Here is a 72,089-nt window from a genome sequence, read left to right as displayed (position 1 = left end):
TGTATGAAGTTCAGTACTGCTCATGATGACATCTGATAAAGTAACAGGCAACAACAAGGCATAGCATGTTTTGGTAGAACAAATGTGCTTGGACTCTAACAAAAACATAAAATAACTGCTAACCTTTAAAAATCGATGAACCCAAACTATTAAAAAAATCCAAAAATCTGCTAATGAGACCAGTCAAATCTTGTGTCACTCAGGTTCTCAAACAGTAAATTACAGTCGACTATTTCATATTTTAATACAGATGACATAGTATCAGAATTTTTTTCTTTTTTACTGCCTCTTCAAGGAGTCAGCAGTGGACCGCTGAGATCTGCTGCAACAAAGTAAGTCTGCATTTCCCATTTGTATTCTTCTCCAAAAATTACTGCTTTTTTTTTTTTTTTTTTTTAACTTTGCAATTACTACATGGGAAAAAAAATCACATTAAAAATCTAGAGATTGTTGGGTTTAGTTGCTTTTAAATCCAATAATAAAAAACTAAGTATGCTTCTTAGTTTCCAAGAATATTCTGTTGGTTTGAGTTGTGATGGAGTGTCCAGTGTTATTTTGTTTTTTCTGTTACTCCTGTAAAGAGTTTTGATGACTCTTTGAAGTCTGCACTGTCCCTCTGCCACCCTTTGAAACTTCTCTGATCTTTGTTAATCCTTTTTTAAGTGGTGGAAGCAGTTCATGTTAATGTGGAAGGCACATTTGTTCTCTGTAGATCAAATGTTTCGGCTAGGTCAGTTTATCTCATTATAATATTGTTTAAAAAAAAAAAAGTGCCTTGCATTTCAATTTGTTTTCCTTAAATATAACTTCAGAGATCAAAATGTAAGGTGAAATACAAATTTGCTTTTGTTGATTTGAATCCTTGGTGTATTAGGACAAGTGAATTATTGCAGGCCTGGTGGGAATATATTATGGGGTACATTATGGCCCTGAGAGCCTGTAGAGATCTGCAGGAAGAAAGAGATTTTAGCTATTAAGTCTATGAGCCTTGTCAGGATATGCTGCTTGTGGAGTAGAGTCTTCTGTGGGGAGATGCAGGGACCTCAACATTAGAATCTGGTTGTGATATATGGATACATACATTGAGAAACTTCTCATGGGAGCTGAATTTTATTTGAAGTTGCTAAGAGACAAGGGGTTCATTAAAATACTCCCTTTCAAAAACAGTGAGCTAATTACAATTTCATCAAATTCATCAACTGTGAACAATTTTATTTCTGGTTTGGAAAAAAAAAACTATCTAGAGACATTATTTAGGGACACCAAATATGAGAAGGAATTCTCTCAGTTTGGGAGGGGATCTACATATCCACTGTAACACTCCATTAGATTCTTTATGAAAGAAAGACCTCAAACTGAAGCTTCACCACAGGGAAATAACCCATAAGATAGCTGCAATTGAAAAAAATCATAATATTGTTGTCTCCATTTCATTTTTTCCATGCTATGCACAATCAGTAGGAAAAGAATTCCCATAAAAAGCTGTGAAGCCACCACTTCACTTTCATCCAAACCCCTCATTAAAACATTACGATGATGAGGCTCATAGGAAGCTAATCACTAGGCAGGTGGCAAACTTGAATAACTGTGATTACTGATGCTACCTTGCTAATATACCCATAATTTATTCAATGATTCTTGTAGTTTGTCTCACTAATCTACTCTGGTTCTTAGAAGCTTTTGGGGACTGTGATTAACATTTTTTTGAAATTTCAATTACAAGACCAAAAGATCCATTTCAAAAGGCTTAATAATTTTCAAACTTTTCTTCTTTCTGATTTTTGATTAGGCCTAGAATAAATTTACAAACTTACTTTTCTCTCTTTGTATTCAGAAAATCAGAAAGAAACAGTGATAGGCAGTTATATGCAGTGACCATATAAGTAACAATATGGGAAGATTCTTTTGTATATTAAGGTTCAAATATTTCCTTTTATTTTTTGCAATGACTAAAAATAGTACTGCAAATGTACAACACTGCATGATTTTCTAAAGATCAAGGACATCTATTAAGACACAGCAAACTAAGGTTTGTTGTTTTTTTTCTTTTCATTTTTATGCCAAAATTAAATAATATTATCTCTTTCTAATTATTAGAAAGTATGTAAAGAATAATGGAAAGGAATTTTACTCTCATTGTTCTGAAAAAATGTAAGTTGCATACATGTTCTCCGCTAAAGTTTTGACTTTCTGTTTAGTATTTATTTGGTTTTTATAGAATATCACCATTCATTTGCACTTCAGCTTCAATAACTGCTGTGATTGCATAATATAAACTAATCAGACATAAATAACATTTTCCATCAATGTGTTTAGCATATTGTGAAGTGTTGTATAAAAAAAAGAGTGCTGCAATGAAGTAAGAAATATGGGGAAAGGGTTAATTCATGGCAGTGAGATACGAAAAATATAAAAGTACAAAGGAAAAAGCAATAAAGTAAAAATTAGCTTAGCTGATAATAAAGGAAAAAAAAAAAGACAAGTTCCAAGCACTAGTCCATGTTTAAACCAGAAGTTTACTTAAACCCTCTTTGGGTTTAAAATAAAATTATTAAAGACCAAAAATAGTAGAAGACAATTACCTTGATTTTAAATTTATTCAGTTAATCAGAGTGACATAATGACAGATAGTATAGTGTGAAGACCTCTAAATCAAAGAAATAGAACCAAGCCAGATGAGATTACAAGCATTTAAAGCATTTAAATCAGACAAGCCAGCTGTAATAAAAGGAAAAAGCAGGAACACATTTAGAAATAAGGAATTAAGAAGTATTATATAACTGCTCCTACCTGTATACATAAATTACATAATAGACCACTGAAGACATTAATCTACAGAGGCATGATTTAAATTGGAAAATGGAGATGTAAGAACTTAATTCCTCAGAAACAGTTGCTGAGTACAGTAAAAATAATTTTATAAGAAAAAAATTATATAAAGACAAAATTAAAAGTTCAACTCTACCAGTTGCATATGTGTTGATTGTTAATAGAAAAATTACTTAGATGCAAAACCAGAAACAGCCATATCTAAAGACACATATCTAATTTGTGAACCATTTGAAGTCAGCTATATATAAATGCTTTTATGAAACATTTTTTCTTAAAAAGTATAGCCAGACTTCCAAGTAGACTTTTTAACTTTTTAAAATTCAAAATCTAAATTCTGAAACTAGTACCATGAACCTGCCAATAATATAAAGTCCTAAATACAAGAATGTGGATGGCAATATTCCAGCAAAATAATATTCAGTCATCTGAAGCGTGACCCAGGTAACATAATAAGTAGTTTTGTCGTCAATATATTCTCAAAAGAAAAGAGGCAGAGATCCTCTTCTGAAATTAAAACTATTAGTTCTAAAGTAGGAAGTCTAGTCTATTAATATCTCCCTTTTTTTTTCACATTTTTTCTTTCTTAGCTAAAAGACTGTGCGGAATAACAATTAAGTTTTAATTAAAGGGGAAAGAAAAATAGTAATTCAAAATTATTTGAGAGGAATGTGGGTATTTTCACGCAAAAATAATGTTCTTACCTCTTTTCTGCTTAGAAGAAGTACCTTAGTAGTTAGGGCTCAAACAACATTATTGTGGCACACATTGCAGAGGGAAATGTCATATGCATGCTTTGTGACATGCACTGAAGGAAAAAAATGCATAGTTATACTAGCTCACTATTAAATTGGGATCATTAGTTTAATAAATATATAAACACTGTATCAGAGAATAAACAGAGGATTGGTGAATTTCATTTGGTTTTTTTTTGTCTGAATGTAGCAGGGTCAAAGGAGAGGATTGTTGTTTTGGTTTTTTGGTAAAAGTAAATCTAATGATTCAGGAAGCACAATAAAGAACAATAAAAACAGATTTTTTTAAACTGTATCAAAAAGAAGGGTAAAACCATGACAAAAATAATAAGTGCTTGATTTTTGTTGAACATCAACCTTTTGATTCCTAATAATTCCCTTTCCAACAACAGAGAAAGGATTGAAGTCCCTGAAATAGTACTGTGTTGTAACACTGACCAGCACCACTTTGTCGTGTTAGTCAGAAGTATTTGAATCAACATGGCATTTGCCAGAAGCTAGGAAAGTCTTTTGTCTGACTGGCTTTCATTTAAGGAGTTTTCAGATGTAAGTCTTAACAGTATTTTGAAATCCTCAATATTAACATCTATTTCATTCTACCAACCACAATTTTGGTCTCAACAGTGGCAATGCTTAAAGTATTTCTCTAAGAAACTACAGCAAGAGGGGGATAAAGCTATGCTAGATGTAAGACAGGAGGGACTGTGGATGGTATTGCAGGCTGCAGATTGGAGAAATACAAACAGCAACATGAGACACTTCAGACTTTAGGTCTTACTTGATAAATCCATTCAAATAAGTGAGGATAAAGTGTTTATGTTTGTGGAGTTTTTGATATGGAGGTTATATCAAGTATTAAGTTCACTATTTGATCTGTAAAAACTTATTTTATCAATATATTTCTGCGAAATTGTCAAAGAGGTGTCAAATGCTACATGGGTAGATTCTTAATGACAAGTTATGCAACATCTAAATAAATATTCCAGGGTGTTAATTAGAACAGATATTGAACTTTTATGACACTTCTGCCAGCTTTCAATGCTCTGATTTCAGATCAGCATATTTTTTCCCACTTTAATTCAGTAACTTCCATGTTTATGTGGCAAAATTCTGAGAATAGCAATGACACTTCAGTACATTACTTAAATGGCTTAACTACTTTTGAGGTCACAGGTGAAAATTAATTTGGTTTTTACTATGCTATTTCCTATTTTTCCTAATTATTTTCTATTTTCACAAAAAACTGCATTGTCAGAAATCTGTTCAAGGACAGGCATAATTTGCTACTCAGGAAATTCATAGAAATGGACTGTCAGAGACACAGTACATCACAGTGTGAAGTTGCTCTGACAAGACATTTATGGTTTTTATGTCTGATGCTTTGAAAATTTTATTGGCATGTACTTTCAGAAGCAGTTCATTCAAGTATAAATATATGTATATCATTTTATATTCCTAAAGAAAATTAGAGCTAAGACAAGGTAAAGAGATTTTAGCATTTCTGTATAATAGAATGTCACACAGTATTAAAAAGGGAACCAAATAAACAAAAAACAAACAAAAAAACCCAAACCAAACAAACAAAAAAACCAAATAACAACAACAACAACAACAACAACAAAAAAAAACACCACCAAAAAACCGCAGCAAAGCCAACAGAATTCTGACATATTTTGGCATAAAACAAATAATATGGAAAAATCTTTACAGGCATTATATTCAAATAACTGAACTTGGAACACTCAGATATAATCCTTATAAAGAAGCAATGAAAAAAATTTAATTGAAATAATTTTATATTGGCCAAAAAGTAATTTTGCAGATAAAAGTACTGGAAAAGTATGCATTGGTGGGATCATGAAGTGATGAAGTGTTAGGAAAGGGTAGAATTCAGATTTTTCCCCCAAAACAGACCGTCTGGTAGAAGAAAGTAATATCAGTTTCAAAAGTTACAGAGAAAAAAACCCAAAAAACAAATAATGCTTGTACAATCAGGTAGCAAATAGCTCCTACAGAAAGTTAATTTCACTCATTGATTCATTTGCAATACCAAACTCTTTTTATTCTTTTGGTTCAGATTTTTTTCAGTATTTTAGCCATTAACCATGTTTTAGCACTTAGTGCTGTTAGCTAGAAAAAGCATAATGGCTAATTTTCTGGGGCTTGTGTTTTTTCCACAGGCTTGAAACACTCCAGCAGACTTCCTAATGCACAGAAACCTTTTGAGAAACAAAATGGGTCAATTATGGAATTGTATCAAATAGCTGCTTGCAGTTTCACTTGGTGTGGACATGAAAGCTTAAGCAACACCACTGGATTGATTGAATCTTGGTTTGAAGAAATTCATTTGAACCTAAAGCTCAAAAAAAAAAGTCATGGACTACAAGACCAAGATGAACAAAACTAGAGTGTAGGAGTGTATAAAAGTTCTTCATATCTAACTGCAATTTGTATGTCTCTGTTCATAACTTGTTTTTGATCACCTTCTCAGTAAATTATTAGTTATTTTCCTTTTTAGTAAAGCAATCTTAAATTCTGTCATTTGTCTAAACAAATAATTTCTGTCATTCCTCAGACGTAGTGAAAGCATTTTAAAGGAAATTTTGCAATGATACACCACAAATAAGGGATTACCTGGATGTTAGAAGAGATCTTATTCAATTATCAGATGGATGTTGTTAGAGGAAAATATAGATACTGCTAGAGGAAAATGTACTGTGGACAAGATGAGGCTGCCATAGCTCCAGGTTTAACCAGTTTTAACCAGCAGGAAGACTGACAAAAGCACAAGCACACAGAGCACATATACCACAGAATCACAGGGTATGCTGAGTCAGGAGGTGCCCACAAAAGTCACTGAGTCCCTCTCTTTGCCCTGCAGAGACCCATCATTAATATTTATACATGTACCCAGCATACACCCCTGTGCCAGGTACAAGGGTAACAGGCAGACCCTCTGGACACCCACATGAACCTTTCCTTGTTCCCAACAAGCAAACCCCACTCTCTCACCCTTAGAGGCACACAGAGTGGTCTGTCTGGGACTCCCATGGGGATGGATCTGAGAGTACCCTGGCAGAACTTTACCTGGTGCCCCACTGCTGGCATTGTCTCTCTGAACTCCTCTGTGGGCATCTATATGAGCTTGTATCTTATAACTTAACATGTTGATTCAAAGATGACTCATTTAATCCTCTTTGCAGCAGAATAAGAATCTCACAAACCAGTGTGAAAGGTCAGAGTTAGGCTAGTGTATTAGGACTCAGTGTCCTCAGGATAAATTCACATTTATTTTAAAGAGAGTCTTTGACCTAAGAGGTTCATCTAATGTAATGGAAAATTATTCATATGATGATATAAAATTGTTCAGGTCTATCCTGTGATAAGTATCAGTCGAAGAGACCAGAATTAAAAGGATAGAATTTTTCTCACAATGCTTCTTCTATTTCATGAGGTTTTATTATGACAAAATATTGATTATTTTTCTATACCTATCTACATATATATACACATATTTAGTTGCATTTTGATGAAATAAAATCTGACTAAATCCTTCATTAAAAATTCTAGTCTATAAAATGTTAAAATTTTCACTAAACAGTTGTGATATTCTGTTATTAATGGCATTTCAATTAAAAAATTGTTTTAAACTAAGAAAATTATATGTTTCATTAAAATAACCTTTCCTGCAAATTAGTTAGGGTTTCTGTTTTTACAGCTCATTAAAATTTGCTGAAGTCACCTCTTGGAATTTTGCCTAAACAGTTTCTTAGGAATTACCTAGAAATGTCTTTTTTTATTATAACAACATTTACAAACCAATGACAAACCATTAGCATTGAAAGTGGTTATTATAATGTGTTATCTACTACTGCACATCACCTGCAGTTAAATAGATGCCTATCATTTAATTGTTATATTTGAAGTAGATTTGCACCTGTTTATATTCTCCACATGAGTATTTCACACTTTTTATATCTTTATGTGAATGTGTAAGATATTACAGCTTTATGCCTTTGAAATAGATGGAGTTTGGAGGCTTCCAGTATCTTAATTAAAGCATTTTCCTTGGAGAACATACAAACTCAGAAATAAAACATTTTACTTGGAGTTTGTAAGAATCCCTAAAGTTTCAAATTATTCATATCACTTCATTTGCAACTAATACAGCAAACATTTTAATTTACAAAACCAGTAACATCTATCAGGTGAGTTATTTACAAATTTGTTTATTAATGATAAATTATTTTCATTCTCTTTTTGCAATAAAACTCTGTTTGGCTTTCACTTCCAGGATATGCACCCAAGTTTGCTTTTATATGTGTGATTTATCTTTATGAGGTGTAGCCCCTTCTCTGTTCCCTATCCTTTCTTGTCATCTATGCTTTCTGTCCTGGCTTTGACTGGGATAATTAGTTTTATTCTTGGTTGCTGGTACAGTCCTGTGTTTTGGATTTATTGTAAGAATAGTGCTGATAGTACAACAGTGTTTTACCTATTTCTAAGTAGTGCCACTCTAAGTCAAGGACTTTGCAGGTTCCCTTGCTCTGCCAGTGAGCAGGTGTACAAGAACCCAGAAGGAAGCAAAGCCAGGACATCTGATTCAAACTGACCAAAAGAATATTGCATCTTGTAAGGCATCATGTCCAGTCCTTAAACTGGAGGGATTTGGCTGGCAGCCACTAAGTGCTGCTCAGGGACCGGCTGAGAATTACTCAGTGCTTGGTAAGAAATTTTTTGTGCAACACTTAATGTTCCTCGGTTTTATTTCTGTCTCTCTCTTTCATGATTCTGATTCTGATTCTGATTATTGTTTTAATGATTATTACATTTTACTTTATTTCAATTATTAAGCTGTTCATATCCCAAACAACAAGTTTTTTTTACCTTTTTTCTAGCTCTCTTTCCCATCCCACCGGGGAAGGAAGAGGGGTGAGTTAACAGAAGTGTGATACTTAGTTGTTGGCAGGGGTTAAACCACAGCACTTACAAGTCAAATAACCAAGCTAAACACAAAGTATTATTAGTGACAGCACATGTATTTAGTTTTGAAAGGAGGTTTTTCTGTTTCATAAAGAGAAAATAATTATCGATGGAAAACTCTACTCTTTATTAAATCAAATTGGTCTAATAATGTTATTACCTCCCTATGAGAAGTTAATCTGGTTTATGTCTTTAAATCAAACCTACAGAAATGATATTTTATTGAGAAAAGCAACTTATAGTCTTGCAGTATGAGTCACACCTATATAAACTATAGATGTCATATGTAAGAAGCCTTAATGTTCATAGACGTGAGATGATTTAGCTACATCTATGCATCACGAATTTTTTAAGATTTGCAAGAACATTATTTTGCATCATGTACCAGACTATTGTAAATCCCTGACATTATACCAATTTCTCTATCTTGAACAAAATTTCTCTTGGTACAGTTTTGAGTTTTGGGGATTTTTAAGACCCTAAAACATTCTGTAAACATGATTGGGATAGAATAGTATATAGAGAAGATAGTTGTTTGAGTTTGGATTGACTTTTCTAAATAAGATGGAACTACAAAAAATACAATATTATTAGAAGAATTTGTTTCATAAAAAAGCTATGCAGATTACTCAGTCTGCATTTTCTTTATAGCCACTTTTACACAACTACATCTTCAAAACCAGTCAAGATATTACCCCTTTTGTGAAAATCAGACACATTTGGGGACCCAGGTGCTCAATTAAAAGTGTCTCTTCATTAAAATAACATTATAGTATAGTTAGCTCAGGTTGGCAGAAGTCACGTGGGAGAAGACAGATTTCCATCTGGAAGAAACTCTAAAATAACTCAGAAATTAGCATGTTCTGACAATCCAACTTAAAAACTTGTAGGTTGTAATCTTGACATTAGACATAAGGAATCTTAAGCTAAAAGAGAACAGATTTTAAAAGCAAAATCTGAAGTATTAAAGAATTATGCTAAGTATTCAAAATCTAAAAATAGAGAAAGAAAAATATTTTTAATCCATAGTGTGACAGAATGCAAAGCCTGTCTACCAAAAGAGATATTGAACTAGAAATATTGCATAGAAGCACAGAGAAGGCCAGCAGGATTAGGGAATTTTCTGTCCCTTTGTTCTTGGCTCTGATGAAGTTGCATCTTAAATATTGAATATTTTATTTGGGCCCATCACAACAACAAAGAGATGGAGGTGCTGGAACAAGTCCAAAGAAGGGCAACAGAACTGGTGGAAGATCTGGAGCACAAGTCTGATGAGGAGCAGCTGAGGGAGCTGGGGGTGTTTAGCCTGGAGAAGAGGAAGCTCCAGAGACAGCTAAGCACTCTCTACAACTGCCTGAAAGGAGGTAGCATTGAAGTGAGGGTCAGCCTCTTCTGCAAGGTAACAACTGACAGGATTAGAGGAAATGGCCTCGTGTTGAACCAGGGGAGGTTTAGATTGGGTATCAGGAAAAACATTCTTCACTAAAAACATAGTCAAGCATTGACTAGCCTGCCCAGGGAAGTGGTAGACTCACTATCCCTGGAGCTGTTTGAAACACAGGTAGCTGCAGAGCTTAGGGACAGGGGTTATTGGTGGACTTGGGAGTGTTGGTTTAGTGGTTGCACTTGATGATCTTATAAAGCTTTTCCAACCTAAATGCTTCTGTAGTTCTATGAAGAGAAAAAATGTTCCATGTATTAATAAACATGAAAATAAATCAAGAACTGCAAGAAGTTTTTTTAATAAGAGTTTGACATAGTGTAGTCATGATAATCTTCTTTCAGCACTGCAAGCAGGCAATGCTTTCTTAGATGAAGTTGAGCATTGTCCTTCTTAACTATCATAGCGTTAAATTCCTTCTGAATAATACATGGGTTTATAGTGTCTAGAGAAAAAACTAAAAATTGATCTAAGATTGTGGTTTAATCCATCAGGTACCTAAACACCACAGAGGTGTTTGCTTACCCACCTCCCCTTGTCAAATGGGAGTGAGAATTAGAAAAAAACCCAAAAATCATGGGTTGAAATAACGACAGTTTAATAGGATAGAAAAGGACAAAAACATAACAATAATAAAAGAATTAGAATATAAAAAGCTACTGAATATTGAGAAACATATTTAGTAGCTCAGTGTGCAGCTGCTGAGCGAGCTGCAGGTTGAGCTCTGGGTGCCTGGAGCCTGAGACGAGGCCATGAGCTGGCACCAACATTTTGGCATGAGGACTCGTGGAGATGAACGCTGAGAGGCAGACACAGCAGGAGCTAAGCACTCAGCTGGAAGATCCCAGGCTTCACCACACACAGACTGTGAGGGTACGAAACCCCGGGGTGTCCTTTGTTTAGCATCTCTCCTCAAAGGCACCAGCTCGAGATGTTATTCTCTTGTTGAATGGAAGTTAAATTATTTTAAGGATCCAGATGTCTGAAATTCTGCTCTGTAAAACCTGGGGTTGAGCTGGTAAGAAGTCAAGCATGTGGAGATGCTCACTGTGAAAGGTCTTTGATCCTAGCTCAAGTGGTGACAGAGTGATTGCCACAATGACCCTTGTATGATCAGACAGGAAAGTTTCCCTAACAGTGATGTGCAATGCAATTACTCACTGCCAGCTGACTGATGCCCAGACAGTTCCTAAGCAACATCCCCTGGTCAGTCTTGCCCCCAGTTTATAACCTGAGCATGATGCCATATGGTATGGAATATCCCTTTGGCAGGATCAGGCCTTCTGTCTGTGTCCCCTCCCAACTTCTTGCGCATCCCTTTTTCCTCCAGTATCTTTACTGACTAGGACAGCAAAAGAGACAGAAGAGACATCGGCCCCACTGTGGAACAGTGAGCTGTGTGGGGCTGAACTATCTATCAGGTAAATCACAGCAACTCTTTTCCCCACTCTGGTTCACAGTACTCTATGAGACATCCTGAAAACTTAAGAGGCTCCATGCTCCTGGGTACTCCCACCCCTCACACTGACTAGTGAAGGATTCTTGAAAGGACAGCACTGCTACTCCCAGCCAGGTACCAAACTACTTGACAATATCTGTTCTCTTCCTGTGCTGAATGGAGGAGACAGAACCTTTCAAAAATTATAAGAAGTTTCAGATTTTCACACCAGAAGATCTTGTCAAGATTAGTAAACTGTAAATGACATGACTATGGTTCCAAAAGTGGAATGAAATTGTGGTCAAGGGCTGTTGGCAAATTACAATTAATGGTGGTGATTTGAATGGATCTATTTATTATTTTTGTCACCTACAAAATTAATTTTAGTATCTTACTCTGTGACCTTGACCCACGGCTGCCTCCAGTGGAAGTGAAATAATCAGGTTAATTTATTCTTGTCTTAGTTCATGTCCTAAGTACATATTTTAAATTAAAATCTGCTAGATGAGTCAGTAACGTAAAAGTTAATTAATTTCTTACAATATCTAATCAAAATCCCCCTAGAGCAAAAATGCAAACTAGTACCTAAGATCATTCCTCAAATTACAGCAAATCCATTATATATCAGATCAACACGTAAAGTTTGCCTAGAAATCTTCTGCTTCAAATCTGCACATTTTCCTCTTTTTGGTTTTCCTTCTTTCCTGTGTCAAAACAAGCATAAATTATGCTAACAGGAATTGCTGTGTGAAAAACATGTAATGCAAAGTACTTGAAGGTTTTCTAGACCTGCAAGTATAATTGCTACTATTATAAATTTATTTATCTTTTGTGTTTCATATCTTAAATTGGGATGTTACCTGAGGATGTCCATGCAGGAAAACCTGTACATTATTTCATCTCCCAAATGTCTGAGGAAATGAAAATATAGGAAAAGACATCTGCTGAAAAAAATATAGTCACATATGCTTGATACTGACATCCTTTGAAGGAACTTGAACAAAAATATTTTCAGAAACTGATGTAGTCATAGTTATTTGCTGCACTAATCTGTTATTTATCAAATCTGTAGAGGTTTTCCTGCAAAGGCAGTTTTCATTGGTAAAATCTGTTAGTATACAATATTTCTTAAAATACATCAAGATCATTAATAAAAACAAATCCAGAAAACACTGCACTAGGAAAATCAGGAGTTCTAGTCTACTTTCTCTGAGGCTGGATAACTCTTTTTTACTCTAATGCCATAATTTCCATCCTGTGAATCCTGATACAACTTTTGTGATTAACATATTGGAGAAAGAGATCAGATGTCTTAACTGAAAAGCTAATGCAAAACTACTGAAAAGTGCTGGAAGTTTGAGGTCGTGCATAAATAAACCTAACTATGTTACAGAACCAGACTCCACTTGAAATACCTTTGTCTATACAAAGACAGGAGTTATTGTCCTGAAAGAAATTTTTTTTTAACTTTGTTACAAAACCTGCAGCTTACTGAAGAACCACAGTGATCACTACCTAACATCAGTCTATATCCTAAAAAACTTCCTTCCATCAGACAACAAAATTTTAGATAAGTATAGAAAATAGAAGCACAGAGTAGTTTTTTCCTCCATTCTTCAGATTTCTGCAATATCCTGACACTTGAGAAATATTTTGGTATGTCCAAAATGTTTTGCCTACAAAGGAAAATAAAATGTGAGATTTCTAAAAAGCTCTCAGTGGGAGCCATTCAAGTGGCTCAGTGGGAGACATTCAAGCTTCCTTTGCTTCCTATTTGGAATGAAAATCAGATTTTCAATAACACAGTTTCCTAAGAAATTGATTTAATCAAAAATATTTTTTATTTAGGAATGGGAAAGATAAGAACATTACTTATAGAAATACATAAAGATGAGATGATGTAAAGATGAGAAAGGAAATTTCATTCCCAGTGTAATGCATACTCAAAGGACGGCCTGCTAGAGAGAGGATAGAGTAAAAGAACACATTGTTTCTTCCATGTTTGCTTGGTTGGGTTTTTTCACTCACTGAATGTAACAAAAGTCTATTATCCTTTCTCCATCCATGATTTTACATAAAAATACTTTTGTCCCCTTTTTTTGGTTGCTTCATCTGTTTTCTTACAGTTTTCTTTTCAATCCTAAAGCTCCTTATCACAGCAAGAGCTGATATTCTTATATTATTAAGTATATACATATATATATGTTTTATGTGGGTATGTATTCACCTACAATTGCAGAATTTTAAAACTCTTATTAGTCAGTCAGATATAAAGCCTTAACAGGAAACCAAAAAAACCTAAAATAGTTTTATAGAATCATAAACCTTGTCATTTTTTGTATTTTATTTGTCTAAAAGTTATTTTACAGTCTTTGCTGAAGAACTAGAATCATAAAGCAGAAGAATTGTATTCTTCCTGATTTCAGTCTGTACCCTGTACACCTACTCCAAATTTTAAGATATCAAGTACTTTCAAGATCACAACGTAATTATTCATCTGTATAAGAAAGAAGCACCTGGAGCCCATTGCTAGTGCTTAATGTCTCACACCAGATGAAAGAGATGAAGTTTGTCTACAAGTACTAACTGAAAAACACAGTAAAATTTGATATGGTTACATTGATTTATATGGCAGAATATTATGATATTTATAAATCAGAATCTATAATCAGAATTCATAAGTATTTATCTAGTTTACATTTAAAGAACTGAAGAAATATTTATAGCATATGTAACACAGAGATGTAATGGTGTAATGACCTGAGGTAGTTCCTGTGGCTGGCAGTCTTACAGTTACTGATATGAGAAAGGTAAAAAAGTAGTTTAAGATGCCATGTTACATTTCACTGGATTTGATGTCTAATTACAAAAGAAAAAAAAATTATCTACAATTAAGATAACCTGATTAAATTGTGCATTTATTTTTGGGCATCCTTGCAGGATTTTGCTAAGCCATTTCAAAACTGGCACATTGATCTTGGATGTGGAAAGTCATGGTCAAATATTAATGTGTCTTTAAAGAAAACCCAAGGCAATACATCCCATCACATATAACATGGAGTAAACCATACTCATGTAAAACCTTGCAATTAGCCTACCTAAGCCACTTCAACATTTTTGCTTTTTTTGATGCATCTGACTTGCCTGATTTGTGTAGAATTTTTGACTCAGCTGGAAACATATTGTCAAAGCTTCTGCAATATCAATACAACACTGACCATGAGACTTGCATCTGGACTTCCCAATGAACAGCAGTTGGGAAAAGAAATCATAACCATTGTGAAGGTAGCAGGAAAAATAGAGTAAGAAGCAACACCATTGCAGAATTTGTGTGAAAGCAAAAAAACAAAAAAAAAATCAGCATTACATTTCAAAATGCTTAATTCACTGCTCAGTATAACTTACACCTAAACACGTCAAAGCTTCTGCAATATCAATACAACACTGACCATGAGACTTGCATCTGGACTTCCCAATGAACAGCAGTTGGGAAAAGAAATCATAACCATTGTGAAGGTAGCAGGAAAAATAGAGCAAGAAGCAACACCACTGCAGAATTTATATGAAAGCAAAAAAAAACAAAAAATAATCAGCATTACATTTCAAAATGCTGAATTCATTGCTCAGTATAACTTACACCTAAACATTACAGAGCATTTCACATAAATTAGACTATCACCTTGGATAGGCTTCACTGCATATGTGGCACATTTACTTGCAAGATCATTCAGATGTTTTATGTTTATTAGCACCCATCAAGCCAGATCCGTCCCCTACACTAAAAGCCCTGTCTTCTCTCAGGGATGTCTACTGGTCATGCAGAGAAATTTAAAGTTGGAGGGTTCACTTTCTGCAGCCAATTAAAAATACTCTGAAACCTCAGAAGCATTTCTGTTCAGACAATACCAAGGTGAAACTAAAGCAGAGTGCTCAAAGAAAAATTCAGTTAAGAAGCAAACAACTGTCTCTGCTTTTGTCACAAAAGCTGCAAAGAAGGAAAAGAGAACAGGACCCTTTGTAACTCTGTGCCCAGAAGATGGAGAGCTTAATTACCAGGCAGCTTTTAAAATTACCTTTAAAAATTTAAAAAAATTTGTACTGTGGGAATTGCTGCCTCAGTAAAGCAAGAAAAGCAAAATTTCTAATATCAGGCTGGCTTCTCCTTTCATGAGAAGTATCCTAAAGACACATTTGCCCTTTTAAGACTTCCAGAGTCTGCCTTCTTTTCCTTCTCTCACCACTTTACCTCTAGAATAAAACTGTAATGACACATATTTCACATCAGTGCTGTGATAGTGCTTCATTTTGGGAAGACACAGAATTATGTAAATGCTCTTGTTACCATAAATTATGTCACCTCTGTTGTCTTCTAGATACTCTAAGCATAAACATCTGTTCTGTTGTCACACATTTCATTTGCAGTAGTGTACTGTGTATTCCTTCCTCCTTTAGTGACTATTTCTATTTACTTGCATTTTATCTGTGTTCATTTGAGAGCTGTAAGTTGTTATTTTCTTTTTCACAGGAACAAAAGCTGTAGAGTACCCCATGAGTCAGCACAAAATAGGCTTAACTAGGCTGCTGTTCTCTGAAATTTTTCATGGTATTCCACAGTGAATCATCTATATATTTATTAAAATAATTTTCTTCTGTTTTTGAGGAATCTGAATAGAGGAATCTATTTCAAAGAATATTATTTTTTTGTAACTTTCCAGCATACAGATTCTTCTTATGCATTATCTTTCTTTTGATGGTCTTTTCTAGACATATGGTGTAACAGAGTTCGAAATATACCAAGCTTCCTTGATAAAATTTTTGCAAGAATTGATGTCTGATAACTTATACCAGTTCTAAGTATTTTTTAACTTCAGTATTAACCTGTAATTCCCTAAAAGTCATATTAAGTTTTTTTTTACAATAATTGCACTTACAGCGACTCTCTTTTTTAAAGTTGTATAAATTAATGCCTTTAATTTAAAATACCACATGAAATGATTCATGTAAGTATCAATAAAGTTCAAACAAATCCAATATTTTTGGACTCTTTGTCCTGGTAAAAATAATTTTCTGCTATTTTAACTGCATCAAAACACTGACATATCATTTACAACTAGTATTGTTAACATAAAAGCCATGAAATATTTGTGGCTTAAAAAATGTGATTAAAAAAATGTTTGGTTATGCAATAAAAAGATCATCCCCCTACACACAGAAGAGTGTAGTGGTATTGGGCAGGCAAGAGGAGCCAAATAACTTAGTCGAGAGACAAACACTGCCCTGTCCAAGAGGGCAACTGAGATGAACTTGTGTGTCTGTATGTCTGTCCATCTGTACCTGAGGCAACTGTGGAAGAGCAAAGATTCAGAAGTAGCACATGGATGTGTGAGATCCCAGTTCTGGAGGGATCCAAAGTGCGTGTTTTTGTGTCTGTTTGTGTGCTAGTGCATGGGCGTACAAGGGGGCCTGTACCAGAAATTGAAATTGTAGTGGGACTGCAGCACAGTGCACATTCCAGCAGCTGGGGAGACTGGGAAGAAGAAGCAATTACTGGGCAGACCAAGTGTCTGAGCTAAAGGGATCCATGTTGCACAATCTATACATAAATATTTTCTACTAATTGCCCATTATCCTGATGAGTCACCCAGGGGAGAAGAAAGAGGTTGTTTGTGCTGTGTTTCTGTGTACTCTCTGTGTGTCGGTCTGAGACTGGTGTGATCTGCTGTATATTTTTGTAGGTCTGTGTTGTATATGCCTATTTCTACACATGTCCATTGGGAATTCATGCTCAGCCTTCTTCCTTGTTTAATATGGCTTGTAGAATATGGGCTTTTCTTCACTGAGCTCCTGATTTAAGAGATACATATTAAAAAAATGTGGAAATTAAGATCTCAAATATAATTTCACTACCGGTTAGGTATAAAGGTTTCATTTGTATATCTGTTTTATTTTGGTGTTCTCAAAATGTTTGATTTCTAATTCTAAACTTCTAAAATTGTTTTTCTTACAATTTTATTGAGGTTTGAAATTGTAATTAATATAATAATTTTATTCATTTGTTTTATAAATTCAGAGATGTTTACTTTGAAGGAATCAAAATAGAGCTGTCAGAACAGTGGAAACAGAATATAGAACAGAAAATTATTCCAGGATAAGGTGTACAACCTTCTGGGGTGTAATATGCCACCAAATGCAGAAAGAAATTACTCAGTGGCATTTGAAAAAAAATAGATGTTACATTTTCATTTTTCCATTGGATGCCTTTCATTTTGTTTCCTCTACCAAAATGAGAAAAATATCAGACTTTAAGTATATCCTATGCAGTGTTTTTTGAACACTTTTATGCACAAGATATTTAATAATGTAGAGTAGTTTACTCTGCTAAATAAAAAAAGGATGGGAAGCATATTTGAGTGATGAACTCCTTCCTTACTACTTGCTTCCTGCTCACTGCCTGCCTCTGCCTTGTGCTGCTCCAAAAATCATCTGTCCAAGATAATGGCCAAATGTGCCTCAGGGGCTTTTCACTTCTGAAAGATCACTTCTGAGAGATATTATAAATGAGGCTGTACCAAATGTGATTCTTTGCCTGTCCCAGGCAACTTAGCATTTTCAAACAATTCTTTATAAATGCACTTCACTCCTGCAGGTGGTAACCTCAGTTTTATAGAATGAAAATTATCACTGTCATATGCTCTAAAATAATCCCTCACTATCCTAGATACTTTGAAATGAGAGAATACAAATCCCTACTCAAGAAACCTTATTTATGTCTTAGGTTAGAGTGGCATTATATGGTTTATATTACAGCCAGGATTAAAGGCCAAGTGGGGGCATAGCAAGTCTGCTGTCCTATGATTTAAGCTGATTTTGGCATAAATGAGCTCCTCTGCTTTTGTTTGGGAGTCATGGACAATTTCCTGGAACAAATACGTTTAACAATTACAATCTAACTCTCCATACTTATAAGACTTCCACAAGATTTATCTTCATGATGTCATGATGGTTCAGAGGGATATGGGACAGAGAGAAAATGTGACATCTTTTGCATGGGAAATCTTGCTCTATGGCAGTTCACTATGCAAGATTAAAATTACCGAGCTGCAACAATGCTGAGCAGAATCTATCTTTACTGAACAAACAACCCCAAGTAAGGTAACAAAAAGGATGATACAGGTACAGCTTCAGCATTTATTTTAAAGAATCTTGTCCAAAGCTTGTTAAATTATGTGTTAAATATATGACTTTCCTTATAAAAATAATCAATACATCCTCCATATTTAGGTGTGCAGCCAAATATATTTTCTCTCTTGGTTAGATACTGTGGCACTCCCTGAAGCTATATGAACTACCTAGCATCTCTTTTAACACTAATGAACCTCACAGAGTTGTTCCCAGGCTCGTTTTACTTATGACTATTTTTCTTACTGAAATTTCATTTTTCAATCCAACCAAAAACCTACTGAGTAGAATAATTTAATTTCAGCTGATTTAAGAGGAATATTAAAGTTCAGACACATATGCAGTCAGGCATTGATGAAGTCATCTTTACTTAGGGTGCTCACTTCACTCTGAAGCCTTCCTGCATCTTCTACTCCCCTTCCTGAACCAAAAGTTTTAATTATACTATTAAGAAAAGCTCCTCTTTAATATAATTTAGATATTTTCCACTATTTTTTCTTTTTCATTTATGCTTATCATTTGGAAAATAGCCAAAATATTATAGTCAGAGTAGGCTGATTAGAAATGTGCTTTTGCAGTCATTATCCCAGATGGATTCAAGCCTAAAAAAGATAAAGTTGCATGGTATTACCCCCATATCTCACTAATGCTTACATACAAATAATGCAATTCAAAAGAAGTTTACATAAATTTAAGAAGACCTTTTATCACATAGTGCCCAAGCATCTAGTTTTTACTGGAAACAGAAAGATACTATCTTTAGTTTCCCTTTTTTTTTTTACTTTTTAACTTTTTTTTATGGTTTTTGCAATTATAGAAGTTATATTGTTACTTCTTATAGTTATTATATTGTTGCAATTACATCAAAAAAGTTATGGATGTCAAATATGCTTTATATATATTTTAACAACTTAAATTCTGTCTTCTGACTCCCTACCATAATGAGGTATTGGACTTAAAAATCAACCCATTGGCCAGGTCTAGCCAGAAAGCAGATACTGTTAAGAAAATTACCTCAGACAAAGGCAATACAAGTAGATTCTGATTAATGAGAATTTTTAATGTGAGAGGCTTAAATAATTTAGGAATATGAGACTTAAAGCAATTTTGCCTCCTTGGTATTTGTCCACAGGCCTGAGCCAGTACTCCTTGTTACAATTTCTGGTTTTTACTGTTTGAAGCATGCAGCTGTTACCATGCTCTGGTTAGGGAAGTTAGGCAAACATCTGTCATGCATAGTCCTTCTGAGCCTGTATGGTTAGTTATTGCCTTGATATTATATACAGCTATCTATCTACCTAAGAATATTTAATGAAAAATGTGCAGATAATATATTTCTTGTATTTTATTGCTGAAGGAAAAGTTTTGGAACTGTTTAAAATGCATTTTCCTGAGAGAAGATGAAAATTATCTGAGAATATTTTGGATTCTAGAAAGTATTTCACTCAATCTGAAATGTAATAATTAATATATTTACAGATCATAAGCAGATTTTTTTCAAAATTCTTAGAAACTGGGAAGCTCAGGATGCAAAGCTATTGACAGATTGTTTGATGAGACAATTTCAGCATTGCTTATTTATATATTTCTCCATTTTCAGTACCAAATTTGATCCAAATGTGTGTAGTTTCAATTACCCTAATCTGCATTCAGAGGAAAATATACTGTTAATTTTTTGTGTTCAATATAGACTATCCTACCAATAGAGAGCTAATCAAGGTAAGATAAAGCATCGAGCATCTTCATATAATCTTCAGAAAAAAGAAACATTGAAGTTTTTTAATACCAAAGACTGAACAAAATGAAAATCTAAAAAAAAAAAAACCAACAAGAATTATTCCTATTTAACTTTCAGAGTTTAAAGGATAAGTTACGTAATATTTTCTCTCTAATGCTTTTTTATCTGATTCCATGAATATCTGTCAAAACACAACTGAGATAGTTTAGACTGCAGTTACACAAATGCAATTGTGATTGACTCATTAAACATAAAACTATAATTAGTCTCATGTTAACATCTAATTGCACTTTAATATGGAACTTGAGTAAATACCTCAACAGATCTGTTTATTAAAAAGAAGTGTAGAATAACTTTATATGTAAATTCTTGAAGAGTTTTTAGAAGGTTATGAAGACTTTCACATGCCAAACTGTCCATTTTTGAGGAAGAACTCTTGTGGAACAAAGCTGACTACTGATAATCTCTGTAAGGTCTCTTCAGTATAAATCACATACGAAGTAACATACTAACACACATAAGTTCTGCTGTGTGTAGTCCTTTTAAAAAGACATAAAATAATCAGAGAAGTAAAATTGTTACCTCTTCCAGGCCTTGACTAGTTCAAAATGGGATTTCTCTCTGTAATTTTTAGATGGATCCAGAAAATTTAATGAGCAGTGGCCAGGTAAGAATGTCCTCTTCCATTTTTTTCCTGTGTAAATAAAACACATTTGTGTTTGCCTTCTCTCCTGACAAGTAGTTAGTAGTAGTAGTCCAATGTAGTCAAGTAGGCAAAATGGCTTGACAGATTTTCCAATGGTTCCTCACAAAGATGTTCAGATCTCTACCCTCCTAGGTTCATCTTTTCCTTGCCCAAATCCGTCTTCTGTATTTTGCTATCCATTACATCAATACTGATGAGTTTCTTCCTAAAATTTGGTATTATAAAATCACTGAATGGGTAAGGCTGGGAGGGACCACAGTGGGTCATCTGGTCCAAACTTCCTGCTCAAGCTAGGTCATCATGGAGCACATTGAACAGGTTTTTGTTTTGTTTTATTCAGTTCTTGAATACCTCCGGTGAGGGAGATTCCACAATCTCTCTGGGCAATCTTTTCCAGTATGCAGTGACTCAAAAAGGGAAGAAGTTTTTCTATACATTCAGGCGGAACTTCCTGTGCATCACTTTCTGCACATTGCCTCTTTCCCTATTGCTTGGCACCACCAAGCAGATCCTGACTCCAACATCTTGGTGTCCTCTCTTCAGATACTTTTAGAACTTGATGAGATCTCCTCTAAATCATCTGTGCTTGAAGATGAACAGGTCCAGCTTCCTCAGCTGATCTTAATTACCTTTGTAGTCTCCCACTGGACCTGCTCCAGGAGCTCCATGTCTCTCTGGTACTGAGAAGCCCAAAAATGGACACAGTACCTCAGATGTGGCCTCAATAAAGCTAGTAGTGGTGCAGGATCAGCTCCCTTGAGATGCTGGCAGTGCTCTTAGCCCACCCCAGGACAGCATTGTCTTTTTTGGACACAAGGGTAATGCTGGGTCATGGGCAGCTTGCTAACCACCAGGACCTTCAGGTTCTTCTCCACAGAGCTGCCTTGCAGCAGGTCTGCCCCATCCTGTGCTGGTGCACAGGGTTATTCCTCTCCAGCTGCAGGACCCTACATTTTCCTTTGTTGAATTTCAGAGTGTTCTCTGCTCATCTGTCTAACTTTTAGAAGTCCTTCTGATGGGCTGCGCAGCACTCTGGGTTATCAGCCACTCCTCCCAGCTTTGTGTCATTAATGAGCCTGCTGAGAGGCATCTGTCTCTTCATCCAAGTTATTGATGAAAAATGAAAAAAAATAATGGGCCCAGTATGGAACCTTGGGTGACACGAGTAGTGACAATTCTGTCCTACCACATATATGGGTTTTTGCTGCCTACTGAAAATCTGATATTTTCTTCATTTCTTTCAGTTTTACATATTAGAATTTCCATCAGTCATTCCACCCTCTCTTGCTAGATATGCACACACAGACACATATATATGTATTTATGTATGTGTACATGCACACATATGGGACACTCCTTTGACAGTCTTTAAAGTAAATATTTTATAATTTTCTGGGAAAAAAACCCCAAACACCTGATCTTTATTTTCTTGATAAAGATTGAAAACTTTGAGTATTACTATGGGGATAATTTTCCATAGTGACAAATGTATGGAAATGAGATTTTTTGTGTTTTTTGTTTTTTGGGAGTTTTTTTAATGCTGTTTGTGTGACATCCATTATTTTTCTTCTAAAGAACTGGAAATTATTTAATCATAGTGCAAGAGGCAATTGTGAGCATTGTTGGCTGGTGGCATATGGTGATGTAGAACATTTCCAACTGAAATGAGAGTCAGAAATCTGATGTTCATAAATAAAATAGTACGTACAGAAAGCAAATCCAGAGAGTAGATATTGATAAAAAAATTAAGCAGAAGAATACCTCTGGAAGGATAATCTGAGGGGGTAAGAATAATTATTCAACATAATAGAACAACAGTAGAAATAAAATACCCAATAAAATTTTCTGAGTTGGCAAACTGGCAAAAAACTTCGGGGCAGTCATAGAGGAAATCAGATGAAAAAGAGACATTAAAAGAAAAACAAAATTAGATCAATTTGTAAAGAGCCTAATAATTTGTAAAATTATCTAACTCTGGTGCTCTGCTCCCACTCACCCTTATTTTGAGCTCTCATCAGCCAGTTTGATGCACCCTACTGTTTTTCTACTCTTATATTAGAAAACACAGCCCAATAATTCAATAACATAAATTAACTGCTGTGTCTTTTTCATACTGTGATAAGGGTGGACAAAACACTTTCTTGCTTGAGTAGTTCTAAGCATTTTCCAATCATAAAAGGCTTAAAACTAAGTGAGATTAACTGCATGATCAATGTAAATGAAAAGTTAATTACAAGTCAGAAATCATGACCAAGTTTTATGCAGTGGAAAATGCTGCAAAAAACCAGGCACCAAATATTTGTTTAAATGTTAGTGGCATGTTTTGTTAAATAAAGTAATATCCCAAAATCCATGGCTGTAACTACTTAATGACTTTTGGTAGGATCTTTCCCCAGGAAGAACTCTCCAGAACAGTTTTGATATGGTACATTCTTCTTTTTATATTAATATTGATAAACCCTTCACTGCAAAAGTGAGTAAAATTTCAGAAACAAAAAGTTGTAGAGGGATTTTGGAATCTTTTGTTCCCATACACAAGTTAACAAACTGCACAGGACTGACTTTTAAAACACTAGATCACTCTGGAAAGATGACCATTAACAGCTCCTTGTGAGAGCAGGAGGTGTAGGAGGGCAGCTGATAAGAAGTGAACAGTCAATGAAGAACCAACACGAAGAATGTTCTAGAAAATGGAAATCTGACCAAGCCCACAAAGGTTTATCCCAGATTTACTTATAAAGTTCCATTGTTTTCATACAGCCTGACCAAGAACTTCAAACTTATCAAGGATTTCACCTTCCAGCAGGATTGAAGAATTTTGTAGTTGAGGTCCAGCCATCCAGAAAAAAATTCGACATCATGGCCACATAATCTCTGCCATGATGTTGTATGGCACTGTGCAGGTCCCTGGAAGATTGAGCACTTGCAAAATATTCAGCACAGTCTAAAAAGACTGGATATCAGTTGGGAGGTTCTTGAACTTGAAACCTTCCTAAACTTACAGTAGAAGGCACTGTTATGTTGCTGCTGCCAGGTAGCTCTTCCTTACAGTTGGGGCATTCTTTCCCACTCAATAACTCCCTCAGCCTTGTGCATCTTTTAGGTGTGCACTGTGCTGCAGTTTCATCCAGTTTTGGTCTATCCACCATAGATAGTCACAGACTGTGTGTCAGGGTTCATCATGGAGAAGAAAGCATGGACATTTTCACTCAGATCATGGTGCTTTCCACCACTGCTTGCCTTTCCCTTGACACCTAAAAGTCCAGCCTTGAAAGTCCAGCCTTAACATTACTGCTGTAAGAGCAAACTGACAGCAATGCTAAGATGAGTGGTTGAAATTCTCAGAAGAGACTCACAGTCTTTCTGAGACAGATGACAATTTAATAAAATTGTGGAAAGATAAATGAGTAAATATCTGTCTTGGTGACCAGGACTGTGCATGCTTCCAGTGTCTCTGGTTAGATGCTCTGTATAATGGAAGAATTACTAACAAGACTAACAATTGCAGCTGGATTATTGATTTATGTCATAAAAGGCAGAGCTTTATCTGCTGAGTGCTTTACTGTTTATCTGTTGTGCTTTACTGCTTTCCTGGGCTAGGCATTGCCATGGGAAGGGCAGGGGACTGTTTTTTGTGATGACATCACTCATACAGACAGCAAGAAAGAAGCCTTTTACTTCTCCAGACAGGGCTAGGCCCCACATCTTCACATTCTGAAGTGATGAATTTGAGCTGTGGGAATTTGCAAACATACTTACATACATACATATATATATATATGTATATATATGAAATTTTGGTTTTTTAATCAATCTATGTTTGAAGAACTATAATCTTAAACTAAACATTTACTCTATTTAGCCTGACACTGGTGTATTGAATAATGGACTTCATAGGGTTGACAGAAAATAAAAAACATGAAAAAAAATGACATGAAATGAATAAAATAAGAAAATAAATCTTCCAGTTAAATAGTTTACCCCCTTTCTTTCCTTCCAGTTAATATTAGTCACTGCTTGTTTAGAAAAAAAGTATTCATTAGGATTTTTTCTGTGATGAATTAATGTGTGCCACCAAGATGTTTTACAATCAATTTAGAACATTTGTTAAATCATTTCTTATAGAAAAAAATACAGAAAATTTATGTTGCAAAGACAGATATATATAGTTGAATTTGCTTGTACCAAATCCTGTATGCTGTAATGAGCTAATTTGGTAAGAGAAAGGCAGAACAGACAGTAGAGTTGATGAAAGGAAAGATCATTTAGTCTTGGAACACTCCTATTAATAGAAAATTTGCTGTGCTTAAATAAGGAACAGAACCTATTACAATTTCTAATTTTTCAATAAGAACTTGGACTTAAATTTGCAAGCCAAGTTTATTTCTTTAGTTTCTTCTTATAGAGAAAACTTCTCACAATACTCAAGTGTAGTACAGACAGTCACTAGTTTAAACTGAATTTGTGATGCCATTCTGAGAAGGCTATGAGTTTGTTCTGGAGTAGTCTTATTCTACTAAATTCTCCAGTCAGAATATAAATTTAGAAGAGTAATTTACAAATGACACTTCAAGAATGAATATACATGAATAGACTGGAAATAATCTCCTGCTATTGAATGTAATTTTGTCTGATAGTTGACTGTATTGTCTGTTTGAATAAAAAAAGTTCAAATTATTTTGTAATGAGACTAATCAGTCCCAGAAGATTCTTTTTTAATGATAATGCAGAATTCAAAATCTGTGTCTTTTAGTTTATCAGATTTTTTTTATCCCTTTTTGTTCTGTAACATATTATTTATTCTCAGCTATTTTAAGACTACAGGTAGTGTTTTTCACTGACTTCTGTGGGATGCTTTCCATCATGACAGGTTTGTTGCAAATCTTAAATAGTATTATTAATTAAGGGAAAAAAAAGGAAGAAGATTTTACTGTTTCTCTTTTTCTCTTCTCATTGAAGTGTTTCTTTAGCTATTGTGTATATTTCCACTTTTAGAAAGGGCCAATGGATATACAAAAACATATATATATATATATAAATATATATTTTCTGGGTCATGATTAGAAAATCAATATCTTATGTTTGAAAACATTAAGATACAATAATTTCTGTTTGAAAAATGTGAATTTTTTAAATGAGTTGAAAACCTTATATATTTGCGTGTGTATACATATATATTCAAATATATAACATTTTTAATTAAAATTTGATTATTCTGTTTGTTTTCTGTCTTCCACAATCTTTTTTTTTTAGCCTTTGACTTATTTAGATAATAAAAGGAAAGGAAAATAATGATGGAGGAAAAAAGCATAAAGAAAGGAAATTGTAATGTAAAAAGTGCACAAGCTAAGGAAAATTAAGTGAAAGATAAATCTGCCACAAGCTACAATCAAGTGAAAAAAAAGGTATGCAGCAAAGGGAATGTATTCTTAGGTTTACATTCTGAGTACTATTAGAAGAAAGCAAATCCACTGGTTTAATTGAACAGTTCTAGGACTGGTTTTCTAAAGTGATAGTTAACACAAATCAGAATATTTTTTCTAACTATAATACTACAAATGAAATATGGAAAGTATAATGCCAGTGCTCATGAGATACATAGATTGCTAGAAATTTTTTTCTTTATTTGTCACATGTCATTATGAGAGGTGATTTTTTTTTTTTAGCTGGAAGAATACAACATTTATTGTGGCATTTTCTGCAATGACATGGTCTCCAGTAATGTATCATGTACTTAATTTAAAAGACTGAATAAAACTTTCAAGATTTTCAGACATTATCAGATTTTAGGTAACATAACTTTAATGGCAGAAGAATCAAAACAGCTAAGACACTTTTAACTAAAAGAGAAAATTATTTGTCTATTCTGAAATATTCCAAGACACCTGTGTTTTCCTTATCTCACTTTGTTTCTGACAGAAGCAGACAGGTAAGTAGTGTCTCACAATGCTGATCAATGACAGGGGTCTCAGTCACTTTGGATTTGATCAGCATTTGATCTGTGGTACCAACATTGAGACTTGGGTGGTGTTCTTGCAAAAAGTGCAGATGCAGACTCTCACTGAGCCTTATTAAAGAGATGTAAGAAGAGCATGCACTTACAATTTTCTTAAACAGCTGCTTGGACATTTCCATTGGACAGCTACGGTCAGTTAAGATCAGCAGCCCCATCTGTGTGCACTCTCAGTCTTTTCTCACCCGAAGCCTACTCACTGGTGGAACAGACTGGGAAACAGTAAAGGCCTTCGTAAGCATTGCTCAGCAACAGCCAAAACATTATTTTGGTGAGAAGTATAAACTACTGCCCCATATGAGGCACTATGAAGAAAAATCCTGACCAACCTAGTGCAGTCATAAAATCCATAACCACAAAATAGAATATTGAGGGTCAGCGGTTGCACCTCTAACAAGGAGTTTAAAATCAGCTAATTTGAATTTCATCTAGTCAATAAATGTCTTCTAAAAAGGAATTTTCTCTTTGTCAAGTACACTCTTCAGGGGACTAAGCCGTCTACATTCTGAGTTTGCTCAATGCAGAATGTCTAATGAAAAAGTGTGACCTAAGAAATTAAGAAATTATACCTATTGAAATAATCAAACCATTGTCATGAAAATAATTCAGTAAAATTATGGGCAAATATATTTCATAAAAGGAAATTAAATCCAGCTTATTTTAGGAATATTTTTTTATTCTAATTAATTTACTTTTTTTGCTATTAATGAAAAGGTTTTTTTCCCATGTATTTAAGCATATATTTTTTAACAAATAAAAGGAAATATTTACCAAAAATAAGGTGTATAACCATATTTTTACATCTCATACTTTATAAATCAATCACTCAAAAAGGTTAATATCAGAAAGGGCAGTGTTTTCAGCCCATACTGATAATAAAGGGAAAAATAAAGTAAATACTCTGACTGCCAATGGAAAGACAACATCCCCAAATTAGAAATCTCTCCTTACACACTATTTCTTCTGTTATAAATTTATGATGTTTATTTGGGTCACATCTTTAATACATAAAGTCTACACTACATTAGCTTCCTAATATACAGGTAACTTTCTCACAGATATCTTGACATAAAATGGTAAAGTAGAACTCATCTATAAAAAAACCCAACAAAAATTTCACTCAGTGTAATCTGAAATTGGGTCCTTTAACGCTCTGTCCAATGTAATGGCCATAGAATCATAGCTACACAAAAGTTGGAAAAGACCTCTAAGGTCATCAAGTCCAGCCATTAATCTACTAGTGGCCATGTTCACCACTAAAACAATGAACTGTGTCCCTAAGTTCTGTGTCCATGTGGGTTTTTAAAAACTTCCAGAGACTGTGATACCACCACTTCCCTGGGCAAATTGTTCCAATGCCTGTCCATCCTTTCAGTGAATAAATTTTCCTAATATGCAATCTAAACACGCTTTGGGGCAAGCTGAGACCATCTCCTCTTGTCCTGTCACTCTTACCTGAGAGAAGAGATGGGCTCCCACCTCACTACAACCTCCTTTCTGGTAGTTAATTGAGATGGATAAGGTCTCTCCTGAGCCTCCTTTTCTCCAGGCTCCCTCAGCTCCCTCAGCCACTCTTCACAAAACCTGTGCCCCAGACCATCTGACAGCCCATGGAACAAACTCAGACCTCTCCAATTCAACAGAAAGATTTCTGGGGAAATCATTCCAACTGTTTTGTTCTATACTATTTTATTTTTTTCTGTCTCTGATTGTATTCATAACTGTGATGACATCATCTCTCAATCTTTATGTTCCTAAGCTTTGAAAAAGAATAATTTTTACTTTCGAGACAGAAAATATCTTTCTTATTCCTCTTTCTAATAATTTAATCTTATGGTCATGGTCCAACTCATTAGCCAGGATAAAGTATATCAATGTTTCTTTTTCTAATTTTCAAGTTAAAAAATAGAGACATCTGTAATTTCTAAATAAATGTAGGTGTTCACCAGAAATTTAGTTTGTTTTGAGCATATTTAAATCACCTTCATATTTCTATTTTTAAGGCCATGTTTTAAACCCCAAAAATATATACTTACCTGCTTTTAGACTGTATTTCCCTCTGTTTTTTGCAAAGTGGTTTGAAACTGAAGGTACAGATAAATATGCTATCAAAACCTCCCCATTATTTGATGGATCTCTTTGCACTTTGGTATAATTTGGAAAAGAATAATTGATTCAATACCAAATTTCTCTACCGCCACCCCCTTCAAAATCCATTTCTCATCCCCATGCTCTTTTTATCAGATAGATTTTCTCCTATCTCTAGCTTCCACACATATAGAGAGCTCAAGAGTTTGACATTTATACTAAAATGTTAATTTTTTTTTTTTTTTTTTTTAGCAGTAGGTCCTATAATCATCACAACCAATATTTCTTACTCGGGATATTCAGAACATCATAATAGCTGCTGGCAATAGGCAAACTGCACACACATGGAACAAGGACTTCTGTGCTTTAAGGGAAAAAACCCTTTGTTAAGTGTTCATGAAGGGCACAATACCCCAGAAGGCACATGGGGGAGAATTTGACTGCTGACATGCAGTTTCAGAGAGTTTCCAGCTGTTGAGCTTCTGAGCACACACATTTTTGGTATTCTTTCAGAAGAGACAGCATGGTCTCATGGAGACAGACAGTTCTTTCTGTCTAATGTATGGGGAGAAGATCTGGCATCACCTCTATGTTTCCATCTTCTTTTGAGATGGTACATGACTTTATGCACTAACAATAGATCATATTCACCTACAAACATACTGAATTATGTTCTAGCAATCCTTGTGCAATGCCCAGAAAGCCTTAAATACACTCATTGTATTACCCTTAAAAATATTATAAAAATGCTGTATAAATTTATTAATAATAATAATAATAATAACCTTCAGTGTGAAAACTGAGCTAATATCCCCTGGCTTTCAGGAGTGACTAGTGCATAAATTGAATACCCTGATCAACTCACAGCTTTTCCTATAATAATAATAATAATAATAATAATAATAATAATAATTAATAATAACCTTCCGTGTGAAAACTGAGCTAATATCCCCTGACTTTCAGGAGTGACTAGTGCATAAATTGAATACCCTGATCAACTCACAGCTTTTCCTTGGGTATGAACAAAGAAGTTGTTTTTTGCTAGCTTACAGTAGCAAAACTATATAGAGGGATAGAGTTAATGTGTACTTTCCCAGTATTATGATAGGCTGTAAAATCTTTTTTATCAGTAAATCTACTATTCAGATGAAGATGTTTCTTTGAAGAAGTACATTAACAAGGAAAAAATAAGAATTTGAGGAGAATTCCTGTTGTTTCGAGGTAAATATAGAAAAAGTTTTCTTAGAAGTATAAACAGAGGTTTTACAAACCCTTTGGACAACCTCGATACCACCTTTTTTTCTTATAACATACTCTTTGTTTTCATATGTAATCATGCTTTCTTTTTGTAGACAATAATCTCTGTCAGAAATCAGTGTGCTATGTACATTATGTCAGAGGAAAGGAAAAAATATTTTTTCTTTATAATCCAAAATTAAAAAGAAAACAACCAAAATTCTGAGTCTACACAGATTTTTTTCTTATAAATATTATTTGTTTTCATAAATAAGCCTTTTTATGAGGAACTTCACAAGTTCCTGAACGTTTCTTCTTTACATGAAACAAGCAATACTCTACCCTCAAAAACCTCAAAAAAACCCAACCAAACAAACAAAAAAACAAAAAAAACCCCCAAAACAAACAAACAAAAAAACCCCCTCCTGTCCCCACTTCAGAAAGTTGTCAAAATAAATAGAAAAATATATACTTTTAAATTTATACTTCACTTTGATTGTTTTTGTACAGGTGCTACAGGAACTGTGATGAAACTCTTTTTTTCTGGTGATATGGGGATTCTTAGAGTGGAAAAAGTAAGGTTCATATGATACTATTTCCTTATGCTTTAGAGGAAAGTTGGGGAAAAAGAAGCAAACAAACAAAACAAAACAAACACAAAAAAACCACCAGCAAAATATCCAACTTAGAACAACAATAAAATAGACAAACAAAACACCAAACCCCAAAACCAACTATAACAACAGCTGAATTGTTTAGGATGTCAATTTTGCTTGGAAATTAAGTGGATTTTCAAGTGCAATATTTGTAACATAAGCTCCTGTAGGATCAATATACCAAGATAAAAACCAATCTTACCTGGGAAACAGCTGTGGCACAGAATTTCCTTTAGATCTTCACAAGAATAAAAAAAAAAAGAATAATGAGACACAGTAATGGTCATAAATTTCAACACTTTCAGTCAAATATCATAGATTTTTTTCACAAAACAAAAATAAAAAATCCAGCAGACCATAATGTTAGTTATACTGATGTACTTTTCTGATCTTTAATTTTAAAAGGGCTCTACAGCTATTTCCTCATGCTAAGAGGCTACCCCTCACTATTTTTCTTCTCAGAAGGGATGAGTCTCATGGTTTACACATGGTGCAATTTAACATCAGTTAGTACTGCCATATATTATGCATATTTTATAGCATGAATCCAGAGAAAATACTTTAACAAGATAATATAATAAAAAAGCAGTACTTGATCTTCTGTGAATATTTGAAACAGGATTTGTAATTACCATTTCCTTTGGGATATTAAAATATTAAAGCTATGCTAGTCACACAGACTGTTCTTGTGACAATAAACATCTTGTTCTGTATAAACATCTCAGTGTTTATTTTATTTCCCAGCACATTTAATGTAAGATATCCAGAAGGGATGGGCATCTGGGGTGCTGATGGCATCTGCCTCAAATCAGACACAGAGACACTACTATCAGGATGTTCAATTTGTCTGGTCCTGCTGGCTAGAGAAAGCACACTGGGTCACCCTGGCCCTGGAAGATGATTTGAAACATATGGTATGATCAGAGCCCCAGGTTTGGGTTATTATTCTGATTTAGATTGCAGTGATCAGGTGTAAGACAGGGACGTTTGGCAGGGATCCCTAAGTAGCCCCAGTCACCTGCTTTACATTTTGTTGATTTCGGCTTGGGTAAAGTTAATTTTCTTCACAGTGGCTGTATGGGGCTGTGTTTTGGATTTCTGCTGAACACAGGCTTGATAATATAGAGATGGGTTTTTTTATTGCTGAGCAGGGCTTACACAGAGCCAAGGTCTTTTCTGCTTTTCATGTTGCAATGCTGGCAAAGCATGGGGTATTGGAAGGAGACAAAACTGGGACAGGTGACTCACTGTGGTATGTTCCATACCATATGACATCCTGCTCAGCATATAAACTGGGAAGAAGAAGGAAGATAAGGTGGATGTTTGGAGTGATGGTATTTGTTTTCCCAAGTAACCATTGTGTGTGATGGGGCTTGGCTGTTTTGCTTGTGCGTGCAGCTTTTGCAGTCCCTATTAAATTGGCTCTATCTCAACATGTGAGTTTTTTAACCTTAATTATGCTATTCTCTCCTCCAGCTAATGGTGGGAGAGTGAGCAAGCAGCTGTTTGGTACTTGGTTACTGGCTGGGGTTAAATCACAACATTATCTTACCATTCCTTTTCTTGACCTTACATTCTGTTGCTTAATATCTCTTTTTCTTTGTCCTTTTCTATTCCCAAGTAAGCCGTTCATTAATTCCAACCTTGCGATATCTGTGTCCAAATTTGGTTTATTTAGTGCTGGTACCTAGACCCTCCTTTCCTTGTGCAGTATCACAGATGGAGTTACTGAGGCACTGCCTGCCTTGCTGCTCTGCTGACATTCAGCTGCCTGGGATGTTTGGCTACTTGTCTCAAGCCTCCCCCTTAGCCACCTGCTCAGTACCTCAGAGTGCTATCTGTAACTCTTGTAAACTTCTCACTCTTTTATTTATGACTTCCAGCAATCTCTCCTTTTACATCTAGCAGCTTCTCTTGTCTTGTTTAGTAGCTTAATCTCAGGTGTGTGCTGAGTCAGTGCCTCAGACAATTGCTTTTAAACCTAGCATAAATACTTACATTCAGGCACCGTAGGACAAAAACAAGCAAACAAATGTGCAGAACTGTATTTTAAATTATAAAATTTTTAATTTAAAAAGCATCTTTAGGATAAATCTAACAACAAGTATTTGCAAGACAAACTGAGTTAGTAAGCAATTATATAGGAGAGTTAATGATATTATGTATGGTATTATAATTTATTAGTGATAGGAAATATAAGTTGTTCTTCATAAGCTGGAACGTTTGGATTTCTTTTAATAAACACAGAGATTATTTTTTGTCTCACTCAGTATCTACTCTGTCTTTTGACTTTCCTTTTGTAAGGTAAAAAATGGAGTCTTTTTCTTCCTATAGCACAGGGTGTGGATGAATCAAATCAAGAATGTTCCATAGCACTCATGAATTAGTCAAGTAAACTGTAAACTGGATTCAATTAATAGAATATAAATACACAAGTGTTTCTTCAATTTTAAATTAAAATATTATAAAGAAAATAAAGAAATGCCTAAGGAAAAAAAACCCCAACATATTTTTTACACGTTCGCAATTGAAGGAGCCATCATTGTTTTGATTAGTTTGATTCCTTCATAGAACTTTATACATACTGAGATGAGATACATTGGTTTTTTCTAGTAAAAAAAAAGAATGATTTGAAAATGAAGAACTGTTTATATTCTGTGGGACTGATACTGTGAAGGTCTTAGACAGTGTTTACTGGAATGTTACAAATCTAAACTCATTAGTGTTAATAAATTAGTTCTGGACTGTAAGTTCTACAATAATAAATGAAAAAAATAACTAAAATATAATACATCCTTTAAATCAATTTGATTTTGGATTATATTTCTATTTTTCTATAATTTTGGTTCCATTTTTTCTTTTTTATTATATTTCTGATTTAATTTTTGTCTCCAAACCTTGCCACATACTATTATTTTAAGTCATTATTTTTATTCTACAGAATTTTAATCTGCTAATTTCTTTCATTAACTATAATTCAATAGAAGTCAAAAGTTGAATTACTTTAATTCCTTTAGTAGTTCCACATCTGTACTACATGACTTGTGTCTAGTTTCTTAAGAGATATTCAGCCTACAGGTCCTACCTCCTCCTTGTTCAATCCCAACAGTGCAAAGTTCCTAGAGACTTTTTTTTTTTAATGTATCATTTTCCCCTACCTTTATCAAAAGAGCAAATCATAGTACCTAAAAAATTCAAAAGTGAGGAAATTAAAATTTATTGCAAATGGGCAGTCTATTTAAGCAGCTAAAAAGCCTACCAAACACTGAATGATCTAGGAATTAACATTCAATTAGCTGTTGAATTATTATTTTTTTCACTTTTGAAAGGCCATCACAATAGAAGAAACAGTGCCATAAATGGGTAATTAAAGTGCAAACTGAGATATTCCTGTAACTATATTTAATTCTCTCACTAATGTTACAGAAAATGAATTAAATGGAAAGGATTAAAGTTTGAAAAAGCCAAATGTCATCTAAGATGTCTGAATTAAATAATTTTAGTTCAGATATTATTTGCTTGGCAATCATTGCAAGCTTACTCTAGGTATATTAAATGCACTTTCTCAGTTACTTCAGAAATAGGAATTTCACAAAGGATTAAGTAATTTCATGACTAATTTCTGTAATTTTTATTTTAAAATATTGTAAGTGCAAGCAAACTTTTACATTCTAACATAAATAAATAATAAATGAGAGATAGTCATGAGCAGTAGACATGACTTTGCATAGAAAACCAGCTGAAGTAATAAAAATCTAAAATACTGTTTTACAATGTAAGTTTAGTACTGCCAATAATGTTAACAATTAAGAAAACAATCACATGACCTTTTATTCTAGACAATTGTAGTCTCTGTGTTGGAAATTAACCATAACTGTGACTGTAATCAAATTTACTTTTCCACATGGAGATTTTGACTTTTCTCAGTTTCAGTGGAGGAAGATCATTCAGCATTTAAGAAATACAATTTCTTAAGATTAAAGCCTTAAGAAAAAAAATTCTGAAGTCTCTTTTAGTCCTCTATTCTGTAGAGTTATGTTTTATCGGTTTTGTTTGCTTGCTTTTACTTATTACAGATAGAAAAATCCTTCTCTGCTATTATATTGCTTCCTGTACTAGTGGCTAAATTACAGTTATCTGTTAAAAATGCTAATGGTGCTTTATTTCATTCATGTCAAGCAATACACACATATTATTAAATGGTTTTTGACTTATTAAAAAAAGGTAGAAACATTTGCATAATCTAATTTAAGCTTAAAGACTTTGATTTTCGTGTCATCTGGGACAATGATATTAAAAGCATCCTCCTCTAACTAGTCAAGACACTCCATTCTCTCCTAATTCTTCTAATCAAAGTAAAATAAAGAATATTCCCAGAATCTCTCACAATAAAACCTATTTATTATCATTCAACATTGCTCCCTGTTCTTTTTTGAATCTGCTTCACACATTTCAATATATATTTCATAAAATATGGATTTAGGGCTGCAGCTTACTGCATGATGTTTTTGACTGATTGTATGAACTATTGGAATTTGTGATGACGCACTCTATAGATGAGGATCAAACATTGTATGGAAAGACATTATTCATCTCTATATATAGCATAAAGTGGTTTTCTGTTCACAAAAAGCGTAGCACAGCTGCCGAGATAAATTAAGAATGCTGTTGGCTGAAGTGTTTTTGTGAATCATCATTCAGCAACATTGCCAAAGACAGGATATTGATGGTAATGAACCAATAATGTGTGCAAGTGAGGTAAATTGCCTGAACTACTAATTTACATCCTGGGTTAAATCAGAGATATAATACATTGTTTGTATTGTTTTTTTCAATTGCATTGCTTTCTGCAAAGCATTACTAATAGATATTCTTTGATAAATTAATTGTTAATATAATGGATAATCTATCCTAATTGACAATTTCAACTGTTCTTTTTTAAGTAAATAATTTGTTTAGTTTTGCAATAAAACCTACTTCACTAAAATAGAAAAAAAAAAAATCAAAACTAAAACTCCATAACTCATATTTTACTCTGGATGCAAAGCAAAATATTACAAGTGAATTCTCCCACTGCTACAAGTAGAAGACTTCATAGTTGCAGCAAAGGTGGCCAACAGTATTCTGGGCTGCACCAGTAAAAACACCATCAGTAGGTCAAGGAAGATCATCTTTCTCTTCTACCCTGTACTGTTGATGCCACGTGTGAACTGCTGGGTGCAGGCCTTCATTCCTCAGTACAAGGAAGACCCAGATATATCAGAGCAAGTCCAGCAAAGAATCAGGAACATGATTTAGGTCTTGGAGAAGATGTGATGTGAGGAGAAACTGAGTTTTATATCACTTATCACTGTGCTTAAGTACCCGGGGGTGGGAGGGTTATGAGGGTTACTATGAGGGTTATGATGTGGTGGAGCATGTTGATCAGAGATGTTGAAGTCTTATCCATTCAGTCCCTAACTTGACACTGCCTGGGGCACCTTAGCTTGGCTCAATATGCTTTGAGCAGAGGGGTTGGACTAGACTATTTCCACAGCTTCCTCTCAACTTCAATGATTTTGTCATTCAGTGAAACTCCTCTGTACTAAAAATACTAAATTTTCAGAGCAGAGGACTATTTTATTTTTTTAATGTAAAGTTGGAAATATGCACATGTGAGCAGGTGTCCAAAGCCAGACCTTTAGGAAGATTTACCTTTAGGAAGATTTAGCAAATTAAAAAATGAAATATGATTCTAGTCATTCATATCCCTTCCCATGTTTATTACTATTATTTCTGAAAGCTTCTTTTTCATGCATCAGTGGTTCAATTAATATCATTGAGCTTTATTTACCTAAAATGTAGTTGTGAGCTAGCTTTTGAATGTTTAAAACATTTGTCATTTGTTAGGAGTTGTAGGTACCTTCACAATGTAATTTTTCCAGTCTAAATAAATGCCTAAATTAGTGAAGATGTGCCTATCTTTTTCCATTAACAATATAGAGACTACAAAGCCTAGGCAGTAAAAGAGTAACAGGCCTGTATCTTTTATATGGATGATATAAAGTGAGATGAATACAGAACAAGACATGAGTAAGTCAGTAAAGTGCCCTACTTAAATTTGTATGCAGATGTGGATATACTGTCAAAGGTAAAATGTCTACAAAATCATACAGTGCTTTCACTGGGAACAGATACTCTGGGCTCAATTTAATTGTGTCAACCAAATATTCGGAATTATTTGACATCCTGAGGGCATCTGAGACATCCTCAAAGAATTTGCAGGCACTTTATGGCACATACACAGTTCGATAATCCATGCCATTCTGGGGGCCAAGCATTTCACATGGAGACTCTGGGAGCTTGTATTGCATCAGAAAGTTCTGTCTGCATGACTAAAATGAGTGTCAAAAGAATCAAGCATTCACAAACTGTGCCACAGTATTACTGAACTTGGTTCAGAACATGCTGAAGAAGTTACTCTTTGTGTAATTGTATTTTAAAATACACACACATGTATATAATAAAAATTCTGAACAAGCTATTCATCAGAAACATCACACACTAGGGAGGTATGCAAAACTGAAAAAAGTACATAGTGACATATTTAGCATATTAAATGTACGACATGAATATAACCTTTTGACACAGGATAATATCTTGAAGAACATTTAGAGAAAAAGTGTTATCAATTATTTAAATCTTATACTTTGCACCTGTAACAGAAGAAGATATTTCCACTAATAAAATAAATGAAAAAATATCCATCTAGTCTTGTTATGTCAGCTTGCCAATGTAGCTTGTGGTTTATGAGAGTAGGGGAGCAAATTTTCTTCTATCTTATTTTTATTGGATTGTTTTGATTTTGTTGTTTTAGGGTGGTTTTTTTGCATAAGTAGCAGAAACATAAAATATATTTATTTATATAATTTATACAATTTAATATATTTTATATATCTTTTTTATAATAATTGCAAACTCCAGTTGAGCACAACACAATTAGAGAAGTGATGCTGGTTTTTTAAAGTGAAGGTTTTTGACATATCTCCCACAAGTTTATTGTGGTGTTTATATCTAGGAACTTTTGTCTCCAAAGCCAGCTGGGAATCTTGCTTAAAAATGGAAAGCACAGTGTGTCTCCTAGCTGTGCAAAGATCATATAATTCTTATCCACTGTTATCTTTTTGCATTCAGTTAATGGTTGATACTTTGGTATTCTGTCATTGCCGAAGGAAAATGAGATGCACTATATTTTCTACTGAATAATGTAAGATATATTGCATATTATGTTAAATTATTTTAATAAACAGCAAAAATTTAGAATCAATTTAATTTTGAATTTTTTTTAAACTATAGAAAAGTTGGTGTCTCACATGAGCAAACATTGTACAGAGATTTTGGATACATAGCTTACAGTAAGTACTTTTTATACACATGTGCATATACCCATATATATCTTCCCTGTTATCTTTTTATATTACTTAATAAGTCTCAATCTGACTACTGGAAATACTCTCCTTCTTCCACAATTTCCACTATGCCACAGGCCCCAGAAACACTATGATGAAAAAAAGACAGGGATAAAATATGACCACACTTAATCCTAAGTACAATTTTCACTTTCTTTTTGGGGTTTGGTTTGGTTTGGTTTGGGTTTTTGTAATGGGATGAGAAAAAGGCTGAGCACTTGCAGCAGCTGTAGTAAAAAAAGAGATGGAATAGCTAAAAAAGGAGTGACCACAGGAGGTAGTGTCACCTCTTTAGATACTTACAGATTCCCTCACAGGGCTTGGGAGACTGGTACAAATACTTCCCACTCTTGTTCACATCTGTTCTTCACTAAAATAAATTAATTTAGTTAGCAATGTGCAAAATAAAAGTATCAGAAACTCCTGAAGAAATAGCAGAGGTAAAGTCCCTCAAGCATGTTGGTATGATGTTGCTCAGGCTTCCTTCTCTTGACTGGTGACATTTTGTGGTTGCAGACAGAAACTGTAAGTTCTGTATGTAACCTTTTGAGGTGGTTTATGGCTAAAAATCAGTTATGTATAGAGCTCCTAGTACTGTATAATGACCACTTTTAAATTCTGAATGCATTTCTTCTCCTACCTCTTTGTGAAACATCTATGTTTTATTTTGCACCCTCACAGGCAGCTGAACTGAGACCACAGCAGGCAAGGAGGTGGTTAGGGCTCAGATCTTTAGATAGCTTGCTATCTAAAACAGTAAGTAAACTGGTGGTACAAATATATCAGACATTTATAAAAATCCCAGTAATATATGTCTTTACATGTTCAATTATCTTTGAAAAATTAGCCTTAGGTGCCTGTGTAATATAAGGAGTTTAGAGCAGAGTTGGAAGTCAAATCCAATTTTGCTAAATATTAGATTAAGTTTCTTAATCACCAGAAAATCCTTCACTTTTGACCTAAAAATCTATTGAATTCAACACCTTGTCTTAAGAAAAACATCATTTGAGGCATTCCATACAGATTTTTGTGGATGTTTATCTTCAGCAGCAAGGAATTAGAAAGGAGAATAATTTTTCTTTTTTTTTTTTTTCATAAATTTCTAAATAATTAAAATAGACTATGAATAAAATCTCTGTCCACGCTTTCCAAAGATATATCCATACTCTGTTTATCCATTTAACAGAGTATTTTTTACAGACACTACTAGGAATATGTGACCAGTTTATATCTTCTCATCCCGCCCACCCCCCAATGAGCATTCCTGTGCTCTGCCTTTTAACATTTTAACATTCCTAATGCTCTCTTTGCCAGCAGGCATTCAATGCTGCAAATTGAAACACATTGTCAATCCATTTCACTTGCAGGTTTGGGCCATTTCCTCCGCTTGGAGCAGAGAACAAGCTCCAGCTCTAACTGAGAGTATCAATGTCTATGTGAGCAAAAAAAATTAATGCATCGAACATGTTTATAGTCTGTATTTCTGAGCATAGATTCCTGTGAACAATTAACTACTCTTGTTTAATTCTGGCTGTGCTAATCTATAAGAAAATACAGACAAGGTCACTCAATGCTACACTCTTCAGTTTCTCTGAACAAGGTTGTCTGGGAGAATAAATGCATATTTTAGTTTTGTTGCTGTCTTATGTTATTTTTCTCACATGGAGCTGGAGAAAAAAGAAAGCATAAAAATATAATACTCAAATGGGAAGAGATAAAAGGACAGCACAATGTTTCACAATGTAGTTTCTTTACTGAATGAGACTAGTAAGGAAAGGATCTGATTTGTTCTAAATATCTCTATACATTTTCCTATGGTTTTATTTTTGACCAAATATCAAATAAAAATTGACAGAAAAGTAAAACATTACTCCAATTCATGCCATATATAAGCAAGGCTTCAGGGAGTCCTTCCACTACCTAGAGGTATGCATGGAGCTTCTCTCATCATTATTCCAACTGATTATTCCAAATTTCAGTTTAGACAGATGAAGTCATAGCTTTTTTTACAGAGTAGTTTTTTTATGACAGATTTCACAAAATCCTTCTTGTATACTCAAATGTAGCAAATACGAATGCTCAGTTGACCAAAGCTGATAATTCTCTATAGAGTTCTTTCTGAGGAATTTACCTCAAATTTCCATGACTTAACAACAGGGTTCTGTCACTTGTTTATACATCGTTTTATCTGAATAACTTTTCTTCTGCATTCTTCAGTCCTTAGTTTTGCTGTTATGTCAAAAGACTTCATTCAAGACAGATTTTTGTGTTTTGTTTTTTTTTCCCAATGAATTACTTTTATAGATGTTGCATATATCTGAAATTTTTGAAAGATAATTACAAGGTATGTAATAAACATTTTCCTTTGAGTATGACGTATATTCAGATTGTCTTTTCATTTTCAGTGTTACCTTAAAGCAATCTCAAAATTGCAATACTGTGAAAAAGTTGACAGTCTATAACACAAACATTAAATTACAGGTGTTTGTCTTGCCACAAATATTGGTTCTAGATTCTGACACTGACATTGATGAGTTCTGTATATTGACAGCATAAGACAAAAGACTGAAACACAGACAGAAATAATCCTCCAGACTTGAGTCTCTTGGCAGCAGAATATTTGACAGCCCTAATTATCTTGACTGGAAAATGGATGTCTACGAGCTTAGATAGGTTGTGATATTTTACTAGTTTGTCAAAACTTAGGCTGCAAAGAATGTGAATCTGGTTTCTTGGGGGAAAGATTGTCATTGCCTACATAGCATAACTTGAAAAATATTGAAAACATCTTAATATAAACTTCACAATTTTTTTCTTTTTAAAATAAGTTTGAAATTAAGTTAGACTATTGCTTAACTTTGGATGACCTTGTCAGAGGGAGATGTTTATAAAAAAATGTAGATATTAAGATTGTAATGTAACTCAGAGGCCATAAGTGTAGTTGCCACAAATCTGGTGGTTTTTACCAGATTGTCCAGGAACTAGTTCTCGAACAGTAAAGGAGCTCCATGAATGGGTCGTTATATTTATATCCTTATGAATATTTTCTGAACTTGACAAATAAAGTCTTCAAAACCCCTAACTTGAGTATCTGTCATATGACAGTCATACCTGTTCTTGTACTTCACATAAGAGTGTGAAAAAAGCACTTTATACATAGCCTATGTGAGTTTATGTCAAACAATTTAAGTGTTGTTATGAGCCTAGTTAGAACAAACTCAATTACAACATTGATGTTTTGTAAATATGTTTTCTTTCTCCTATGACTGAGACTGAAAATATTTTCATTTCTTTTTAGACACAAATAACAATGACAAACAGAAGAATCTTTTAAGAATCAGCACTACTCTTTACATCTTCACTGCATCTTCCTCCACATCTCTACATCTTCACTACTCTCATCAGCATGTTTTCACGTTCTTTGTGTGATAAAAATTTATGTTATTGGTATAGTAAAATGTATAATCTATGTAGTAATGTATACAGAAATCCTCTTTAGTGTTGATCTCCTTTTGATCAGCATTTGCTTGAGCATGCAGGAATGAAATTCTCCTTTCTTTTCACAACAAAATTTGAAGCTTATTTTCAAATACGTCTGTAATTTTCTTGTAAATTGCATTGACAACAGACTATATTATTATCTAACATTACCCAAAATGGTTTTCATCTACTTCTACAACTTCTAGAATCCAGTTAATGTAAGGTAAATTTTAGTAGCTTTCTTTCTTTCTTTCTTTCTTTCTTTCTTTCTTTCTTTCTTTCTTTCCTCTCTTTCTTTCTCTCTTCTCTCTTATTCTCCCAGGGCCAGGGAGGTTAACATTTCTAACTCTAATATAACACTTTTTGGACATAAAGAAAGAGGAAACATCTAAAAATAGTGATAGGTCCTGACATGCTGAGGGAGAAGATTAAAGTGATAAAATCCAAGACAAAAAGTCAGAAAATTAAGTGGGCTCAAATCACAATGTGCTGCATGACTTTAAAGACAGACATAATGAACTAAATAGAAAAAGATAAAATAATTAAATAAGGAAAAGTGTCTGCCTAGTGGAGATCTATGATCATTAATAGATATATTTAAAAATCCACTTAAAAATGAAGGCAACTTAGTAAGAGAGATGAGCACAGATGAAACTCATATTAAAAACCAAAACATGAAGAATACAAAGAATGCATTAAAACTGGCTGCATTTTATGTTTGCTATACTATTGCCTAAGAAAATTGGCAGCCTTTGCTGTTTCTATGGTTTTTATATGATCCTTGCTCATGGACAAGATGAGCACAGATGAAACTCATATTAAAAACCAAAACATGAAGAATACAAAGAATGCATTAAAACTGGCTGCATGTTTACTATACTATTGCCTAAGAAAACTGGCAGCCTTTGCTGTTTCTATGGTTTTAATATGATCCTTGCTCATGGACAAGTACCTAAGATAAATGTGATTTATTTTTTTTTACATAAATTCTCACATTGGTTTTTAAGCATCATAGGTGTTACTGCTTTTTCCATTTTGATTTTAAATAATCAAATAACTGTGTCGATGACACAACGCAGTTTTCATACAGTTTGTGTATGATAACCCAAAAAAAACCTGTTGTAAATTAAAAAGTCTAGGATGATAGGAATTTCAAAAATGTTTGTCTTGCTCATAATGTTTTTGTGATTTTTTAATGAATTTTTTTTTATTTTTTTCCCCCCTGAAATGGATCAGTTGCTTTGTTTAGAACTCACACAGCCAGGCACAAATACCAAGACATGACATTCTCAAATCTCCATTTTTAAATGCCTTACAGAATGCAATTCATGATCCTAAAATAAACATTTAACATTAGTCGGATTAAAAATCCTAGAACTATCTTTTTTTTCTTCTTTATTATCAAAGGTATCTTAAAGTGACCGTGTCAAAGTTTCAATCTAACCTGCAACTATAGTGCAATCACAGAATGGCTGAGGTTGGAAAAGACCTTTAAGATCAAGTCCAACCATCAACCTAGTACCACCATCATGTTCACCACTAAATCATGTCCTTAAGTGCCATACCCATAAGCTTTTTGAACACTTCCATGGACATTAACTACAACCTGGGCAATCTGTTCCAATTCTTTAGAACTCCTGTAACTTTTTTACCCAAATATCTAATCTAAACTTAATCTGGCACAACTTGAACACCCATCTTGCCACAAGCTCCTTTCAGGGCATTGTAGAGAGTGTTAAGGTCTTCCCTGAGCCTCCTTTTCTCCGACTAAACACCCTAGGTCCCTCAGCTGCTCCTCATAAGACTTGGGCCCCAGACCCTTCATCCGCCTCGTCACCCTTCTCTGGACAGGCTCCAGCACCTCAAAGTTCTTCCTGACTTGGGGGCCCCTGAACTGCGCACTGGATTTTAAGGGAAGCCTCACTAGAGCAAAGTACAGAGGGACAATCACTGCTCTGGTCTTGCTGGCCACACTATTTCTCACACGGGACAAGATGCCACTGGCCTTCTCGTTCACCTGGGCACACACGCTGGCTCAGGTTCAGCTGGCTGTCAACAAAACTGCCAGGTCCTTTTTCCTCTCGGCAGCTGTCCAGCCACTCAACCTCAAGCTGGCATGGGGCTGTGAGCCAGGTGCAGCACTGGACACTTTGCTGGTGTTGGGCTGCTTAATGCAAGACTGATATAATCTGTGAAAGTCTTCAGTTATGTCTAGATCAATGCATTCACTACAAAGATAATTATTGAACCTTTCTAAATGACTAAATCATCACTTTTCAAGTATCATGCACTTATGTCTAGGTACCTACAGCACAAAGTATTTGGTTGCTTGTATTTAGTTACCTTTGTTGACATATTGTGCTAATTGTTTTAATTTTAAAATAATTGATCTGATCTGCAGTCTAATCTGATCACAATATATTTTTTTTTATAAATTAATACTGTGGAGTTTTAAATATCCTTAAGGCCTCTCTGTATTCTAAATTGAACAAAAATCTAGTTACCTGACTGCAAAGTTTGAAGAAAACAAAATTTAGAACTGGCTGACAAAATGAATGCAAATATTAAACCTGAATTTTAAAAATTATTTTGGATATTCAGCTATGGCATCTAATAAATTACTCCTTTGTCTCTTTAATATAAAGATTTGAACTTGAAGTAGATCTAAACACTCAAAATAAAACAGCCAAGATTTCACATTGCACAGATTATATAGGCTTGTAAGTCAAGACCTTTGGATACTACCAGCTTACATAGAAAAATATGATGCTTAACTGTCCCAATCATTTGAGGTTTTACAGTCCATAATACAGAGGAAATAAAATTTGTATTTTCCATAGTGTTGATTAGCACTAGCTAATGAGACTGAGTTTCCAGAAATTAACCTTGATACAGGACAAGAAGTAGTGAACATTATTTGCTTGCTTTACCATTAATTTTTATTGTAAAAACATCTGTGTCTAAGGACATCTCTTTTACACTGTATTTTATTTTCAGGCACATGGTGTGATTCGTGGGGATGTCCTGTGCAGGGCCATGAGCTGGACTTCCATAATTTTTGTGTGTCCCCTGAAAATCAGCAAATTCCATGGTTCTACCAAAAACTGATTCAATTTTGTGAATTACTTGTTGAAAACAAAACATATGTTAACATAATGAAATGCAAAATACTGTCTTCAGTAACAGGTTGACCTTGACTGGCTAGCAGATAGAAATCCTGATCATCTCTCAATCCAACTCCTCAACAGGAAAGGGAGAAAAAAAACCCAAAAGATCTTGTGGGTCAAGAAAAAGATAGGAACTGGGGGTGGTGATATCATGGAACATCCATATGGTGAAGAGCTACAGACTGTCGGGGGGACATACTAGAACAGGGAAAAAGTGTGAGGAGAAAGGAGTGGCAGAGAGGAAGCTCTGCTGACCATGAACCTTCATACCCAGTGGATGGGCAGATGAGTTGGGTATAAAGGAGTCAGCCTGAGTCTGGGGATAAAGGGGATTGAGGGATGTGGGAAGGTATCCAGACTTTTGTCTTTTTTTTTTTTTTCTCTCTTTCTACCTAAATGTTTATTTGTTGGCATTAAATTAAAATTCATTTTTTCAAAGTCAACTCTGTTTTGCCTGTGTCAGGCAGTTGGTAAGCAACCTCAGTGTCTTTATCTCAAATTAGCAGCTTTTTAATCTTATTTTCTTCTCTTGTAGTATTGAGAAGGGGAATGAGAGACAATCTGGGTAGATATCTAGGAGCTGGCAAAAGTCAACCCACTACGCTTACTTGTGAGTACAAACATACTTTTTGTGATTCTTGATGGGCTTAAACAACACATGCAAAACACAGGTGAAAGCACTTGGTAAGAATTTTTCAACCTGAAAAGTACCAATCTCTGCCTGCTGGCATGAGATGATTTCTAGAATTTTCTAATAACAAATATCCTCAGACAAACTGAGACCATTTATCAATGAAGTTTTAGCTTGATGTTAATTTCTGATACCCAAGCATTGTTTCTCAGTCTCAACAATCTCTATAGCAACATGTGCTTTCCTTTAAAACATTGGATCTTATATATTTCCACTGAAATAAGTTCATTATTACAGATGTGAAGATAAAAACAGTTTCTAAATAATGAGGAAGAAAAAAATAATGTACTTCTGAACACTTCTTTTTTGTTTTTTTTTACTGAAAGAAAAAAATGGTTAAATCAAATCCATCAACTCAGTTAAAAAGCAACATGTCCAGTACTTAAATAATTACAGAACTGTTTCCCAAGTGGAAAGAAATCAGAAAGCAAACCAGAAAGCCATAGTTTAAAACCAGATGCAAATATATAAGTTTTGTTATTAATGTTATCGAAAAAAAGAACACAAGCATTTGCAAAGTTTCAAAGCCTTTTAAAGTATTTTTTGGCATTGTATCAGTGTTTCAATTACTGTATGAAAATCTGGCAAGTTTCTTTTTAAAAGCTTAAAAAAATCTCATATAACAGATAGATCCAACCCACTCTAATTTGCACAAACCTTAATGATTTCTGAGGTCTTAGTTAACTTAAACTTATACATTTTTTTTTCTCTTATGACATCTTGAAAATATACGTTTGTAGTCATATTTTTATTGGCACTAAGCTCTGTTATGTAGAGGTGCATTAATTTTACACTATGTACAACTACTAAAGTAGAGGTGATAACCTGCAATAGGGAATTTAAAATGCGTAATCAGTTTGAACTAAGTTTCTTAAATGAATATTTCATTGAAATGTCTCATTGTGACCAAATGAAATAGTGGTAGTTCTTGCAGTTCAATTAAGAGAAATAGAGTTTATTAGAATTATCCAAATATAGTCAAGGAACTAGAATCTATATCAAAAATGTTTTCTAAATAGTACAAAAAATGTTAGGAGATAGCAGACCAGTAACATTTTCACAAAGTGAAATGAGAATTATGTCACAAATGACCAACCCCTAGTTATTGATTGAAATGTAAGGGTAAGTAACAGTGCTGGGGAAGTCTAGATAGTCAAAACTTCCTTGTATAGACTATTCAAGTTATAGCAACTAGAATCCATTTACTACAGCAGTACTGAGTCCTTACATGTCATCTCTTGTGAGATGTTGCAGCCCTGCTGTACTTTATTCAAACGCAGTTAGTATATATATACTGTTTATAGATGTTGATTTTATATATATATGTAGTTGTAGTTTATAGTTACATATATTAGATATGTATGTGCATGTTTATTCATGTCTGGTCGGACGTGTCTCTGTGAGACATGCTCCAATTTGCTCCAGCAGGTAGAGGGCTGCTTGAAACAAAGAACTAAAAGAAATTTACCTGCTGCACAGCCCATACCTCCCTGATCTCCATTCTCTATATCAGCCACTTGACTACTTCCAATTTCCAAGCAAGAATTATTTTATTTCCAAAATTAATTTAAACCAGGATCCATATTTTTCTCCAGTGAGTGGAAACTGGAGTGTTCTAGCACAGTGACAGATGGCAAAATCAGTGTCTATGTACTCCTACCATAATTTGCAAATGCAAAAGCGAAGAAAAAAATCCCAGACTATTATAAATTAGTCATTATTTTTTCAATTTTGTTTCTAGATGCTGGTTCAAGTGTCAAAAGAATAAATTTAAAACCATCTATAAAAGGGCAGTTATGCAAAAAAGACTAGTGTGTGATGAATTAGACTCTTCCTATACAGCTCTGACCTGATTGCAAAACAAGGATGCAATTTCATGCCTTTACAACTAACATTTCAAAAAAGGTGTAATTTGAATTTCACACTTGTCAGCAGTGATTATGATCTAGCTTAGCCTTTTGTTGGATGAAAATGTTTTGACACTGGATTTATAAGTTTCTTAAAGATTCTGTCCTTCTGATGTTAACTTCAGTTTTGACAGTCACTTCTGATTAACCCTGGCCATGAAAATGTATTAGACATAACCCCATTAGTATACCAGACTTTATGTTCTCTCTTTCAAAGCAGAAATAATAGAAAGATTTTCTTTTATAAGGAGGTAATCTTCAGTCCTTACTTATGACACTCTTTGAGTAACACCAGTTCAGTTAGATTACTTGTCATTCCATGTTTTCTCAGCCTGAGTCAAGGTATTAGAACAAATGTGAAAACTACTATTTTCTCACATTTTTACTTTATATTTTTACTTTACATTACATTGCATAGTCCAGGTGTTTAAGCAACCATTATATTCCACTTAAATTCAGTCAATACAATTAATATTGCCTTAAAAAATGGAGAAGGAACTAGTAACCTTGACAGAAATATGCAATGCTGTTTGAAACCATGATGAATAAGCATCTCTGATGGATCGATAGATAAGACAAAATACATAGGCATCTCTTCTGAAGTTGCAGATGAAACAGAGATGGGCTACCAAGGGCTTTAAAGTGGTACTGTGAAGCTGCATGAACCCAAATAAACAGCTGAATCCTGCTCTCCAGTATAACCATTTTAATGTAATGATATCATACAGAGAAGTAATTTCATTGATCCTGAAGATAAAGCCCTCCATAAGGAATATAAAACTAATATTCAGCTTTCATGAAATTATTATGTCATTTGATTGCTTCAAAATAATACTAATCAAATCAGCCAATTATTTTCATGTTTTACTGTTTTGTTTTTTTTTTAAATTATTGATCATCTACCATGACCCTGTCAATTATATTCTTTCCAGAGTCTGCAAATTAAAAAAAAAAAAAAACCAACAAATCATGACCCCCAAGAGGCCAGAACATAATTAGAATAAAATTGTAATTAATTAAATTGCAATATTTTGTTTGCAGCTGTATTTTCAATTTTTAGTCTATCAAGCATTTACCATTTGATTTTGCATTATGTAAGTCTCTTAACTCAAATATATTACAGTATGTAGTAGAATGTGTAACAGCAATGAAAATATATTACATTTACTAAATCTATCAACCAGATATGTTGCTTTAAAAGAAAGTAGTCAATTCCTTCAGTAGATCCACTTTCCTTAGTCTAATTTTGATTTTTATTAATTTTACTGCCCCATTGTACAATTTATTTTCTCTATCTCTCTTTTTTTGTTTTACTCAAATTGTATATTAGGTCAAAAATTTTGCCGTCATCTCCAAATTGGCAATATTGGTTTTCTTTTCTTCCTAACACACATAAGCCCCTTTTTGTCATCACACATAAGCCCTTTTTTGTTATCACTTGTGAGAGACTGGAAGGATTGCCAGCTTGAAACGTTTCGGGTGTGTATGTTTGGGGGAAAGAGTAGGTTGGGCCATGCCCTGGCAAGGCGATGCTCTGAACTGCACACCCCACTTCTCCAGGCCTGTACCCCATCTCTGCAGTGGCCACCAATCCCTGGCACACCAGAGGCACACCAGAGGTGCTCCACACCTGTCCCTGGAGTCCCTATCCCAGCTCCTGAGCGACCAAATGACCAAAGTCCTCCCTGGGGGCAGGACCCAGGAAAGCCAGAGTACTTAAGCCAAAGCATGAGGTAAGGACATCTTGATCCCACCTCTTCATGGAATTTGTGTCAGTAAAGCACCACTGGAACCAGAAGTGGTAGTTATACTTGTTCTTTGCCATATCTTTTCTGTCTTTCTCCTCTTTCTGCTTCTAATTTCCTCTTCTTAGAATTTTGAATAACTTAAAATTGAATGGGCTTGGAGTTTTGAATGGTCTAAGTTAATCCTTTGTGAACTGCTTTATGTCAATTGAATGCTGCTCTAAACTTTTACAGGTCTTTGGTTTTCTGAAATTGCCAGTAAGGTTTATTTTTGTTTTGACCCCTTGAGAATATCTTGAAGGTATTTCTCCTGTGTGTCTAGCTCAGAGGCCATGAACAACCATATTAAGAGTACCATTGAGAGAGATTTCTGGGACCTTACATTTGTATTGAGTATGTTACTGTATATATAGGATATTATTTTCAAAGTATCTTATGGCTGTTATTTTCAATAAGTCTTTCCCAAAAAAAAGCTATCTATAGCAACTTTCCTTCTGTGCTCCTTTCCTGTTTTTACATTTTCCCCAAATGTTAAATCCTAATTCTTATTTCTGTAAACTCTTCTTTTTCCTCTTTTCTGTTTGGTACTTTTATTGATGTTTCTTACCACTTCTTAGGTTTTTTTTAAGATTTGTACATTGAATTGTTCTTGGGAGTCAAGATGAGAGAAACCAAAAAAAATTGAGGTCTTGTCAGTATATAAGGACAGAAATGACATCTCATTAATTATAAATAATTTTGGTAATTTAAAAAGTGTTTGTTGTAGTTTGCCACCAAAATATTTTATATAAAGCAAAATATATATTCTTCTAAAGATCAGTATTAACCTAATATTTTAAAAGTTAGTTTCAGTGTAACTAGTGAATTATACCCAAAGGACGGTAGAATGCAGACGCTATACTTTGATAAGGAACTAAAAAAATATATATGTTGGTCTTTAAAAAAAATAAACATAGTTGGTCTTAAAAAGTCTCACATTTTTTTCTATATAAGGGAGTTGTTTAAGAATCTCCAAGTAAAAGATGTGAATGGAATTGGACATGCCATTCAGATATCAAATACTGTGAGAACTAGTCTACTTCCTGCTCCCTCATTTGTGACATCTCTTTAATTCAGTTGTGGAATCTTCATCAAGATTCAACTAAGAACATCAAGAAACAACTAAGTTTAGTTCTTTATTAATATAGTACTTGGTGCTGTATGATCCTGAAGGATATTTTTCTCCAAGTACGAAAAGACACTACATTGACACTTGGCTTCTGTTTTCATATAACCCACAGACCTGTGAAGAGTTAATCTGTTAGAAATAATTGCTTTAGGTCATGCACAGAGACAAAGAGAAAAAACATATTTTTTACAGGTTTCAAAATCAAGGTAGCGTATCTGGCCCTGGGATAAAATATGATGCATTTGCCTATGATAATTCCCTCAAAATTGTTTATTAGGGTTGTAACTTCTAAGACTTAATAATATCACTTGTACTATTAAAGATTCTTTTTCTCCAAAAGCTACTGCTCTCTTCTCTTTCTTTTTAGAGTTAGCATTCAAGGTAATTTTTTTGTCTTAATGGCAACTAGATTGTCAATGTCAGCTTTAAAGTTCATGCAAGTTAAAAAGTAGACACTGTATGGTTCTCAGCTCTAAAGTTTATGCAATTTTTTTTATGTAGAAGCAATGTTTTTCTTTGTTCGTTAATGACTTTTCCACAAAATTAGTTCTTCAGGTCCCCTATTGGCTCTCGTGTTTGCAAATGTGATATAAATAGATATGTGTGACTACAAAAAACATTTCAAAACAACATTTTAGAGTAGTACATATAAACACCTGATAGGCATGGGAACTCAAGCAGATACAGAAACATCATGAAATGTCATATTTTTTCCTTTAAATTTGCAATCGTGTAATCTTATAATAAAACCACTTTTTTATCCTCTTTTTAAAAATTATATAACTTAGTAAGAAATCCCAGCTGACTTTTCCATTTTTTAGCTTCATTCTGGTTAAAAAATAATTTGCCTATACTGACAATTGCCTGTGTTTTCAGTGTCCCCATTTAGTTCTAAGTGATTTGCAGTCTTTTTACAATTTCTGTTTTGATGCTCTGGACAGTGTAAAGATATCCATATCTACCCAGTGTCTGTAGCAGACTGTAAGGATTGTTTACTTATTTACTAAACATTTATCAGTGGGATTTAACTGATATATGTTTTTAATTGAAGTGAGAAGCTTACATAAGAAGAGGAGAGAGCAAGACAAAATGGAACTTTGTTCAGTTTAAAGAGGATTAGGAGGAAAAGATGCCACAGGACATAAAATTGTGAGAAAAATTCTCCAGTTGGACTCAACAATCATTACTGTTAATTTTTTATAAAGCACTTTTCTTATCAGTGGAATGGAAAATTATGCACAAACAAGTTTACAAATTCAGAAAAAACAAGTAATTTAAATTGGAAAAAATTAGTAATTGGGTGACTGAATACGAAAATAGTGGAAAATCATAAATCACAGAATGGGTTAGGTTGAAAGGGACGACTGTGGATCATTTGGTCCAAATTCTCTGCTCAAGCAAGGCCACCCTAGAGCACATTGCTCAGGGTTGTAATCAGATGGTTCTTGAATATTTCCAGTGAAAATGAATATTTAATTCCTATAGTATTTATTATATATTGGCTGTAGCAGGCAGTTACTGACTTGATAACAGCAGATTTTCAAGAGACGAGATTTCTCTTTTGGGTTTTTTTGGCTTTTTTTCACCATACAAATCTGGAATCCCAGCATCCCCAAAATAAGTTACTAGGGTGAACAACAGCTCTGAAATAGTCTGGTAACACTGTGAATTTTGTCTGACATAAACAACTAACCTTTCACTTTCAAAGTTTGCAGTACCTCTGCAGTAAAGGCATTGAATTTTACAAAGATATTTAAGCAGTCTGGCCTTTTACAATACACCCAGGAAAGGGGAGATGTTGGCAGTTATCTTCAAGAGTTCACCTCTTACTTGCTTTCAAAGTTCTGTTTTTCTGTTCTGCACGTCAAGCAGGGCTTCTAGCCAGCAAATTCTTCTGATTCAATAATTCCTTAACAGGCAGTCAGGGGTCCAGCTCAATATAGACATGTCAGAATACAGCAGAGTAAACACAAAAGAAATGCCAAGGAGAAAGGCTTGTCATACATCATCCTTATTAAAATTAATTCAATTTACAAAGTGTTTGGTTTGGGTTTTTTTAGGTGTTATATAGTCAAAGCAATAGTTCTTAAATTGGCAAAATTATGAAGCTCTTCATATTTCCTTTACAAAGTTCAGTAAAAAATTAGTATCTTTGCTGTCATGATTTTCATTTTTATGGAATAATAGCCAAAAGCACAAATCAAATGTTCTGAGCTATACTTCTAACTATGAAATAGCATTTCAGCTCCAAGTGAATGAACATAATGCTCTGACAGACATGCATTTCTGATCTAATAATATTTCTACAAATAGTAACAAGCTCTTATTGCAATTAAGTTCCAATCCGTTTGTAATACTATCATATCAAATTATTTCATATTTCTTTGTCTTGTCCAAGAAAGCACACAAGGATGAGAGGGATTAGTTATGTTGTTTAAACAACAAAGGTCATAGAATCACAAAATGATTTGGGTTGGAAGGGACCTTATCTAACTTTATCTAACTTCATCTAACTACACCTATCTGCCATGAGGAGACCAGACACCTTCTACCAGACCAGGTTGTTCAAAGCTCCATCCCACCTGGTCTTGAGCCCCATAGTTCAAGGTCAGCAGATATGAAAAAGTCTTAACCAATATCATCTTAGCAGATCTTCACATTTGTAACAATATTTATTTTATACCTAATGACATTATTAGAATATTTGTTCTGTTTAACCCTTGACAAAACAGTGAAGTGATACACTGAAATGCATCCTAAATGAAGGATGATAATAATTGCTTCTCAGGTACTCTTTAAAGCAAAGAATATTCTGCAGTTAACCTCTCAGCATAGAAAGAGCCTAATAAAAAGCTGATTTGGATTGCAACATGTAAGGATCACTAGCAGAAAATCAAGATATTATTGAGACATCTGTATTACACTATTCTTCTGGTAGATGAAGAACTAGAAAAACCAACTCTCAGTGTACATATGTATCTCTCTGTGTTTCCAATTATCATGGTTTAAAGAAAGGCAGCATCTAAGTTCTACACAGTTGCTGTTTCACTGCTCATTCACTGGTGCTATGGGTACAAGAATAAAGAAAAGGTAAAGCCCACTTGTTAAGGTAAGGACAGTTTAATAATTTAAATAAAATAAAATGCAATAACAATAATAATTAAAATAGCAACAGTAATAGTAGTCATATTAGAAGGAGGAGTAGGAGTAATGGAGAGCGAGAAATAAATTCCAAGAGAAAAAAGTTGTGCATAATACAATGGCTCACCACCAGCAAATCAATGCCCAGTCAGTCTCTGAGCAGTGACCAGTACCTCCCAGACAACTCCTCCTCAGTTTATATACTGGCCAAAGTGTTGTACAGTATGGAATTTTCCTCAGACCAGTTCACATCAGTTGTCCTGGCTGTGTTCCTTCACAGCATCTTGTGCGCCTGCTCAAGAGCACAGAAACCTGGAAAATCCTTGACTTACAGTAAGCACTAGTCAGGGACAACAAAGCATCATTGCATTATCAATATTATTCTCATACAAAATCCAAATCACAGCACTGTACCAGGAACTAGGAAAGAAATAGAATCTGTCATAGCCAAAGTGAGGACACTCATGCTAACTCATACTCTTTACAAGGCTCATGCAGTCAGTCTGAAAATATAGATCCTCATGAGAATATGGATTGCTCTTTAAAATGCATAATGTTCTGAACAATGAAAAGTTTAGTATTACATTAGATAGTTTACTAGTTATAATCATGCAAGCTGTTTGTAGGCTATTTGTTAGACAAGCATGTGTACTGATGATGAATGGATCACAAACTTCATTGCTATGTGCTGCCTTAGCAGAGGTTGCATAGTAACCATAAATTTTCTCCCACTGGCCATTACAGCGCATAGTTAAAGTAAAAACAAAGGCCAATACACTTTGTTGCAGCTCAGTTTTTACAGACTTATACATGGATTAGGGAATTGAAGTTTGTTCTGAGGGCAGAGATTAAAGAGTTGATAAATCAAGCTGTTTCAAACTTGAAAACAATCTTTTGCTGGACTGACAGTCATTAACAATACACATTATTATTTGATTTGTTACTTAATTACTAACAAGTGTTGTCAGCACATAGGTGGAACAGTTATTACTTAGACTAAATAAATTTGTCCTAAACTAGCAGTAAATATATAGAACCATTGAAGTAATTTTTTTTGGTTAACATTGATGGCTATGATTCATGATCAATCTTAGTCATCATGATCAAGGTGATTGTGCTCTTTGACAGTGTAACTGGAACAAAAGTTGGGATGTATCCTTTAATACCTCTTTTTCCTATCTCATGCCAATGCTTCTGTCCCTACCCCCAAAGAGAAGGAAATTATCTCATCTTGGTATATTATTTTGGGGATCATTACCTGCTCCTCAAGATTTCTTAATGAAATTTTTCTTCTTGCACGTATTTTTATGAAGTTCTTCTGTCCACTCCTAGCTTAATGTCTGTGGTGATCAATACAGCTAAGATACCATAAATATTACAAAATATTAATACCCTATCACCTGTTATGTCATGATTGTATGTTGATGTCTAGATTCACAACCACCAACTATGGAGCCTTGGCCTTTTAGAGAGATCAATAGCTAAAAGATATACAGTATTTGAGGTTGAATTAGGAGTTGCATTTTTGAGATGATAGAAGTCCAGATCCCTTACATACTTAATATTTGATTTCACATAAAAGCATAATGGCTATGTTTGTTCTACTGCACTACTGAATCCAAGACCCACATGTATCATCTCCCGACCCCCAAATCCAGTAGCATTTTATTTGGTTGGTTTACATACATGATACTTGCAACTAGACTCAGTCCTGCCAAGTTTTTAGTGGAAACAGTTAGTTCAAAACAGAACTAGGGATTAAGCTACTATTTAATCTGCACTGCAGATTATCAGGATTGTTGGTCTCATTTTCATAGTGGTAAACACATACTTGCCAGCTCCTATGCTGGACTTTGTGAAAAGTTCAGAGAACCCTAGTGCAGGAAAGACAAATGTTTATCCACCAATTCTGTCTGTTGTTTGAAGGCAACAAGTTTATACAGCCATGACTACTTAGTTTTACATTGTACTGCGGGTATTATTTTCACTGTTGCTTTATCTGTAACAAAAAATCCATACACATTGCAACTACCACTGTAGCAACCCCTTTTTTCTGCCTCTGTGGTTTTTGGTGGTTTTTTTGCTTTTGTTTTTGGTTTTTGTTTGTTGTTGTTGTTGTTGTTTTATTTTTGTTGGTGGTGTTTTATTTTTATCTTTGTTGTTGTGTGTTTTTTGTTTGGTTTTGGGGTTCTTGGTTGTTTTTGGGGTTTTTTGGGGTTTTTTTTATGTTTGGTTTTGGTTTTAGTTTTCGTTTTGGTTTTGGTTTCTTTTTCTGCATGCCATTTGTTTTCCTTGGAAGCAACTCCTCTTTGTAAATTAAACTACTGTTATTAGTCAATGTTTTCTGAGACCAATGTATAAGCAGGTGAATGCTTTTCAGCATCATTTCGCTTTGGCTGCTTAGTTAAATGCTAAGGACTCCAGTGAGGCTTCTCTGTGTCCTCCTTCTTCCCAGCACAGGCTGGTAATTTTTTGCCACATTTGTCTATAACAGTTTGATTTTATTGAGAAGTATCTGCCATTCACAGAATGTTCCTTTGCAGTTCTGCTGCTCAAATATATTTTAGGCCCAGATGAGATAAATTGTGAGCAACAACAAAATGAGAAAAGAAGCATCCCATTTATTAGCAGCTCACATTGTGGTTGCAAATAATCTATTACTCTATGGAATGCAAAGGGGGAACACCTCAGAAACTATTTCTGCTAGGTATGAATTATATTTTTGTGAGGATTATGGGTCAAAATAGCTGGCTTTTCTCTTATTGCTTAGCACAATTGTGATAGCTATATTAATTCACCTAATTCAATTGAAATAATCTAATTTTAAAATATTATTTGTAAGCTAAACTAAAAACGTTCCAGAGGGGTCTTGAAAGGTTTGAGAGTTGGCCTGTGTGAACCTCATGAATTTCAACAAGGCCAAATGCAAGGTACTGCACCTAGGTTGGGGCAATCCCAAGCACAAATACAGACTCGGCAGAGAATTGATTGGAAACAGCCTTGGGGAGGATGATTTGAAGCCATTAATGGATGAGAACCAGAACATGATTCAGCAATGTGTGCATGCAGCCCAGCGAGCCAACCACATCCTGGGCTGCATCAAAAAGCATGACCGGCAGGTCAAGGGAGATGATTCTCCCTCTCTAATCTGGTTTTGCAATACTCTGCTTGGAGTATCACGTCCAGATCTTGGGACGCCAGCACAAGAAAGATGTGGCTCTCTTAGAATGAGCTCACAGGAGAGTCACTAAGTTGATCATAGGGCTGGAGCATCTTTCCTGTTGGGAAAGGCTGAGAGAGTTGGGGATTATTTAGGCTGGAGAAGAAAAGACTTTCAAATGACCTTATAGCAGCCTGCCAATACCTAATGTGGTGTACAAGAAGTCTGGAGAGGGCATTTTTAAACTGCATGTGATGACAAGACAAGGGGGGATGTTTTCAAACTGAATAGGTTTAGATTAGATATCAGGAAGAATTTCTTTACTGTGTGGGTGGTGAGACACTGGAACACATTGCCCAAAGAGGTTGTGGATGCCCCAAGCCCAGAAGTGTTCAAAGGCAGGGTGGGATATTGTCTTGAGCAGCCTGGTATAGTAGGAGGTCTCCTTTCCTATGGCAAAATGGGTTGATTTTCATGGTCCATTACAACTCCTTACCATTCTATGATTTTATGATTCTATGGAATTCCCACTTAAAATGTGTCTAGGACATGGATGGTTGTGAAAGGAGGGGTGGACTGAAGACACATTTTTTTATGGTCTACTTCCAACCATTTCCCAATGCCTGGAATTAGTTCTATTGTTGCCTGTTGCCCAACCTGGAAATTAAACTCAAGATAATTTCAGTAAGGAGGTAATATAAAACAGAATATTTAATGAAGGCCTTCAGTAGCAGTTATGGAAAGATGTCCACAAAAGCCCACCCCTACAGGGATAACTACACATTTATAGGTTTTAGAAAATTAGCATAATTTTCTAAATTATGATAAAATACACCAATCAGGAGGACAAGTGGTGATGCAATTCCCCCCCTGCCAGGTCAAGCTCCTTCACTGGAGCCCTCCCTTCAGCACTAGCTGTACTTTGTCCATGAGAATGGTTCTCAAAGGGTTGTTCTCAGCCCTGGCTCCCCAGAAGAACCAAGATGGGACAGGAGCCTTGTACCCACTGGGGCTTGGAGCTCTGGAATTTTGTCTTTCTGCCTAGAGAAAGGCCATGGAAAAGTACTGGGAAAACTAGCTACTAATACAATAGGTGACAGAGTTAAAAAAGTATATGTGTGAAGAATACAGAGAACATATAAAGGAAAAAGACAAAACCCAAATGGCATCACTGTGGCAAAGCTGGATCAAGGTAATTATTTTAGGCAAGATTTTACCTCTGGTGGGTTCTGTTTTCCATAAAGAAAATCCAGGCAGGCAGAGAGGTGATCTAGTCAGAGCAATGAACTATGTCATGCGACAAAATGTCACCTGCCCCACCCACTTCTTCTGGTGGTACGACAGGGAAGGGCAGCAGGTGTGTCCCCATCCCCTTGTGACAGAAAGATCTGTGGTTCCCCCTGTAGCTTCCCCCACCAGGGTCTATCAGGCTGTTCCCACTGTTTTGACTTAGTACAGATTCTACATACTGTCATTTGTTTCCCTCACTTTGAAATCATACAAAACTTCTGAGTGCGACCTTTCTTCTCTGGAGTAGCTGTGAAGTCTCATGTATGTGTAATCCAGTTGTTTATTGCTTTTTGCAGAGAAGATTTAATAGAAGAAAGCTGCAGTGAGAGCCCATATACTTTGAAGTTTTGCTTTAGTAAGACACACATCCCTGATTTATTAGCACAATCTACAATTATATTGTAAGTAATTAAAGTAAAAACTCACTTGTCAAAATAAATGAGCACAGTATATTTTGTGTGGAGGCAACCTTGATGGCTAATTGGATTTGCGTCCTTAGTCATTTGCAAAAAAAATCAGCAATGAGTCTTGTATTACTATGAATTAATTTTTTTTTCTTCTTCACTGCTTCGCTAAATGTAGTCAGATTTTCATTTTATTATATATGCCTTTCAAGATGCAATTAGCAAGTTCCAATTCCACGCATTTTTTAATGAAACATTATGAAAATCTGAAATGTATTTTGAAAACATCTCTTGATTACTTTGCTTTGGATTTACACAGCACCAACTTGTAGGAGAATATAAAAATCCAGCCTGATTACTCTGAGGCACAAAAATATTCAGTGTATAAAGGGAGAGTAGAGAATGTCATTTTATCTTGATCCTAGTGAGCCTTCCCCCCCTATTTCTTATATTTAAGTTGATACACTGCAGTCTGAATAAACAGACAACTAGACAGGTAAAAACCTGTTGTGGGTAATGGGTCATGCTCTGCCTGGAGGCTGGTATCAAGAGGAGAACTTCAGGTGTCTGTACTGGGACATGTCCTGTTTAACATCTTCACCAGTGATCTGGAGGAGGTGACACTGAACTGTCATCGAGTTCAGCGGTGGCACCAAAGTGCGAGGTGTGCAGCAGCAATGCTGGAGCAAAGGGAAGCCATTCAAAGTGACTTTAACAGGCTAGAGGAACAGGCCAGTGGGAATCTCATGAATTTAAAAAAGGACAAGTACAAAGTTCTGCCCCTGGGAAAGAAGTAACAAACTGACAGGTGACCTCATTGCTTTCCATAGATTCCAGAGGAGGTAAATGATAAGGGAGGTGCTGATCCCGATCACTGGGATCCAGTGATAGGATGTGTGGGAATAGCTCAAAGCTGCAACACGGAAGGTTGAGACAACATAAGGTAACATTTCTTTACTGAAACAATAGCCAAACACTGTAACATCCTTCCTAGAACAGGTGGTTAATGTTCCATGCCTAATTGTGTTTAAGAAGCATTTGGATAATGCCCTTAATAATATAATTTAACTTTTGGTCATCCCTGTAGTGGTCAGTTGGAATAGATCAGTGTAGGTAATTTGCAACTGGAATCATTCTGTTCTAATGAAGGGTAAGGACAGAAAAGTTGCGAATAACCTCAAGGCCCAGAAAGGCTCTGGAGCAGCAGGCTGGATGTGAGCCAGTTTCAGAGATGACTGACTGTATCTGGGGCTGCATAACGAGAAGTACAGGCAGCAAGTCCTGGCAAGAGATTATGCCCCTTATTTTCACTTGAAACTTCATGAGCCTTGCATTGGTCCATTTCTCAAGTGTGTCCAAAGTCTCTCTAGATGGCATTCCTTTTATCAAGCACATAAAGTGCACCTCTCAGCTTTGTGACATCTACACATTCTATTCCTCTGTAACTGAAGTTTTGGTATCAGTCTCTGTGCTATTCATGCAGTGTAGTTGTATTTCCCGATTTTTGCAAAGTTATCTTTAGGTTTAAATAGCACAAATTGCTTATATTGATTCAGATTTCACAGAACCACAGACTTTTCACAGATTCTGGGATTCTGCTAAAATTTTCAGAATTATTATTCTTCTTCTGAATCAATAATACATTTCATAAATAATAACACCCAACCTACAAAATGCCATATGCATGATTGCTGTATTTTTGCCATCCTGCTTTGTGCTCCTTATTTTTTCTCTTATTTTACAACCAGTGATAACCATATCTTTCTACATAGTTTCCTTGTTTCTTAAAAAAAACCCCAAAAACAAAAAAACCCCAAACACGGACCCTTTAAAGGATTTTTAAATAGTTGGATGCATTTTTTCATGTTTGCTCTCCATCCAAAATACTTATCATACATGAAAATAACTTTAGAGATTGAAAAGAAATATATGTCAGTTTTGTATAGCTGTACTCATTTATTTAATTCCATTTCAATTACTTCTTTAGCTCTCGAAGGTAAGATTAAGACCATTTGCCTTAAAAACACAAATATTTGTCACCCAATGCTATGGGGACAGATAGGTTCCTTTGGGCATCCCTGGCAGAATTTTGACAGCACCAAGCTGCAGTTACAGTCAGTTGTATTGGTTTTTTCAAACAGATTTTTCTGATTAACATAGTATAGAATCTTATGATCAGAATAGCACAGGTTTTTATAAACAGAGTCAGTGTAGTATAATTATTAAGTAGTATAGCAGAGAATTTTACAGCACAGTTTAGCTTACAGATCCTAATCTCCTAGACCCTCCACAGATCAGGTCAAATCTTAATACTTGGCCTGATGTGTCAGTATAACTATCTTTTAATAGAGACTACAACCACAGATAGGGCACGAGTCAATCAATGCTCACAAGAAACAAACAGTGGCTGAGGGGTCCTTGACCTCTGGTGGATCCGTGTGTTTTGCCATCCAGCAGCAGTTCTGGTCCAGCTCCCATTAAGACATGTAACTGCTTGACTTTATGGATCGTGGTCTGTGTGCCATTGCATTTCCCTCTCCTGTGATGGGATCCTCACCCCCTGATTGGTCAGGCGCCTGAGACCTTCAAGGCCGGTTGGAAGGGAACCAGCAGTTCAGTTACCCCCATTATTTTGTCTACAGGAATAGTAATGGGACAGGCCATGAAAAGAAGGCAGAAGAGCTTGGCTGTTTCCCTCAGACCCTACCATCTCCCCAAATCTACTGTATTTTTACTAGGGTTCTAAGATAGTGCATCCCTTGCTGTTCTCTCTGTTATCTGCTGATATTATGTTGTTAATTAATCTGTTTAATACCATTTCAAACCTACTGATATTGTCTACTAAGACAGCAGTCTCTCAGAAATTCATTGCCTGTTTTGCAAAGAGGTATTTTCTTTTATATCTTTAAAATGTAGTGTTAATTTATTTGCCACATTCATGAATTTTTAAAGCTTAAGTAACTTCCTTGTCTGTCTCTTCTCTAAAGTGTATCCTAATTGTTTTCATATTTCATTCTCAAAGCCAATGCTCCATCTCCTATATCATTCTGGCTTTTATACTCTGCACCTTTTCTTACGCTACTGTATCCTCCCTCAGGCTCAAAGTGCAGAACTGTGCAATTTTTAAGATGTCAACACAACAAGGTTTTATACAGCAGCAAGATGATGACCTCTATTGTATTCACATTGCCTTTCCTGATGTTCCAAAACATTTTTTCTGTTCCTTTTATGGCAGATGTTTAATATTGAGGCAGTGATTTCAGGGGGCTGACAATGACTTTAAGCCCCACTTATAAGTGTTAGCATTTTTACCACTTCTGTGTGCATGTATATACATATACATAAAATAATTGTCTTCTAAAACCAGGCATAAAACTTCCCAGGCATATCCAGTTATGCTGATCTGAAAAAGTTTTTGAGTGAAAAAACCCCAAACAAATATATTTTTTTATCTAATAATTTAGAAAGTACATTTTTGAAGTGTTTCTCCACAACTGATTTAACACAATAAGGGAAGGAATATTTTCAGAAGTTTTGATTTTGTTTTTTTTCTGGTGATAAATAGAATATTCCACTTTTATTAAACCATTTAACAGTTAGTGTCCAGGAAGCCTTTTTACATTCCAAAATGGCTGCTCCAAAATTAGTTTTTTTCCTAGGAAACATGCTAAACCAGTCACTTTGCCTTTACTTCTGTATGCCTAAGAAACCTGTGATCTGTGGTTATTTACTGTTTCTTTTATGGTTCATGTCCTGGAAAATAATTCTCAGTTATGAAATCTGACTTTGAGTTCAAGCAGTTGCTATGCAAGAGATACTGCTGAGAAAGAATATTGAATCTTGCTGCTTCTATAGATTGTAATTTAACCTGGAACTCTGCCAAGATAAAAGGGGAAAAAAAAGTTACATGAATCTAATGAGATTGCTAGCCTTACTTGTCTTTGCAATTATTTTTTCCTTTTTTTATCCAATAAACAGGTTATGTAGTGCAGCATCATTTTATGCATTATGCCTTTTGTTCTATTAGTAAAGTCTCAAATATCTTTTCATCCTTCCTCATTTCTGTATATACCTATTTAAACAGTTATACATTTCTATTTCATGACTTTTAATATGCAAACATGGTTTTAAGAGCACTTTTTGTATGCATTGTCTTATTTGCTTATTAGTTCATCTTTTGTGATTTTTTTTTCTTTTCAGATTTAAATGTGCAGTACTGCTAAACTTCTTCATATATCTCATATACCTATTACTGTATCCTCAACTTGCAAGAAAAAAGTTGCCTTTGTTAACTAGCTATTTTGGTAGCACACACTGCAGAGGTTTATATTCTGTGTTTCTCTGCAAAGTTATTATGTCTATGCAGTTTTTGTAGCCTTCTTCCAGACTAACTTCAGGAAATCTAGGGCTATAAGGAGTACTGTTGCCCCTGCTATTGAATCAAGAAGATGCTGCACAGGGCATACATACAATAAATAGGAGTAGCCTGGATGAAACCAGTGACCATTTCTGCAGGTGGCGGTGTATTTCAGCAGAGAAGATGAGCAATGAACGACTTGGTGCCCCTGATACCAAATGGCAACAATTTCCTCTTGTCCATATTGTTAACACTCAGCTCCCTCTGCAGACAGATTTTGAAAGGAGGCAGCTGAAGGAGCCCAAAAGAGAAATGGGGGAAGAGGTAAATATCAAGCCTGTCTAAGACTAGCTCATGGAATGGTCTTGTTTACAATGCCATTTTTCCAGTTTAAATACCAGCATATTCCTGAGTAGAGGCTTTTCTGAGGCAGCTCTCACAGTGATGCTATCAAAGGCTCAGGACTGTTCCAGAAGGCAGCATGAAGGTAACCCCGGAGAAGGAAGGAAAACGAGTGTGTCCATGTGGGTGAGAGCTGTACTGCGCTGCCTCTTCTCTAGGCTAAAGATTTGACCATGAAGTATTTTATTTAATGGTGCTCATATGAAGGTCAATATCACCTACATTTGTGACTGGAAAAATCCACATATCATACAAAATCCCCTGAAGTCTAATACGAATAAGAAAAAAATCAAGAAACATTGTACAGATACTTTTCCCTAGCTTGGCTATCTTCTAGTAACAAGCTCAGGAGAATAAAAACAATAATTTAGGAAAAATACATAATTTATATCAGAGAATCTTTGCCTGCTTTGACTAATTACTGCCTGTAAGTAGAATGAGGAATATTTTTTCTTCACTTTTGATTTGGTATGTGTCAACACATTCATAATCTCATTATATACTAAGGTAAACTTTAAACACCTATGTTCATGTCTTTAATTTGAAATTGAAATAATTTCTTGAGGACTTTAAAATCTATTGTAAGAGGTAAAAAAAGATTGTATGATACAATTTTGTGTGATATTTATACACATATTTTATTAGAAGTAGCTCTGGTATTGACAGTTCCTATTTCTATTGCCAGAAGCTGAGAGCATTGTATACAAACCACTCTTTGTAAGTAATTTTAATTTTTTTTTTCTTGCTGGGCTCCAGAACTGAAAGTCTGTTTTTGTCTTTTGATATGACATTGATACTGAAGTGCTTACCATGTTTGGTTGTATTCTTGAGTTGACACATGTAAAATCACCTGAGAACTTTGCCATTCTATTTACCATTTTTAAATCTTTGCATGTGAAAGATAGAATGAAAGGAAAAAAATGTTTATTAAACTTCTGGTTTAAGAGCACTGTTCCTAGTGTCCCATATAACATACTCAAATTTGAACATTAGTTTTTAGAACATATTTTTCAAGTTCAAGGGTAAGGCATGCATTCTCTAATATTGTAAACGATTTTTCTTGGCAGAAGAAGGAACATATGTATTCAAACTTCAATTTTAGTATGACCTACCTTTCTTTTTTCATTAATTTGTTCTACTATTCTCTGTGTTAGTATTTTAGTCATCAATGCTATTTCTCTTTTATCTTAGACAGATTTTAGTTTATTGCTTTATTTCTTTAGTCTCAATCTAAAGCTCTTCTTCTTATGAAATATATTTGAACTTGTGGACACATCTCCCCTTTCCCTGCCTTTCTTATACCTGAATCGAAAGTTTACTTTATCCCTTTTTCATCCTTTATCCTTTTGCTACGTAAGTAGACATTGCTTGTTTTTTTTTATTTTCTTCTCCAATCTGCTAAAAGTGTTAGTAAATCTATCCTCTGTTGAATCTCTTGCCTGATCAAAGGCTTCAGAAATAATAATGGTAGTCTGCTCCTCAAGTAATTTCTCCCTTACCAAAAGAGGGGTTCTACTAGAAGAATTAACTGCTGGATAAATGAAATCTTTGAGTGCTAAGTCTTGTTTAAGTGTTTTCTTTCAGCCTCAGAGACATTAGAAAATTTTCTGGGTTTCTTTTTTTTCCTAGTTATTACAATTAGTGCATCTTTTTTCACATGTATCCAATTAGTGAGTTCTGTTGATGACATGAAATTCTTGACAAACTTTTATGCCTATTATGACTGGGGTTTTTTGCCTTTATTCTTGTGGTATTTTTGTAAACTCTATGCTTTTAAATTTCTCATTTCACTATGAAATTTCTTCACAAACTCCCTGACTTTTTCCTTACTTTTAGTCACAAATTTCATCTATTTTGCCTCTATTATCTATGAAGAATTTAATCTAGTCTTTATATATAAACTTCTTCTATCCCAGTGTCTCACTTATCAATGTCCAGCATTAAAAGGGAGTATACGCCCTTTTTGTTTTTACACCTATTGCTGCATTTTATAGTGATGTTTATCTTCTAAGGTTTAAGTATATAGTTTTACTCCTGTTTTTTCATATTAAATATATCTCTAAAAATAAATTAAACACATAACTTGATGGATGGTACAGAACAGCCCAAAGCTGTAGTAATACAAACACATTTACTCTCTAAATCGGCGGACAAATGTAAACTGTCTGCTGAGAATGATGCCTAGCTATGATCATAATTCATGAACCATACCGAGGAATTTTTGGAGACTGATTGTTATCAAAGGCCAAAAGCATTCTTGGAGCCATTTCAACAAATAGCAGTGGAGCTGATTGCCTTCCAGTGCCTGGGAATATTTTTTATGGTGTGGGTTTTTGGCATTTTGTAGTTGTGGGTTGTTAGGTTTTTTGGGGTTTTTTTGGTTTTTTTTTTCATTTTATTTTGAGCTGTGGGTTTATTGTGGGTTTGGTGGGTTTTTAAAAATTATTATATTAAGCTAGGTTAAGAAATATCTGCTTTCTTGGTAATCCCAGTAAATGTATCTCCACTATTTGATTGATTGACTAGTCTGTGAAGTGTTAGTTTTAGTTATGCACTGCCTATTTAACCTGCACACTGCCTGACTTAAATATTGGTAACTTTAGTTCTCTATTACAGGCAGAACTTCAATATGCTGTTAATCTTTCATCAGGTGAATGAGTTAGTTTCCTTCCATATGCTTTCCAAGTTCTGCTTTCATCATCCTTAGCTATTGGTGGCTAAGAAATCCAACCTTAATTAAAAGCCTGAAATCCCATAATATTCTATTGATATTAAACTCTGGAGGATGATGCTGTAGCAGTGGTTAAGGCTAAGAAATTACGACAATTATAGATAAAATTCATATAATGTAAAATAGAAACTTGAATTTTAAGCAAATGTTAGGAATAAACTTGTCTTCGAGATTTTACTTGTAAATGCATTGAAACTCCTGCACAGATCCGTACAAAATGAAGGGGGAAAAGAAGCAGATGTGTTCAAAGTGTAGGCTCCATAACAGGCCTGTGACATAAGATTTTTTCTTCAAGAGCTGCTTCATTTAACAGCATCACCTATCCTGTTTTAAGCCAGCCTCTCTGGGCTACATTGCCATCAAAGCAAAATATTAGATCCATGACTATCCTCAACCCATTAGATTGCTCTCATTGCTATCAATTGTCTCACAGCTTTAAGAAATTATGTAAATTGTTGTCTTTATCTTAAAAAATACAAAGTCTGATGTCTTTACATGACTCTGCTAGGAAAAAGGAATGGCCCATTTTCTAACATCTGCTCATGTACTGTAAAACTTAAAAAGAATAATGCAGTCCAAATGGAAGAGGGGCCAGAGCAGGAGTTTCATTGCTATATTTTGAAAACTTCTCTCCCCAGAATTTTTCCAGATTCTATACTAAGCCCTTGGTTTTCTTAGAACAGAAAAAAACATATGACTAGAGAGTTGGGTTGTTTTCATCTACTTGATATTCACATAATTTAAAGGAGGCAAGGTGCAACTAATCAAATCAAATCATCTGTTACAGATAATATCCTTGGGAATTCATCAATCAAGACTACTTTTAAATTACTGCTGAAATTATCAGTGCTGGTAATTTCATTATACATACCTAATCAATGCTTCATAAAAACTTTATAAGAATGCTAAGAGAATTCTTAGGTACATAATATCTTTCTGATAAGAGCATATGCTAGGAAAAGTAGCATTTAACATTTAAGTATTTCCATATAGACTACTGAAACATAAGACACAGTAAAGAAGGAACTGGAAGGTACATACAGAAAAACTTAAGGTTTCTGTGAAGTTAAATAAGTTTTGCTACTGTTACATACAGACATACATATATATATATATATATATATATATGCACATATACATAGTTTGTACCACATAAATATTCATATGACTTATTTCATGAGTAGAAAAGACTGCCAACTGTATTCCAGCCACACTACCTTCTGGTCGACTGCTTAAAGTAATAACTTAACAGACCATCTGTAGCGTGACTGCACTATGTCCATCACTCATGCTTACAAAATGTTAATTTAACTAAAAAAAACCAAACTGAAACTCAGTTTGCATCCCTGAAAGGGATACCTATCTCCTCATTAGGTGTGATATTTTTTGGATACACCAACAAATATCAGAGAACAACCCCAAAATAAATGGAAAAAAAATAGAACTTACTATTGCACTTTATTTTATGATTTTAAAAAGGGTAATATCATAGCAGCAATTGATGAAATGTGGTTCAAAGGAAAAAATATTCTGAAATCCTTTCTCTGCTAGATATGCTCTTGCTATAACAAAGGATTACAACAAATAACAATAGCTTTTCTGTGTTATTCTTCTGTGAGTACAGAAGTGTCAGAAAGCTTGAAAGAGTGAAAAGCTTGAAAGTCTTGACATTTTAGTAATTTAAAAAAAAAAAGTCTGGCAGCAACAAGTAAATCTTTGTGTTATGGTTGGTTTGTGCTTGCTGCTAAACACAGCATATCAAGGGGTACAAGGGCACTGCAAATAACATGGGGGAGAACACAAGCTCTCAATCACAGCATCCAGCTACATTCTAAGTATTGTAACTGGGTCTGAAAGACAGAAGTGTGACATCTTTAGGTGATGCTACTCTTCCAAGTATTAAGAAAGTGGAATAAACAAGAAGAAACTACCAAAAAATAGGTGCTTCCTATCTACTGCCTTATTGCTGTCAACAGACTTTCTACACTGAGCTTCAGAAATCAAACAAGAATAAGTTCAGAAATGAAAGATGTTGAGTTTTAATGCTATGGACAATTAAATTCTCACAAAAAAGGAAGGAAACAATTTTTATGTTCTTATACACATCTAAATGTGTATGTGAATATTTGCAAATACATTACTAACACATACTATATATTAAATGTATTTTTTTAATTTATTACCCTGTGGGCCTTATGTAGTAGTTGCAATAGTGGTATATACTGTGGAACAATAATTTTAAGTAATATTAAATAATACCATTATATTAAATATACTTTAAGAAGTAAATGATGTATAACTGACTTGTCAGATTTGAGTTAAATGTTGCCAGTGTAAGTAAGAATCTGAAATAGCAGCGCCCAAAGTTTCCACACAAATTTGTAGAGAAGACCAATCTAGATTATTAATAGGGAAGAAACTACACAATAAAAAAGGCTGTCTTGAAAATGGACCTATTGTCTGATGACTCTCAACTTATCATCTGAAGTATTATTGGTGGTTACAAGAGAACAAGAGCAATTGTTCAAATTCTTTCCTCAATACCTTTTGATGGGGAAGGATTTTGCTTAGAAATCCCTTAAAAATTTTTCAGCAGACCAAAATAGATTTTGATATATGGAACTGGAAAAAAAAATCACTATTAAGAATGGATACTAAATACTGAAAATATATTAATATTGCTCATTTGTACACACTTTTAAGCTATTAAATTTGTTGCCAAATCACAAGTATCTTTCCAGTCATAAAGGACTCTAGAAAGAAAACTGTGCCTGTAGTCTTCACAGATCTACACACCCCATGAAAAATAAGATCTTCAATCTGTGACAAACTGACTGGATGAGAAGAAAGGTCACCATGATGCAGAACCCAGAACAAATTTTAAAAAACAAAAAATATCTAAAGCAGAAAGTATTCCAATTTTGTGGAAAGCTACTTATACAAAGTGAACAACCCAAATAAATGTTAAAAAAATTACAAAAATGAAACAAAAATAAAATAACCACCAAGACCTTTAAGTTCACTTTGCATACTGGCCTATATTTTATAATTTTTGCAAGTACTCCACTGTCCAAAGAAATGTCCTGGAACACTGGCTTGCTAAGCTATGGGGAAAATGAAAGAAAGTAGCTGTTGATCAGGTTTTTTATTAACATGAAATTTTATCATAATCACAGATGACTCATCAATTCTTAGAATTTGGCAGGGAGTATTTAAAAAATAAACACAGGATTTGCCCAACTCACTGGTCTGTCGTGTCCAATTATTGCCTCTGGCAACTGAAAGTTCTTAATTCCACAAAGTAAGAATAAAAAGTAAATTAGTATGATGCACCTACACAAATCAGCAACATTTTACCCACTATTGTTCCCTTGGATGAGTGGTTTTATATAAGGAATGGGAATTTGTTACTGTGTTTGAACATGCTGTTTCTATCAGCTGCCAAAATACCAACAGATTACAGCTCCTTCTTTTGTGTCCTCTGGGAGATCAGCAGGGCTGTTGCTCAAATGCAGAGCCAGCAATAAAGTGGGGATAATCTAGCTCTGCATAGGAAACATGCATGAAATATTTGTAAAGATCTATGCTTGTCCTGTTGGCTATATTTTTAAAGTAGCAAGCTGGTTATAGCAGATATATGTAGATCAGTGCATTAGCTGATTTCTGTTAACTGTTCAGGAGTGTGGCTTCTGTGATTTCAGGCAGAAGTGGCTGCTGCAGTCACTTTATTCTTTCTCCCCACATGGCTCTTACAAGACTAATTCTTCACCATTATGAGGATGCTGCTTGGATCCAGTACATTTCTCGGATTAACAGCATTGAAGCAGAAAGGAACATTTCATACCACAGAAAACCTGAGATGCAGCATTAAAATGAATTTTAGGATTTCAAATAACAGTTGTTAAAGCTGCAGCAATTTTGGAATGTATGACTGATGGTAACTACATCACTTGCAGTCATTGTGGTAATAAATGATACTTTCCTGCATGGTGAATATAAACTGCAGAAAATCATGTTATCATGTGAACCACAAAATATGGTTGCCGTAGCAGCTGCTGTTTGCTGGGAAAAAATAAAGTATGCCATTAATTTAATTATGCTTTGGTGAGAATCATAGCCATGTACATATTTTGCTGGCCAGAGGGCAGCAATTGTGGAGAGCCAGTACTCCCTTGAATGCATGTAGATTGAGTTTTAGAAATGTTGAGTGGTGCAATCTGTTGAAATCATAAAAGGAACTATTTCTACTGTGCACAAAAATTTGAACTCATACCATGATTTTTTGAGGATTACAAATTAAATATTTCACAGGAGTACTCATTTTTAAGTTGATGAATTAATAGAGCTGGTGACAGCAGCAGGGGCAGAGAGCTGTATCCCTGCCATGCACAGCCCCTGTTGCCTACCCAGCCTCTCCCCTCACCTCACCATCTGGAATTTCATCCCCTCAGGAGCAAAGAAGCAGCCCTCCTGCTTCAGAGCAGGGGCTCCAGGCTCTGCACAGGCTGTTCCAGTGTCCTAGATGATGGGACAGCTGCCAGTATCAGGCCAGTTCCCAGAGACGGCAGCTGGCCAGGAGCTGGTATGACGTCCTGAGGGAGTGACCTACGGTGGCTTCATCATGCACAGATTAATAAAAGCCGCTGATTTTCCTGCTGTATTCACCTGTGCCTGGTCCATCTTGGGAGAAGTTGGGTGCAGGTAAGGCATCAGAGATTTGAAGCTTGATGACTGTGTGGTCACTGCGCACCAACTACAATTTCACCCATGAGACCCTCTCTGGGAATAAGCCAAAAATTGCATCTCCAATTTGGCTCCCTGAGTATCTGTACCAAAATATTAACACTGGTGTTTTAGGAATCTCCTGGATCTCTTTGTACCAACTGTGTAGTTAACACCTGTCAAGTTGACTTTCCCCACAAAGAAAAAGGTGGCTTATTCAGAGGTGTGCCTTGGTTCCTTAAATAATAATTTGTTGACATCCTGCCTGAGTGGCCAATAGCAAACTCCCATGATGACACTAACTTAATTTGTTTGTCCCTTTATCCTTGCCCAGAGGCTCTCATCTCTGACATTACCAACTGCAGCTCTGGGCACTCCAGACCTTCCATTACACTCAACACTCACAACAGTGTCCTGCACACTCACACACTGCCCTGAAAGCTCACACACCTTGACCGCGAATTTCACACTTGCAGCAGTGCCTTCCACACCCTCCCAGTGGGGCGCTGCATGCTTGCACTGCAGCTCTGCAGCTCTGCTCACGGTGGTGCTGTGCACGTTCACACACTGCAATGGGGCCATGAATATTTGTGTGCTCCCAGTTGTGTCCTGCTTGTACACCACTGATCCCTGACATTACTGAATTGCTCTTTTCTGCCTGGGTTTTGTTTTCTTGTTTCTTTCTTTGGGGTTGGTTAGTTTGTTGATTTGGATAGTGAGTTTTCAGGCGGTTGGACCTTTAGGATTTTTCAAACCTTTCATGAGTATTTTCCCTCTGGACATTTTGATCTGTTGAAGACTCATGTCTCAAAAGTATTACCTCTCCCTACAACCTATTTTTCACTTTCTCAGCTGACTCTGGTCTACGGACTCTTTCATAACTTATCAAAGTTTTCCTTTCTTCCCCTCCCCTTCCCTCCTCTTCTGTCCCCTCCCCTCCCCTCCCCTTGGAGAGCTTCAGAAAACCTGCTATGGAGAATATTTACAGAAAATAAGTACCTACTGTCAGTCTAATCACACTGATCGCAACAAATCACCATTTCCCCCACAGTTTCACATAACTCAGGACTGGGGTGCAGTCCATTATTTCTGTGCTTGTAAAGCAGAAGAGTCTAATTACAAACTTATAGAAGATATTTTTCAGTTAAATATAATTAGGCTTGCTAGTGAAGAAGATTAAGTAATATTTTCCAAGATGTTTGATTAACCCCTAA

General features: G+C 34.9%; 1 long non-coding RNA gene across 1 annotated transcript; it reads right to left on the bottom strand.

Moving 5' to 3' along the window:
- Positions 1-27,181: 27,181 nt before the first annotated feature.
- LOC120504771 lies at positions 27,182-31,748 on the bottom strand. The gene is made up of 3 exons (XR_005628116.1): positions 31,695-31,748; positions 31,265-31,300; positions 27,182-27,294 (listed from the first exon to the last, which is right to left on the bottom strand). It is a non-coding gene; the product is annotated as an uncharacterized LOC120504771 (long non-coding RNA).
- Positions 31,749-72,089: the final 40,341 nt, after the last annotated feature.

This window comes from Passer montanus, unplaced genomic scaffold, assembly GCF_014805655.1.
Source record: "Passer montanus isolate IOZ18808 unplaced genomic scaffold, ASM1480565v1 scaffold30, whole genome shotgun sequence".
Lineage (NCBI taxonomy): Eukaryota > Metazoa > Chordata > Aves > Passeriformes > Passeridae > Passer > Passer montanus.
Note: the sequence above shows the minus strand (reverse complement) of the source record. Positions and strands in the feature narration are given on the sequence as shown.